Here is a 72,089-nt window from a genome sequence, read left to right as displayed (position 1 = left end):
TCCGTTCACTGATGAAGTGTTGGACAATGTAGGTGGCTAGGAATCATATTCCTTCACTGATGGGTTCTCGGGGTACAACCAAATCAAAATCGCGCCAGAAGATAGGAGAAAGACAACCTTCGCGACTGAGTGTGGTTGTTTCCAGTACACTGTAATGTCGTTTGGGTTGAAGAATGCGCCTGTGATTTTCTCGCATGTAGTCATTGCTATGTTCAAAGAGTTTATTCATAAGTTCTTGGAAGTATACTTTGACGATTGGACTGTGTTTGGGTTGGTGAAACGCCATGTAGAAAGCTTTCGCTTGATGCTGGATACCTGTCAAAGATACCAGATCGCGCTCAATTTGAGGAAGTGCTTGTTTTGTGTTCCCTTTGGGACCCTGCTGGGTCATGTGGTTTGCAGGCAGGGATTGATAGTAGACCCTGCGAAGATCGTGGTGATACTGAACTTGGAGCCACCAAGAAGTGTGAAACAGCTGCGCACTACGTTAGAACATATGAGATATTACATAAAGTTTATCAAAGGCTATGCTTAGATCACTGCGCCTATGGAAAAGTTATTGAAGAAGGATGTCACATTCTACTGGAATGAGGACTATAAGAAGAGCGTGGATGTATTGAAATAAACAATGGTCATCGCACTGATCCTAGTCTTCTCGAATTGAAAGAAGGAGTTTCATGTCCATGTCGATGCGTCATGTATAACATTGGGAGTAGTAATGACACAGGCTAGTGGAGAGGACTTGGACCATCCTATAGCATTTGCAAGTATAAGGTTGTCCAAGGAGGAAAAGAACTATTCCACCATCGAGCGTGAAGGGTTAGCTATGGAATACACGCTCTAGAAGTTTAGACACTACTTGCTAGGAGGCCACTTTAAGATCTATACAGATCACTCCACGTTGAATTTCCTAGTCAATAAGCCTGTGTTGGGGGGATAATCTGCAGATGGTTGGTATTGTTTTAGGAATATGATTTTGAAGTTGTTGTGAAGCCTGGACGACTGAACACACGACCAGACCACCTGTCACACATCGAACAGGGGAAGAGCCCACTAATTTATAGGGATTTCCTGACAAGTAGCTATTTGCAGTGTGTAGATGGTCATTTTGAAGATATAATACACTTCTTAACGATAGGAACTGCCTTGGAAGGATACACTGTCCAGTAGAAGAAGGAATTAGTGGTGCGAGCGGTAGATTTTTTTGTCATTACTGGGCATCTGTACAAAATGGGGTCTGATGAGATATTGTGACAATATGCACCTGAGTTTTAAGGAAGTAGGATCCTCGTGGATACTCATGGGGGCTCCGCGGGAGCACATTATGCAGGAAGAGCAACTGCACAGAAGATTCTACGTGTAGGGTTGTGGTGGCTAACCCTCCATCAGGACTCAAAAGCATATTGTAAGGCGTGTGATGTGTTTCAAAGAACTGGTAGGCCATCACGAAGGGTTGAAATGCCTTTGAATCCACAGATGATGTTGCAACCCTTTGAGAAATGGGCAATAGATTTTGTGGGACCCATTCAGCCCCAAGGAAAGATGGGAGCGAGGTACATTATCACTACGATGAAGTATTTGACTCGTTGGGTGGAAGCACAACCTGTGAAGGATTGCACAGGCGTGATTGCTGCAAAGTTCGTCTTTGAGCATGTACTGACACAATTTCATTGTCCAAAGATCTTGATGAATGATTGCGATACACACTTTCTAAATGAGACGATCAGCACGCTAACAGAGGAATTTCAGGTATATCACCAGAAGAGCACGCCTTATCACCCGCAGGCTAACGGGACGGTGGAAGCATTCAATAAAGTGCTGGAGAATGCGCTGACCAAGGTTTTCAAAGCTCAGCAAAGTGATTGGGACCTACGCATACCTGTAGTACTATGGGCTTATCAGACGACATACAATAAGTTGATTGGAGAAACTCCCTTTGGGCTAGTCTATGGCGTTGAAGCGGTAATTCCTATGGAATATCTTATGCCTAGTATGCGCATAGCGACGCTCATAGGTATGACGGATCATGGAACCCTGGAGGAAAGGCTCGCACAGTTGGATGAGATTGAGGAAGAGTGATTTCTAGCGGGATTCACCAATAGGTCCAAAAGCAGCGCGAAAAAGCATACCATGATCGGCACATTAAGCTGCACACCTTTAAGGCAAATGACCTGGTTTTGTTATATAATAGTAAGTTTGATAAATTTCCAGGGAAGTTCATGATGCACTAGTTAAGGCCCTATGTCATTAAGGAAATTATTGACGGAGGAGCGGTATAGCTGGTCAAATTTAATGGAGATCCCTTCCTAGGAAAGGTGAATGGTAGTCGATTGAACATACACCGGCAGTCTGGCGATCTGACTAGATGAAGGTAGCACAGTCTTAGCGCTCCAGGCAGCTGAAAGGAGGTGTGGGACTATAAAATACATTGCCTGGGTTGGGGAGCTACGCGATTGGAGGATTGCAAGGAGGTGTCACAGGGTTAGCAGCAGTGTGAAGGGAGCTGTGCTACCCAGGGAGAAATCATGCAGGTCGGCCGGAAAGTGACTGTTAAAGTCATTGTTCATGATTTGATGATTGAAATGCAGCCAAATGGAGTGGGCAGCCAGCATTTAAGATGAAATTTATGGCTCAGGTCCTTGAAAATCTGCTGCCAACCTAGCATTAATGAACCGAATTTGGGGGGAACAGTCAGATTTTAATTCAAAATTCCCTATAAATTACAAGTGGTTGTCCAAATAAAAAACACTTCACATCTTGAGAATTGAGTTGTTGAGGTTTCAACCACATATGAAACGCGAGCACTACAAATTTCTGATAGCTAGTAAAGTATTTGAGACCTTTCCAAAGGAGACACAGGTGTTCTTACAAAAAATCATGTCGACGCCCACAGAAGCTATAGATACCGAAGGAGAGGATTCAGTACCAGAAGTTGAGATGGAGGTAGAAGTAGCTACTCCCAAGGTCGTTGAAGTTCTAGCTAAAGTCCCCAAATCACTGAGGACATCGCGACCAAAGTTGACCCCCAACAAGGAGACCACAAAGGATAAAAAGGGAAAGCAGCTTTCCATACCAGTGCGCACATAGCTAAGGAGAACCCGCCCAAACCCACTGCACAGGAGAAATGCAAGGCCATAAATTTGGAGCCGGAGGAGGAAGACATTGAAGACATCCGGATGGATGATGAGGATGTGGGATTCGAAGTAGAGGAGGTTGAAACCCAGGGTGCAGACCCTATTACTCGGTTGACGGAGTACGTTCCTCCGCACAAGCCCAAGACTAAGGTGCAAAAGGACATCAATGAGAGTAAGACTCCCCAGCAAACCCCTCTGTTGCTGGATGGAATTATTTTCAATGGACCGCGCTTGGCACAAGTGCCGCTACTAAAAATTGAAGACTGGGACTTGGCCAATCACGAGAAGTTCCCACACCTGGCAACTGAGCAGTTGATGCACCACGTCATTGATAACAATACTGGAATGACTATGTTGAAGCCACAGAGATGGCTCAAGGGAGTAGAAAAGGAAGGGTTGCTCAACCTGCTTTGGGTGCTACACTACAACCGCACCCCGGTGACAGTTTTGGTCATAAAGCAGTTGATGTGCTTGGTGCATGATGGGTGTCTGTGGCTAGAGGAGCCAATACCCATCACGAATAGATTGATTCACCGCATAACGCGATTTCCGTATACAGGCGAGAATCCTGCCATGATATTTGGCGGAAAAGGTGGCGAACAAGCTCTCGTGGAGTCTATGAAGGAAAATTTTAAGTTAGCGAAGAAGTTGCGTGGATACGCTATATCCAAAATCTGCGACCTTGTTGTGAAGGTATCCACACAGATCCTAGTAGGGAAAGTGATGAGGAAGTGTTGCGCCGATGAGGTTTCGGCACTTTTTGTTGCGCTAGTAGCACAGTGCGCTGAAGAAGTCCAGTTCAACTAGTCAGACTACCTTTGTGGAGATTTCCTAGCGAACTATCGTGAAGCACAAGAGCTTAGCAAGACGTTCCACTACGTGTGGCTCTTGCTGTCAATTGTGTTGGTAGCGTGCGAGCTACCATAGGACAACCAGTTCCCTTTGGTCGTGGCAGACCTCTCAGGAGTAGCGAAGTACACTTCATTGTGGGTGACCAAGGATGCGCAGCAAGTCAAGGACAGCAAGATCTTTTGGATCCTAATGGAGATGAACATCCATATGGCCATCAACTGCAAACCATGATTATCGCCTACTGTGTAGACCAACCTGCAGGGCTACGCCGAATTTAAACTATACTTCCGTCGAGTATCCATCAGGGCACGAAAGGACCCTGCACAGAAATGGTATGACTTGCCTGATCTAGAAATAGATAATGCCATTGATGCGGTGCTAGATTAATGGTCAGCAGAGTGGCGCAGTACCACAGACTTGGCAGTAGGCGAGAGCAAGTCCATCGCGCTGAAGAAAAAGGAGGAGGCCAAGATTAAGATGACACAGCTGGCCAAAAAGAGGAAAAAGGAGGCCGATGATAAGGCCCAGGTGAAGCATGAGGCCGTGCAACAGACAGGGAAGTAGATAGGTGGGATAGAGCGGGGCTCAAACAAAGGCGTGAGGTCGCCTTCACCTGAGATAAAGGAGGAAACAAAATAGCACGGTGTGTACCATCAGGAGATGTCTGCCTGCATCAAGTGTCCAAGACAGCTGGAGAAGGGAGGGCCTAGAAAGAAATCAAAAGTGACCAAGACATCACTAGACCCTATCACGTTAATAGAGGGTGACTTGCATGATATTGGTGGCATAGTGCGGGATGTCACCACGGAGGCACTGCAACAATTTGAGCAACAACAACAGATCATCCTGGGGGCTAGCCAGATAGGGTTGTAGGAGTTGCAAATTCATGTGTTGCAGGCTGGCACGATATTTACCAACCTGGCCATCGGCACTTCAGAGGTTGTCAATATGCTGCACACGAAGGCCTCTGGTGCAATAGTGTTGCCTGATGGAGCAGTGACCACAGAGAATGAGGCAGACAGGCCCACTGTCAGCACCCTAAAGGGAGCAGGGTTGAACCTGGCAGTTCTCCCATGTGAAGCACTCCACCTCTTGCAGGATGGAGTGATTGTAGAGCTGAGGGCCCATGAGCACCGCACCCTCCAGGTGATTAGTGAACAATGGATCAACAAACAGCAAATGGCCCTATATTTAAATGCTGCCATCACCATTGAGACAGAGGCGACCAAACAGAGCAAGCACATTATGTAGGTCATTAAGGAAGCATGTCGAATGGTCCTAGAGCTAGCCATTCTGAAGGAGGAGCCAGTCGAGGTACGCATCCATAAGTTGGCCACAGGGGTGCGCAACACTCATACTGAGATGGTGCAGGTTCAGTTGGAGTTGAATCTGCAAATCACAGATTTACAGTTGAAGACCCAACCTTCAACTCCACTAGAAGTGAAGGAGCGGTGGGCGACCGCTGTCACGGAAGTAGTAGCGGCGGTGGATAGTGCAGTAGCAGATTGCATGCAATTGTTTGAGCAGTCATTTGAGGTGCTGACCAGCTTGTAGGAGGACCCCAATGTACAGTGGCTAGAGATAGAAGCGTGCGAGCTACATTATCGTTATGATGAGGTTAAGGGCATAGTGCGAATCGTCGCGCTGAAACATAGACTAGACAAGCTGTAAGAGGCCAAGTAGCTGAAAGAACATGTGGATGCAGTGCTACACAAGGAAGTAGTCCTAAAGGCAAGGCTGAAGCCCTAGATGGATGAGGCTTACACAGTGACAAGATCTATCGAAGGCAAGTTGGATACTCTGCAAGCGATGCAGTAAAAGCTTCAGGTCGACAGTGCAGGAGCAGTGACAGAGAAGACAACAGAAGACACAAAGCAGGCGACAACTCAGTGCATGGCCAAGGTTGTAGTTGTTATCACTCATAAATTTCTCAAGGTTAAAGAAAGAAATCACTGAGGTAACTACAAACCTAATTTGGAAGCTGGGATCTAGCCCTGCTAGCTTCAGAGAGGGCTCTCTCTTTCAGACTTAACTTTGTTTGGAAACGTTTTAGGCTAACTATGTGGGACTAATTGGTTTTGATTGATTTTGGTTTGGGGGGGAGATTACTACTTCAGATGAACAGATGCAGATATGTTTACCATTGGGTTGTGGAGCCAAAAGTCAAGCAATAGAGCATAATCAAGTTTCTAAAGGAAATATTTATAGGGAAAATAACTAAGCCATTTCATAGCTTTAGGTTGAGTGATGAAAAATCAAAATCAAGGAGCAATTAAGAATTCCTCAATCCGGATCATGGAAGAAATGGAAGGAAGATCAATCGAGATCAGAGGGCAATTAAGAATCCTCTGAACCAGATTATGGATGAACCAATAAAAACTAAGGAGCAATTAAGAATTCCCTAATCCGGATATCAGAGGATTCTTAATTTCCCTCTGATCCCGATTGATCTTCCTTCCATTTCTTCCATGATCTGGATTGAGGAATTCTTAATTGCTCCTTGATTCTGATTTTTCATCATTCAACCTAAATATCTCAAATGGATCAGTTATTTTCCCTGTAAACATTTCCTTTAGAAACTTGATTATGCTCTGTTGCTCGACTTTTGACTCCACAACCCAATGGTAAACAGATCTCCATCTGTCAATATGAAGAAGTAATCTCCCCACCAAACCAAAATCAATCAAAAACAATCAGTCCCACATAGCTAGCCTAAAAATTTTCCAAACAAAGTTAAATATGAAAGAGAGAGCCCTCTCTAAAGCTGGCAGGGCTAGATCCCAGCTTCAAAAGTAGGTTTGTAGTTACCTCAGTGATTTCTTTCTTCAGTCTTGAGAAATTTCTAAGTGATAACATAACGGTGACCATACTGGGGATGTCATTTTATCTTCCTCAGAAAAGTGTTTCAAGTTCCAGATCGAATTGCTGATGGTGAAAAGTGATCAGACACAAGAAGTCTGAATTATTCACCTGGTGACTCCATGTTCAAAGTATCCAGAGCTTCAAAGTTTTCAGGGTGACTCCATTGTCAAAGAATCTAGATTTTAGAGCATTCATGATGACTCCACTACCCGTTGATAATATTTCTCTCTAAACAAGATGACAAGATTTGTGGCAAATCTTTTATATTGTGAAGTTTTAAAAGGAATCAGGAATGAGTTAGTAGAAATTCAAATTAATGAAGCTTTTTTAACGGTCATGTTTCATCGTTTGAAATCGAGCAAATATCATTTTGAAAGTAAAATTTGTTCTCTTTAGTTAGTTGCTGAACGAGTTGAGAAGGATATCGAACTTTTGGATCTTCAGATTTAGTCCTATAGTTTCCAAGATCCTCAAAAATTCTTGGAAAATCTTCCTTCTCCAAAGAAAGAGGAAATTGTACCACCTATTGATTTGCAGATTGAGGATGATTATGTTTTTTAGTACAAGACTGAAGATGTGGATGCAAGGTTTAATTTTGAAGATGCAACTGATCAATTAGGCATTGAAGTCCTAGAAGAATATATCATACATCATACTTTTATTGATACATCATACATGGAAATTTTTGTTCGTTCAAGAGCTCAACCATGTTTTTTTTATAAGGAACAAATATATCAGCAATTTCCATTACATATGATAGCTTTGATTGTGTGGACACATGATCAAATTATACTTTTGAGATTACTGACAACTAGTGAAGCAATCTATTTCTTTCTACAACTACTTGATTGGCTTTATTGGCACTATTGTATTACCTAATTCAGCAAGATTTTCAGTAGTATAGGGTAGGTAGCAGTTTGCAAATAAGTTCAACATTCTGAGCATATTTTCAGTTTCAGTTTGGTTAGCATTACAAGTATCAGTTTAGTGTGTTTTATATTTCAATTTGCAAAGTGGATCTGATTTCAGTTTGAGAGTTGGAAGAACAGGTTGCAGATTTGGGAACAGCCCAATGTAGAAGGCACTAATCTATAAACTCAAAGATCTGCAGTTCTTCGCACCTCCAAGGAGACTGCCATCCCCAAGCTAGAGCTGATGTTAGGGTCCTATAATTATAGGAAATCTGATGATTCAGATATTATTTGTTTCTCTCATGATGAAGCTCTTGGCTTGCTAACTCGCCCCGATTCCACTCCATTTTGCATCATCCTTTACTCAGCTTCCTACTTTATCACTCACTTTCCTTTTTAATTATCTGAATATTACCCGAGCATAAGCCGAATACCTACTTTCAAATCATTAAGAATAGGTTGTGTGACAAAAAAGGTTATATATTGTAGAGCTTCTAGTTTTAAAGCCTTGGATTTTATTGAAATTTGCATAAAAATGGAGCCCGAAAGCTTAGCTCCCGCCCGCTCCATCTCCATGCGACCTACATTCACAATACCTAAGCCTAGCACACCCAACACTAAGCACAAGTGACTATGGGCTTATATAAACCATCATGAAGAATGTTCCCTTGTGAATGTGGGATAAATCCCATAAAGTAATCTATACTACCTCTTACCCATGCAAAGTCAACCAATGGCCCACACGACACTAAGAATTAAACCCCCTTCATTTTTATTTGTCTCGAGATTCGTAAAAATAAATGAATGGTTAAAATTCCATATCGCCCCCTCAGCTCATCCAATACTTAACATTTCAAATTCACACAATATGGGTGGTTTTACCATGGGTCCATTTTTCTACGTGGCCGCCACAAGATGGTATGGCGTTCTTTCAAAATAATACCATTTACCACTTTCACGATGCCCGATAAACGACTTACCACTCGAGTTCACCCACCCTAAATTTCCTTGCGATTTTCACCTATCCTAAAGTTTCTCCATTATATATTTTATATCCTAAGGTATGGTGGATAGGAGAATTATCAAATGTATGTTAGGGGAATTAGGGTTAATTAAGTGAAGTATCAAAAATATGATAAAGACGTAAATTACATTGCTATAGGAAAATCCATACTTGAGAGAAAATAATACAGGGATATAAGGCTAAGTTTGTGAAATGGAATTCAAATGTAAAATGTTTTTACATTTAAAAGGGAAAAAGAAATTTACAGAGGAAGATAAAGAACAAACAAGACATTGTTTTGTAAAACCATCCAGGTATTTTAAATGGGAAAAAGGAATTTACAGGTGTAGGTAAAATGAATTTATTGAGGAAGGTAAAGAACAAACAAGCCATGGTTTTGTAAACAACATATGGTTTTTTGTTAATTAAATTATGGATTTCATTTTAACATATTTTGGAGATAGTATTCAAATATATATATATATATATATATATAGAGAGAGAGAGAGAGAGAGAGAGAGAGAGAGAGGGGGGGGGAGAGATATTTTGTGACACTAATGGACATAAAATAGAGGAAGCACAATCATAGGATCAACCAGCAGGGGAATCTTAGAGTTTTAGTCAGAGGATCAACAAACAATTTTGAGTCAGTTATTAGAAAAAGAGAGATACATCCGCACCTGTTAGTTTATTTGACAGCACAACCACAAATTTGGGTCCACATCCTAAATGTTCCCACTTCTACAGCAACAACATTTGCACAGCACTTCACCAAGTCTATAATTTTGCAGCAGTTAGAGTTTTTTAGTTTAGCTACAGTCTAGAAATGTCCTGTCTGTTAGATACAACATTTATGTAAACAATTTATAATTTTTTGTATAAATACTTCACATTTTGAAGTATCCAGGGGGATGATTTGACGGTTGAAATGCGGCCAAATGGAGTGGGCAGCCGGCATTTAAGATGAAATTTATGGCTCAGATCCTTGAAAATTTGCCGCCAATCTAGCATTAATGAATCGAATTTGGGGGGAACAGTCGGATTTGAATTCAAAAATTCCCTATAAATTACGAGTTGCTGTCCAACAAAAAAACACTTGACATTTTTAGAATTGAGTTTTTGACCTTTCAAGTGCATATGAAATGCGAGCACTAATAGCTAGTAAATTATTTGAGACTTTTCCAAAGGAGACACAGGAGTTCTTATAGAAAATCATGTCGGCACCCACAGAAGCTATAGATATAGAAGGAGAGGATTCAGTACCGGAAGTTGATATGGAGGTAGAAGTAGCTGCTCCCGAGGTCGCCGAAGTTCTAGCTGAAGTCCCCAAATCACTGAGGACACCGTGACCAAAGCTGACCCCTAACAAGGAGACCGCAAAGGATAAAAAGGGAAAGAAGCCTGCCATACTGGTGTGCGCATCGCCAAGGAGAAACCCGCCCAAACCCACTGCATAGGAAAAATGCAAGGCCATAAATTTGGATCTAGAGGAGGAAGACATTGAAGACATCCCGATGGATGATGAGGATTTGGGAGTCGAAGTAGAGGAGGTTGAAACCCAAGGTGCAAACCCTATTACTCGGTTGTTGGAGTACGTTCCTTCGCGTAAGCCCAAGACCAACGTGCCAAAGGAAATCGATGAGAGTAAGACTCCCCTGCAAACCCCTCTGTTGCCGAATGGAATTGTTTTCGACGGACCACGCTTGGCACAAGTGCTGCTACTGAAAATTGAAGACTGGGACTTGGCCAATCACGAGAAGTTCCTGCACCTGGCAAGCGAGTAGCTGAAGCACCACATCATTGATACGAATACCGGAATGACTGCTTTGAAGCCATGGAGGTGGCTCAAGGGAGTAGAAAAGGAAGGGTTGCTCAACCTGCTTTGGGGGCCACACTACAATCGCACCCATGTGACATTTTTGGTCATTAAGTAGTTGATGTGCTTGGTGCATGATGGGTTTTTGTGGCTAGAGGATCCAATACCCAACACGGATAGATTGATTCACTACATAATGTGATTACCATATACAGGTGAGAATTCGGCCATGATATTTGGCAGAAAAGGTGGCGAACAAGCTGTCGTGGAGTCTATGAAGGAAAAATTTAAGTTGGTGAATAAGATGCGTGGATACGCTATATCCAGCATCTGTGACCTTGCTGTGAAGGTAGCCACATAGATCCTAGTAGGGAAAGTGATGAGGAAGTGTCATGCCGATGAGGTGCCAGCGCTTGTCGTTGCGCTAGTAGCACAGTGCGCTGAAGGAGTCCAGTTCAACTAGTCAGACTACCTTCGTGGAGATTTCCTAGCAAACTGTCGTGAAGCACAAGAGCTCAGCAAGACGTTCCACTACGCGTGGCTCTTGCTATCCATTGTGCTAGCAGTGTGGGAGCTGACAGAGGACAACCAATTCCCTTCGGTCGCGCCGGACCTCTCAGGAGTAGCGAAGTACGCTTCACTGTGGACGCCCAAGGATGCGTAGCAAGTCAAGGACAACAAGATCTTCTAGATCCTGATGGAGATGAACATCTAGATGGCCATCAACCGCAAACCGCGATTGTCGCCTATGGTGTACACCAACCTGCAGGACTACACCGAATTTAAGGTAGACTTCCATTGAGTATCCATCAGGGCACGGAACGACCCTACATAGAAATGGTACGACTTGCCTTATCTGTAAATAGATGATGCCATTGATGCGGTGCTTGATTAATGGTCGACAGAGTGGTGCACTACCACAGACTTGGTGGTAAGCGGGAGCAAGTCTGTCACGTAGAAGAAAAAGGAGGAGTCCAAGATTAAGATGACACAACTGGTCGAAAAGAGGAAAAAGGAGGTCGATGATAAGGCCTAGGTGGAGCATGAGGTCGCACAATAGACAGGGAACCAGACAGGTGGGATAGAGCAGGGCTCTGAGAAAGGCATGAGGTCACCTTCACCTAAGACAGAGAAGGAAACAGAACAGTACAGTGTGGACCCTCAGGAGATGTTCACCCAGATCAAGTGCCCAAGACAGCTCGAGAAAGGAGGGCCCAGAATGAAATCAAAAATGACCAAGACATCACTGGACACTATCACATTAACAGAGGGCGACTTTCATGGTATCAGTGGCATAGTGCGGGATGTCACCACGAAGGCCCAACAACAACTTGAACAGCAGTAACAGATCATCCTGGGGCCTAGGCAGATAGGACTGCAGGAGTTGCAAACTCACGCATCGTAGGCTGGCCCGGTATCTACCAGCCTAGCCATCGGCACTTTAGAGGTTGTCGATATGCTGCGTGCGAAGGCCTCTAGTGCGATAGTGTTGCCTGATGGAGCACTGACCATAGAGAATGAGGCTGATAGGCCCATTGTCAACACCCTAAAGGGAGTAGGGTTGAACCTGGCAGTGCTCCCGTGTGAAGCGCTCCACCTCTTGCAGGATGGAGTGATTGTAGAGCTGAGGCCCCGTGAGCATCGTGCCCTTTAGGTGACCAGTGAACAACGGATCAACAGCAAGCAGATGGCACTATAGATAAATGCTGCCATCACCGTTGAGATCGATGCGACCAATCAGAACAAGCACATTATGCAGTTCGTTGAGGAAGCATGTTGAATGGTCCTACAGCTGGCCATTCTAGAGGAGGAGCCATTCGAGGTATGCATCCGTAAGTTGGCCACAGGGGTGCGCAACACTCATACTGAGATGGTGCGGGTTCAGTTGGAGTTGAATCTGCAAATCACGGAGTTACAGTTGAAGACCCAGCCTTCAGCTCTGCTAGAAGTGAAGGAGCGATGGGCGACCACTGTCATAGAAGTAGTAGCGGCGGTGAATAGTGCAGTGGCAGACTACATGCAATTGTTTGAGCAGTCATTTGAGGTGCTGACCAGCTTGCAGGAGGACCCCAATGTACAACGGCTAGATATAGAAGCGTGTGAGCTACAATAGTGTTATGATGAGGATAAGGGCACAGTGCTAACCGCCACGCTGACATAGAGACTAGCCAAGCTGTAAGAGGCCAAGTAGCTGAAGGAACATGTGGATGCAGCACTGCACAAGGAAGCAATCCTAAAGGCAAGACTGAAGCCCAAGATGGATGAGGCTTACATAATGACAAGATCTATCGAAGGCAAGCTTGAGACTTGCAAGCGACACAGCAAAAGCTTCAGGCTGACAGTGTAGGAGCAGTGACCGAGAAGACAGTGGAAGACGCAAACCAGGCAGCAACGCAGTGCACAGCTGAGGTTGCAGTTGTTATCACTCATAAATTTCTCGAGGTTGAAGAAATAAATCATCAAGGTAACTACAAACCTAATTTGGAAGCTGGGATCTAGCCCTGCTAGCTTCAGAGAGGGCTCTCTCTTTCAGATTTAACTTTGTTTGGAAACGTTTTAGGCTAACTATGTGGGACTAATTGGTTTTTATTGATTTTGGTATGGTGGGGAGATTACTACTTCAGATGAACATATGCATATATGTTTACCATTGGGTTGTGGAGCCAAAAGTCAAGCAACATAGCAGAATCAAGTCTCTAAAGGAAATTTTTACAGGGAAAATAACTAAGCCATTTCAGAGTTTTAAGTTGAATGATGAAAAATCAGAATCAAGGAGAAATTACAAAATTCCTCAATATTGATCATGCAAGAAATGGAAGGAATATCAATCGGGATCAAAGGGAAATTAAGAATCCTCTGAACTGGATTATGGATGAATCAATCGAAACTAAGGAGCAATTAAGAATTCCTAATCTGGATTTCAGAGGATTCTTAATTTTCATCTGATCCCGATTGATTTTCCTTCCATTTCTTCCATGATCTAAATTGAGGAATTCTTAATTGCTCCTTGATTCCGATTTTTCATCATTCAACCTAAAGATTTGAAATGGATCATTTATTTTCCCTGTAAACATTTCCTTTAGAAACTTGATTCTGCTTTGTTGCTTGAATTTTGACTCCAAAACCCAATGGTAAACAAATCTGCATCTGTCCATCTAAAGCAGTAATCTCCTGACCAAACCAAAATCAAGCAAAACCAATCAATCCCACATTGCTAGCCTAAAACTTTTCCAAACAAAGTTAAATCTGAAAGCGAGAGCCCTCTCTGAAGCTGGCAGGGCTAGATCCCAGCTTCCAAAGTAGGTTTGTAGTTACCTCGGTGATTTCTTTCTTCAGTCTTTAGAAATTTCAAAGTGATAACATAATGGTGACCATACTGCGGAAAACATTTTATCTTCCTCAGAAAAGTGTATCAAGTTCCAGATCTAATTGCTGATGGTGAAAAGTGATCAGACACAAGAAGGTTGAATTATTCACCTCACAATTCCATGTTCGAAGTATCTAGAGCTTCAAAGTTTTCAGGGTGACTCCATTGTCAAAGAATCCAGATTTTAGAGAATTCATGGACTACACGTTGATAAGATTTCTCTCTAAACAAGATGATAGGGTATGTGGCAAATCTTTTATCTTGTGAAGTTTTAAAAGGAATCATGAATGAGTTAGCAGAATTTCAAATTAATGAAGCTTTTTTAACGATCGTGTTTCATCGTTTGAAATCGAGCAAATATCATTCTGAAAGTAAAATTTGTTTTCTTGAGTTAGTTGCTGAAATATTTGAGAAGGATATTGAACTTTTGGATCTTCAAATTCAATCCTATAGTTTCCAACATCCTCAAAAATTCTTGGAAAATCTTCCTTCTCCAAAGAAAGAGGAAATTGTACCACCTGTTGATTTGCAGATTGAGGATGATTATGTTTTTGAGTACAAGACTGAAGATGTGGATGCAAGGTTTAATTTTGAAGATGCAACTGATCAATTAGGCATTGAAGGCCTAGAAGAATATATCGTACATCATACTTTTATTGATCCTATAGTTGATTACATGGAAATTTTTGTTAGTTCAATAGCTCAGCCATGTATTTTTTATAAGGACCAAATATATTAGCAATTTCCATTACATATGATAGCTTTGATTGTGTGGACACATGATCAAATTATACTTTTGAGTTTATTGACAAGTAGTCAAGTAGTCTATTTCTTTCTACAACTACTTGATTTGCTTTATTGGCACTATTGTATTACCTGATTCAACAAGATTTTCAGTAGTATAAGGTAGGTAGCAGTGTGCAAACAAGTTCAGGATTCTGAGCATATTTTTAGTTTCGGTTCAGTTAGCATTACAAGTATCAGTTTAGTGTGTTTTATATTTCAGTTTGCAAAGTGGATTTGATTTCAGTTTGAGAGTTGGAAGAACAGGTTGCAGATTTGGGAACAGCCCAATGGAGAAGGCACTAATCTATAAACTCAGAGATCTGCGATTCTTGGCACCTCCAAGGAGACTGCCATCCCCAAGCTGGAGTTGATATTAGGGTCCTATAATTATAGGAAATCTGATGATTCAAGTATTATTTGTTGCTCTCATGATGAAGCTCTTGGCTTGCTAACTCGCCCCGCTTCCTCTCCATTTTGCATCATCCTTTACTCAGTGTCCTGCTTTATCACCCACTTTCCTTGTTAATTCATCTGAATATTACCCTAGCATAAGCCGAATACCTGCTTTCAAATCATTAAGAATAGGTTGTGTGACAAAAAAGGTTATATATTGCAAAGCTTCTGGTTTTAAAGCCTTGGATTTTATTGAAATTTGCATAAAAAGTAAGCCCGAAAGCTTAGCTCCCGCTCCATCTCCACGCAACCTGCATTCACAATACCTAAGCCTAGCACACCCAACACCAAGCACAAATAACTATGGACTTATATAAACCATCATGAAGAATGTTCCCTTGTGAATGTGGGATAAATCCCATAAAATAATATATATATATATATATATATATATATATAGATAGATAGATATATATAGATATATAGATATATAATCTCCATTTTTACTCCTTACTTTACAAAACCTTATTAATATAAAGTTTTGCCCCTACAAAGTCAACCAATGGCTCCTCGCCACTAAGAATTAAACCCCCTTCATTTTTTTTGTATAGAGATTTGTAAAAATAAATGAACAGTTAAAATTCCATATGACGCCCTCAGCTCATCCAACACTTAACATTTCAAATTCACACAATATGGGTGGTTTTACCATGGGCCCATTTTGCTACGTGGCGGCCATGAGATGGTATGGCATTCTTTCAAAATTACCACTTTCACAATGCACTATAAACCACTTACCACTCGAGTTCACCCACCCCAAATTTCCTTGCGATTTTCACCTATCCTAAAGTTTCTCCATTATATATTTTATATCCTAAGGTATGGTGGATAGGAAAATTATCAAATATATGGTACGGGAATTAGGGTTAATTAAGTGAAATATCAGAGATATGAGAAAGAAGTAAATTACATTGCTACAGGAAAAACCATACTTGAGAGAAAATAATACAGGGATATAAGGCTAAGTTTGTGAAATGGAATTCAAATGTAAAATGTTTTTACATTTACCGACAGGTGTAAAATCATGTTGCAAGTAAAAGGGAAAAAGGAATTTACATGTGTGGGTAAAATGAATTTACAGAGGAAGGTAAAGAACAAAGAAGGCATGGTTTTGTAAAACCATCCAGGTATTTTAAAAGGGAAAAAGGAATTTATGGGTGTAGGTAAAATAAATTTACAGAGGAGGGTAAAGAACAAACAAGACACAAGGGAAAAAAAAGAATTTACAGAGGAAGGTAAAGAACAAACAAGACATGGTTTTGTAAAACCATCCAAGTATTTTAAAAGGGAAAAAGGAATTTACAGGTGCAGGTAAAATGAATTTACAGAGGAGGGTAAAGAACAAACAAGACACAAGGGAAAAACGAATTTATAGTTGCAGGTGAAATGAATTTACTGAGGAAGGTAAAGAACAAACAAGCCATGGTTTTGTAAACAACACATCCTTTTTTGTTAATTAAATTATGGATTTCATTTTAAAATATTTTGGAGATAGTATATATATATATATATATATATATATATATATATATATATATATATATATGATATTATATTTTGCAAAATATTTTGTGATACTAATGGACATAAAACAGAGGAAGCACAGTCATAGGATCAACCAGTAGTGAGGGAAATCTCAGAGTTTTAGTTAGAGGATCAGCAAACAATTTTGAGTTAGTTATTAGAAAAAGAGTGATACATCTGCATCTGTTAGTTTATTTGACAGCACAATCACAAATTTGGGTCCACATCCTAAATGTTCCCACTTCTACAACAACAACATTTGCACATAACTTCACCAAGTCTATAATTTTGCAGCAGTTAGAGTTTTTTAGTTTAGCTATAGTCTAAAAATGTCCTGTCTGTTAGGGGGATGATTTTCTAAACAGTTTGATATTTGTAATTTTCTAGAGCCTAAGGGTGATTGTACTATTTTCATGCTAGCAGATTTTATTGAACAATAAAGCATCATATTATAGGATTCTTGTGTTGAGCTACTCCATAAAGTATTTTCCAATGTCCGGTTATTTTATGAATTTTTCACTATCACATGTTTTCTAAATCTTAATGGTATAATAAGAATCATATTTCAGGACATGTCTAAAATCACTCTGTCTTAAACTATTTTCCATTTTTATGTTTTCCTCTGATATCCAAATTAGGGAATTCTTAATTGCTCCGTAGTTTCGATTGATTCATCCATAATCTGGTTTAGAGGATTCTTAATTGCCCTCTAATCCTGATTGATCTTCCTTCCATTTCTTCCATGATCTAGATTGAGGAATTCTTAATTGCTCATTGATTCTGATTTTTCATCATTCAACCTAAAGATCTGAAATGGATCAGTTATTTTCCCTGTAAACATTTCCTTTAGAAACCTGATTCTGCTCTGTTGCTTAACTTTTGACTCCACAGCCCAATGGTAAACAGATCTATATCTATCCATCTAAAGCAGTAATCTCCCCACCAAATCAAAATCAATCAAAACCAATCAGTCCCACATAGCTAGCCTAAAACTTTTCCAAACAAAGTTAAATCTGACAGAGAGAGCCCTCTCTGAAGCTGGTAGGGCTAGATCCCAGCTTCCAAAGTAGGTTTGTAGTTACCTCGGTGATTTCTTTCTTCATCCTTGAGAAATTTCTAAATGATAACAGCGGTCATACAAGTCGAGTTGGATGGGATTCACACAAGGATCTTCGCGCCTATCAAGTGACTCGAGGGCGAGCCACGATGTTTGTGTTGGGGGCCTATTGGGAACAGGATCCCCCAAAGGATAGTTTTGGGGCTAAAAGCCCATGTTTTGTTCAAATTTTGTAATAAACTTGTAAAGACTCTGCATTTTGTGGTCGCAGAGCGTGAAGGTGTCATAATTCATGAAGGGTTGTTCACCCTTAGTTTTGTAAAGTAAAGTTGGTTGTAAGAGATCTACCCATGGTCTGTGGACCATGAGACTGTATAAAAAGAGCTAAGCTCTAAGTAGTTTTAGAGACATCAATATGACATCATGTAAAAGAGTGATAGCTCTGGAGTAAGAAGTCTAAGTTTCAGGTCGTAGCGTAAGTAGAGGCTCTGCAGCTGAGTGCACAGAGACCTAGGGTAGAAGTCTGCATCTAAGTGCACAGACCCTTGTAGCTGTATGCGCATGGTGGATAGAGTCTGTAATCACTTGGAAGATATCAATAATGAGAAGTATTCTGCAAATTTTGTCTCTTTGTTCCTGTTAATGCATCTTGACATGTTATGTATGAATTTCCTTTATAATGCTTATGTGATATGTGAATGTGTGTGGTTATGTTGGTTAATTGAATGCAAATAAGGATATCTGTTTACGTGGTGCTAACTGTGAATGTCTAATAAGATAAGTAATATTCTTATGATAACTTGACGATCTAAGCAACACACTACCTTAGCATCACGAAAGTATCTGAATTGAGGGTTAGGATTGCGCAAAGGTCAACCATACCCTTTCGCCACAGAATCGAAGGGAGGAATAAGGGGTTAGGTAGACAGAGCCCTAGAACTGAGTGACCTGAGCGAAGTTAGGAATAGAGGGAATAAAACGACATCACGACCATCTCAGGGTGCGGAAACTTGGTTCCAACATCCCTCCATACTTCTTTGGGTGAGACTTCAGTCTGCGCTCTGCGGGATGATGCCAAAAAGGCCAGTAGTGTAGGGATTTTCTTGGCTAATTAACGTTGAATCTAGGTCAGGCCCCATCAAGCCAATAGAGCTTGAAAGGACAAGTGCTCGATGATATTTTAATTTTAAAGAGTCAAAAAGCCCAAAATGACTACCCAAGATACTCTAGGCACAAACGATTACTAGGTAACCGTGAACTACAGTATACCTCCCAGTGAACCAAGAAGTATGGGTAGGTAATATCACCGAATGTTTTGTTCAGTGTATCAAGTTTACAAGACGGCAGGCTCGGCTTACTATGGATAAAGGATTGCAAAACTAGTGGGGTATCCCTTTATATAAGCGATGGTACGGTTAATTCAGGTTTCAATTCCAAGGCCCTACCACTGTCATTTGAAAACTCCTAGATGCAACTGTATGAGAAAAGAAATCTTTCTTAGATGAAAGTTAACACTAATTGAGGGATAGAGAGCACACAATCAATGCAACAATCAAAGAATGAAATATTTCACTAATATATGTCCTGAATGCACTTAATCTTCCCTTAACAAAAAAATAAGTTTCATTTCACTTCCAATGCGTATGATGATGCAATTATAGCTTCTCAGTGACTCTACTAATGCAATATTTTCGCTTAAGTAAACTAGAATGATGTTCTTCTTTTCATAAAATGAAAAATGAATCTTTCACATAAAGCACTTTCAATGAAAATTTTAACAATTCTGAACAAACAAGCATCCATCAAACCCAAAGCATGATAAATGAAACTAAAAACACACTTCTTCCCTGAATCGAACAAACAAAACACATAAATTCTTCAATTGATAAACCAACCAATGTAATCTATGCTCGGAACGAGAAAAGAGACACTTGAAATAAGAGAACAAATGAGACTCGTTCACTCATTCAATTGAAAATGAAGCAATGAATATGTTGTGACTGAAAGATGGATTAAATGAAGTAGCGAATCAGAAACTTGACACAATGAGTAAACAAAAAAATGAACGGTAATTTACCTAGATGCCCTAGGGTCATATAAACCATCCAAAAAACTCAAAAAATCAAGCAATGAAACTTCAAAATAATCAATCAATCAAAACTAGAAAACAAAGCATCCTAGTCAGTTCAGGGTGGAAGAAGAGAGTCTGGGGGTCAAGACACACTGGAACTAGAATGGGAGAAATTCTGATTTTTTCTTAACTTGAAGACCGGCACTACTGGCTAGACTACAACTAGCGTTGATCGCCACGACTAGCTAGACTACAACTAGTGCTGATAGCCCTGATCGGCACGACTGTTTGGCCAAAAAGAGCGTTGATTGAGGGATTCACATAGGGCCAAACTTAACGCATCAGAAGGTGGGCTAGTGTCTGTATGCCTTCAAACAAGCTAAGAGGCATAAATTACGAGGGCAAGACACACTGATTATGATTTAGGAGAAACCCTTATCTTCACCTATAGGAATTGGCGTGATTTCCTAATTGACAAAAAGTGCCACAAAGGGGTACAACGCAATTGTTTTAAAACAAATCATGCTGGTTGATGTGACTGTCAGAAAATTAAACGCGTTGATCGAGGATTTCAAGAAAAATAAATAAAAATGTTAAAAAGCAAAAACTAGACCTTCCACTGTAAATTTCATACTCAGAGCAGTAAACTAGGCAAAGCAGAGAAAACGAAAGGGGAAAGGTGATACTACAAAAGTTCACACAAACCATGAAATGAAAATCAATCAAACGAGAGCATTGGCTCCCCAGTATGGTCACCAATTTGTGGTGTAGGTAAATTCTCGATGCAGACAAAGACAATTCCTCTAGCTCGAGAGAGTGGGTCTAGCCATAAACAAACAATCTATGGAAAACTTCCTTAATCTATAATCAAATAAGAGGGCCCACCTCTTAGAACGTTATTCCTCTTGGTAATGATCTTGCTTCCTTACTCCACTTACGTTTTTTTCCTTCCTTCGAATACCTTAAACAAGCAAATATACAACAACAACAAACATGATAGCATACAAATTGCATTCATCCTACTTAAAATTTCAAGGAATCTTAAGCCATCAAATGTAAGATAACACTTAATGTACGAAATCAATCAATAGTTGTATTCATATAAGTTCAGAAAGAGATTACAACCAAATCCTTAACGTTGTTGGTCTCCTCCGATGTATCCACGTTCCCACACCTCTACTACCATCTCATGGATATCCCCAACAATGGAATTTTTAAGGCTTCTTCCCTTTAGTTCCAAACCAAACCAAACACATTATTCTCCCGCAAACATAAACTAGAAAGCTACAAGCTATAGATATCTTGTTGGTTATTAGCTTGGAAAAGGAGGAGTTTATATAGCTTTGATGGAGGGTAGATGGTTCCTCTTATGATGTGAGAGGGCTTATCTCTTTGGTTTGTTCCGTCTTAATAGGGGAAAGAAGCCCAAACTAACCTCCTCGGCTCCATCCAGCCCAACCATTTACAAGACTTCTGTTACAAAGGTTCTAGACTTGGAAGCTTCGACTTCATATTTAAAAAACTTGCCAAAAGAGGATCAGTGTGACTAAGAAAAGGCTCATTTGTGTCGTATGGCACTAGGCTAAGTTTTAAACTCTGCAAATTGGCATGAGGAGGAAATGTGTCATTAGCATCGGTCTTGTAAACTGGGGTAAAAGGAAGATTCTTGGGAAATGATGCAAAAGGGAAATGTTCTGCTCATGAAGAGGGACATAATGGGAGTCTCTTCATTATGGTAAGGCATGTAGGGTTCACTGTAGAGATCCTCCGGGATTGAGGAACGGGGAGTACAGGGACAATGACAAAATGTTGTGTAACAAAGTGATAAGACTTTTGACACCTTTAGAACCCTATTCTTCTTTATTTTAAGCCATGAGCTAGACGTTCCTTTAGATGAAGAATGATATTTTTCCTCCTCACCTTCTTCCTTAGATCAATCACAATAAACTTCAAGCTCAACTAATTTTTCACCTTCATCCCCTTCCGACACAAATGTCTTCAAGAAGTTTCTTGAGGTTGGTTTAAAGGCTTCAACCACCTATTTTGTTGCCGAGACCTATCCTGAGATCAATAAGTGAAAAATCCTTCCAATGACGAGAATTGTAAGCCCCCCTCTCCCATAGAAAATTCCAAAGGTGTTTCAAATATAGATTCCTAAATCCTATCCAAAATCACCCCTAATCATAATAACTAAACCCTATAGGAAAAGGAGGTTCCAATAAGTTAAAAAACCACGACTGCATAGATGTCAACACAACGTTGTTCACCTAGGGAGGGGTAAAATGTTGATCAACCTATGGTAAAAAACCCATGAACATAGAGCCATGATTTCGATCACTTGGAAAGAAGACTAGATTTTATATGATGTAACCCCTCATGATGAGACCAAATCCCATTCCAAGGGTCCATCTAATTAATTCATAACTTCCCTAGACTATCTAAAATCTGCATTAGAGACAAAATTTTCCATGTGACTGGGGATATATAAAATATTTGATTGTGGTAGAAGTTGTAGACAAACAAGACGTTGAGGGTGAGTCTTCCACCTCCCTACCTCAAACAACATTTAATAAGGGGGTTATGTGGCTTGTCCCTGACATGCAAAATCATGTGATTCATTTACCTTAGACACAATGGGGTATGTTCACACACCTTATGTTCACACACTAGGGTATGTACTCCATAGGGGAATGTGAACTATTCACCCTGTGTTCACATGTTGGGTCCCCAAGGGAAGGTGAACTACTCACCCTATGCTCATATAACTCCAAGAAGTACCCTAGGCCCCAGGAGATCTCAGAGCTCAATGTTTAACCCAATCAAGATCCCTCCATATGGGTAATGTTTCTCTCTAAAGGCTAAGAATTTTCCCTTCTCAAAGGCTTTATTGAGGATATCAACAACCTAACCATCCATTCGTGGGGCCCTCATTGCTCCTCGCAAAAACATATAGATGATGGAAAACAACTCACTAAAGAGCTTCTTCAAAACACACCGTCTTACAACTATTCATTCTAAAAGAAGTGATTTTAGTGCTTCTTTGTTTCCTATACATTCAGGATACCAAATAAAAAATCATGTTAAATAAAATATTTAACTAACCTTACTTCCTCTCACTTACACAGACCACAAGCCTAAGCTTGTCTAATTCATGAAGGTGTCCCAATGCCCGTTCTGCACAAATTTGTTTAATATGACCAAACTCTCTCTAGTTTAGGGTGCATGTTGTAATACAAATGATCCTTCTAGAAGCCTGTTGATCATGGGATCCAATAACCTGAAGAATTACCAATCATCATGCCATGCTTCTGACAGTTCACTTCCATAGGGAAGTCCTTTTCTATAATTACCAGGAGGGTTCAATAAACGAATCACTCTAAGACTTATGTAATAAACCATTATTCAATTTTTAACCATGAGTCCTACTCATCTTCTTCAAGACTCGAAGGTAGCTTCACATCATGTGATTCTTAAATATAAACATCAACAATTCTTGCAAGGATCTTATCTTCCCTCTATAGCCTCTTCATCAATTAGGGAGACTTCAAATACATCGTTCTTAATGAAAATTTGAACCAATTTGTCACTTTGTTGTACTTGATGTTCCAGTCAATGCAGGATCACACTGTATATATTATCTCAGTTCATCCGCTAATGGTAACATAGTGATTCAGTAAACTATACAAACCATACTATAACTTCTAAGAACATTAATGACTATAATATTTTAGTGTAATTAGGTATACAAATTCTATGTACTGCATTAATCCAAACATCCTCCGTCCTAGAAACACTCACATTCTTCTTTTCCATATTCGACAATCTAGTCATACAAAGGTTCGAATAACAATACCAATTACATAATACACTTATACTTCTTATATTTCAATAGAGAGGATCACAAGAACTAGTCCTCAAACTATTTAGAGACAGTGACATATTATAACCATAGTAGTATAACATAACAATATTCCAAGTTGTGTTAATATCGTACCATGATAGTGATCTGAACCATACTCCTAACTGAGATTAATAAGGTTATGTTATGTGACATTATTAGATTCCAAACTGTACTTTTATAATGTTCCAAACTACCTTCAACTAACCACATAAATCACCAAAAGGGTATCATAGGGATGATCGAGCTTGAGTGTCATGATATTCCTCTAAGAGATTCGAACTTATCTTGTCAGTGCAAGACATATCACTGTTGTATATGGAATTACAAACTTTGCATCTTCTAATCATTTATTATTACACTCACACATGTTGACCATACCATATACCATGATGATTAATATTCTACACATCAAAAACTATCCTTGAAGGGTTCTTAAAGGATTTATTTATAAATTCATATAAGTTATAGATCATTTACACAATATTCTAATATATTTTCATTTTTCAAGTATTTGACACAAACCCTTGGTATATCAGAATATTATGATGCAATTCTTTAGACTTCTAACAAATATTCTCTTATGATGATAAGAGATTATCTAGGAATAATTCAAAGAAGACTATAGTGATGATGCAGAGATGTCATTCCAATGATTCAAGAGGTCATCGATCTTTAAACTTAGCTCTCACATTATAATATGTTACGCATGGAAACCTTTATCAATCTAGGAACCAAGCAATATGTCAAGTTGAAATTTCTTCAATATTTTCACAATTTTATTGCAAATGTTGTTGGAAATATGTTGTCATCAATGTCAATGGGTGGCAATAGGTGGTAGAAGGAGGCATAGGTGTCAAAGAAATACCTCAAAGAAGTGGGTTCCACACACATAAGAAGGGAAAAGATAAAAATCATTGTAGTGGATTTGGAGTAGGTTTTGGAGCACTATATCATCTCAGATGTAGGTCTAAGTCACCGAGATAGATAGAGATCTGAAAAAGCTTTCCAATAATATATGGAAGTCCTGAAAAGGCCTCCTAGATCAAAAGGTAAATCCAGTCAAAGTTTGGCTACTCGAAGGCCTTCATAGCAGAGTTAAAGGTGGCTGGAGTCTTTGACGCACAACTAAATTTGGCACAAGTGCCAAAACTAGTAGAGCCTCTAAGAAAGAGCTCTGGGTAGATGTGGTAGACACTGCAGTAGTGGAAATCATTCTCATTGTCTAGAGGATGAGCGGGATAACACCATCCTAGTGATGGTACCCCGACAAAATTATTTTGTTTCCTAAGTGTAAGTGGCCAAGTGATAGCCATTGGGACATGAAATTGTAAGTGTTGTCCAATGGAGAATAAGCAAAGGATCCCACATTACAGCCTGGCCTAGCAAGAGTATCCCGGCAGGTGTACCCCGTAAAATTTGATATGGCATAAAAAGTTGAATGTTGTGATGCATTGAGCGGGTGGAACCCACTTGACAATGATAGTCTTGAAAGGAATTCTTGGAGGTTTTTTTGGAAAAGCACATAGCTAATTACTGGAAGGTAAGTGTCAGGACACAACATCCAAGGTAGTGGAGTAATATAAAACGATCATAAGGAGGCCACTCCGCCAAATCAGTCCGTGGAGGGCAAGCCCGGAGGTTTATCCTGGCAGGATAGTAGAGAAGGTAGAGTAGAGGAGCACCAACCCGATGAAAAACAAAGAAAAATAAATAAGATGGCCGATAATTTGAAAATGAAATAACAAAGAAAATGGTCACAAAGAAAAGGTCTAGAGGATCTTTTATCTCTCCTTAGGTGTGTTGAAAATGTGAGAAAAAAATTCTGATTTAATTTTCCCTTGAATTAAATTAGGAGAAAAATTGTAATTCCACATCACATGACAACTTGTACGAGTTAACTAAGTTAATTTGACTTAGATGGTTCAATTAATTTGAGTCATGTAGAGTGGATCCTACTTTATAGGAGCCTTGGTTGATTTTATTTTGAGTTGTAATTAATTAATTCAGTCTAACTGAGTTAAAGTCAGTTAAACTAGTTCCAACTGTTGGAGGAACTAGTAGGAGGTCTTTCATTGTTCAACCAATTAATTGATAATTCATCCATAAATAACTCATGCATGTGTGATATACAAGTTACCTAGTTGATATTGGAGTTCAAGGGCAGTGTACTATCAGTTGTATAATCATTCAAATTGTACAGGTGATGCATGTAGTCAAAGGAAAGCCTATGATGGATTGCACAATTCCAATTGAGGAATTTCCCTAATTAATAGCGATTAATTCCCAAGGAAGCAATGCAAGAAAATAGGGACTTGGGCAAGCAGAAAATTGATTAAGTATTGGCCAAGGCTTATCTAGGAAGTAGTGAGACAGATAGAGATAGTGCAGAGGTTGCTAGGGCTTGAGAAAAGCATTGTAATCATCCCATATTTTATGACTAATGCAATATACATATAACAAAGGTTTTTAGTTGTGGCTTTCCCCAGGAAATCATTGTGTAATGTGTTGATTGAATTATTTCTCTTCTATGCTTTGTGATTACGTGATCATTAATTGTATCCACAGTTGGTAGAGTAGATGCAAGTCTATTCTTTTAGTTAATTACAATTAGTAGTTTGAATCTACAAGGAATTTCTACAAGGAGGACACGTGGCAGCACATGAATGACCTGGATGAAGTCAGAGGATGATGTCATCATGGAAACCTGGCAGGTGGTTTCAACATTTTTTGGTATGCGAATTTCCCTTTTCTGGGTGACACGTGTCACCAATCACAGGTCGACACATAGTACTAGTGATGTTAGCATGATGTTGTCCTGCCAGATGGAGCTCGATGGGTTGTTAACAGGGCACAGAAGGGATGCGTTGGGCCAGAGGCATTGGGATGACATGGTGGCTGACTTAGCCCAGAGAGTTTTTCTATTGGTTCTTGCTGTAGTGAGAGGACCCCACGGTGCAACTCAGCCTGCACAACAGATCCTGAATGTTTGTTAAGAGAGCATGAAGAAATGCGTCAAGAAACAGGTGTTGGGACATGGAGGATAGACAACCAGTAGACAATCAAAGTACGATCGGGCGGTCCCCATAGGACAAGTTGACACAGCTACATGAACCCAATGGGTTATTATGGTGCACATAAGTGAATGTGCTGGGACGAAGGGAGCTACGGGCTAAGTGCCCAGACATGGCCCTATGACCACAGGAAGAAATCAAGGGCACAAATATATAAATTGTTGTAAAGGCTCTGGGAGCAGCTAAGTGGCAACTCCTTTGGATTATTTTACATAGAAACATAACCAAGGGCATGAAAAAAGAATGTGGGGCCATCCTAGAATCCCAAAATCCCATAACCTTTTTAGAATTACAACTAATAAAAAGTTGGGATCTTGAGCTTCAGCCTTTGGGATGATGGGTGGTCACTTTGTGTAGAAGCGTGACTAATGACGCAAAGTCGTTAATAAAGGAAATGGGCTCCTGACAAGACTTGAAAAGGATTAGCACCAAGGGATGATGAGCCCCAATTTTTGGTACAATTTGGGCTCATTTGGCCTACTTGCTCTGCTCAAACCATTCATTTTTTATTGCTTATGCATTCATTTCTTGGTTTATTCGTGTTGTTTGTAGGAAGAAGGGTAGGCATTCTATCTACGTGACTAATACATGATGATTTCAGGTTTTGGCATTAAAAGGGAGCAAAGACCACGAGAAAGGAGACAAGGAGACAGTGAGGTGGCACTGCTGGTTTTTAGGAGAGGATGTCCACGGTCTTGGGGACCTTCCTCGTAATTCCCACCATAGCTCCGAGCTCCAATCCATCTCCCCACCGAGCTTAGAGGCAGCCAACTGTTCTACAGGAACAGCAGTTATAACTGTTCTACAGGATCAGCAGTTTAACCTTCAGTTGGACAGCCGAGCTCCACAAATCAAGGACACCTGTTGGATGATCATTTTGCATAAATACTGAGGCCGTAGCCTTGGATAGAAGCTTTTTGAACTTTTGTATTGCTCTTGTAATTTGGAAGTACGAGCTACAGCTCGGTGTTTGTTCCTTTTGTAAGCCAGTTTTGGCATGACATCAGATTTTCGTTTATGAATAAAGGCAGGCAGATTTTGATCTCATTCTGAGTTTCTAAGGGAGCTATAGCTCTCAGGTTAGGGCCCAACCTGAGAGCAATAGATCTCCTCGGTGTTGTAATGTTGTTTGCATTTCGTTCCAGCACTTTGAGTTTTTACTTTAACATGCAATTCGAATTTACAGTCTGTTAATTTAGTCTTTTTCATGAGATTGAATAGGATTAGTTTATGGTGAATTTGTTTCCAGTTGCTTAGGTTAGAAGAGGATAGATATAATTCATTGGAGCTCCAGAAAAAGGTTGTTAAATCTCACTGCCATCTCTGTTAGGGATTGGGGTGCAGTCCATAACCAACCACCAAAAAGAAACACAGTTCTTCTCACTTCCATGCAAGCTGCAACATAGACATTTTCGTTGAAGATCCATCCATGCACTTTTGATATTGAACCATACTTCTACATTTCACTTCCATGCACGAGTTTCATTTCTTGGTTTTCCATTGCTGTTCATAGGTTTCATGGCACAGTTATCATAGGTTAATGAATTCTCGTTTTTGGTGCATAAGTCATTTGTTTCATTTACGCTGCTCCATATCATTCCATTTCCTTCTTCATCTTCTTGATATCTCCTCAATCCACATACTCAGCCTCTGTCCAGCTCATTTACCCTCCAACTCATCCATTAATCACTTAGCTCCATCTACTTAAACTTTCGTTGATCCCATCCTTCCAACCATCAACCCACTGTATGCACTCTTCCTCCATTTGACTCCTCTGCTCCTGAGCCATCACCAGCTCCATCTCCATCTCACCTATCCTCCCACACCACTCCAACACTTCACCATCTCCCAAAACTTCCACGGCCAAACATCCTGTAGAATTGCACAGACTTCCTGTAGAAATCCCTGAGTTTCCTGTAGGATCCCCTGCAGACTTCCTGTAGAAGCCTGCAAACTCGGTTGCTGAGCATCCGAACGTGGTAGACTTCCATGGACTGATGCTGGAGACCCTCTGGGACCTCCCCTAGCCATCTTGACCTTGCCCATGCTTTCCTTCCATTCCAACCGCTCCTGCACAACCAAACCCTAATCAAAAGCATCATCACAATAAATCCAACCACTTAATGAAAAAATACAAAAACAGGTCTTTTCAGATGCAAGTAGCTTAGATGCATGTATTTCAGCTCACTACAAGTAATGGCATTAGTGGTAGTAGTTTCATTCACAGTTTTGCATTGTAAGGGTCTAGCTAGTCAAATTAGGGTTTACTAGGGTTTTCATTCTTTATTGGCTTTCAGTTTCTTTCTGTAGTTAGACTAGTCTCCTTTGAGTTAGCTTTCGTCCATCATTCATAAAGCTTCTTCTGTGAGCATATAGAAGTTGGCTTGAGCCCTAGCGGACTTGTGCCAGCTGACCAAGTGACAGCTGCGACAAGAGCTAGTACTTGTGCATACAGCACCGTCGCTTCCAAGTTTGTATGAACTACCGGGTTGATAAAATTAGAGATAGGAAGCTCCAGGAGTTGTAGCATTATTGCTATAATACTGGAGCCCACCAAGGGCCTAAACCGGTGGTCATGAAGACCCAGTATTATGGTGGAAGGATAGGTAAACGACCAAGAGAAAAGGGCCTAAAAGGCAAAACACCAAAATCACTAGTTTATCTGCAGATTTCGGCAGCTAAGACACCAATGAATAGTGGATAAAGATAGTATTGCTAAAACTTGTAAAAATTCCACATTAGCTAAAATATGCAAATAAAATTATTTTTTCCAGCATAAAAGGTTGGTTAAGGTCTGAGAAATTAGTGAGAAAGTGTAGAGGACTGAAATAAACATGTCAAAGAAAAATTTAAGAAAGCATGCAACAATCAAAGAAAATGAAAAGAAGGCAAAAATATCAAGCACATATTCCTTGTAAGTAGGCCAAATCAAGCATAATGCATACACAATTTTTGAGACCGAGCTTCTAGAGCGGCAAGGTGTTGGTATGATGTTCATAGTAATAAGATATTATTGTCGGTTTTTTTTTTTTTTTTTTTTTGAAGTGGTGGCAGAGATTTAATTGTTTTTTAAGGCAAAGAAGGTAGTCATTGGTCCTAGTGTGAAAATGGATGAAAGATGGAATAGTGAGTGTCAAAGCAAGTTATAGCTTGCTGATCAAGGGTTAGTGCTCCTTCCAGTGGGTGCTAGAGAGTAGTTGGGGTTATAGCTCCATTCAGTTGCATCTGATAAGTTAGGAAGTTGTAGATTCCTATTGGTTGTATCCAAAACATTGTATTTGCAAGTTGTAGCTTGCCCTGTGAATAAAATGGAGGAGGATTTTCTGAAGTTATTTGTTCCTTGAATGTTCCATTGATTGTTGAAGTATTTGTTTATCATATTTATTGTTGAAAGTGATATTTATTGTCATATTTTTCTCACACAAAGTAAAAATAATTTTGAATTAGTAAAATTTTTACAATAATGATTCAAACCCCCTCTTAGTATTGTCCTGGTTTCCAACAATTGGTATCAGAGTAGGTTACTTCTTATCAATCTAACAATTGGAAGAAATATCAAGGATCATGGAAAACTAGGAAGGAGGTTTTATCAATAAGGCACCTATGTTCAATGGAACAAACTACTTATTTTAGAAAGTGAGTATGAAGACCTAAATTTAATCACTTGAAGCTAATGTGTGGGATGTTGTGGAAAAATAATATCAAAGACCTCCAACATTAGCTACCAAATATCAGAAGTTGGAGTTCACATGTAATGCTAAAGAAATGCATTCCCTACTTGCTAGCCTACCTAATCCGAACTTGTCAAGGCGATGGATTGCAAATATGCCAAAGCAATCTGGGACAAGATGAGCAGCTGATATGAAGGAGACAACAAGGTAAATAAAGCTAAACTCCAAGGTTTTCGGATCCCTTTTGAATCATTAAGCATGCATGATGCTGAAAATATTGCAAAGTATTTTCAAAGAGTTGATGAAGTGGTGAAGACCATAATATGGCTTGAAGAGAAGCTAGATGAAGATGTGGTAGTTCAAAAAGTATTGAGATATCTTATTGAGAGGTTTAATCCCAAGGTGTCATCCATTGAAGAAATGGAAAACCTTAGCACTCTCACTTTAGATCAACTTCTTGGAATACTCACTGCCTATGAGATGACTAGTTCTAAAGGAAAGTCTGCATCCAAATAATTAGCCTTCAAACCAGTGAAGAAGTGCAAGGATGAGCATAATGACTCATGCTGTGAAACAAATGAAGAAGAAGCCAACTTTGTGAGGAAGCTCAAGCGAGGATCAGGAAAATATAAAGGTAAGATTCCCTTTAAATGTTTTAACTATGGTCAACTTGGTCATTATGAATAAAAGTGTCCTAAAAAGAAGAAAAAGGACTATGATCCTAAAGAAAAATTTAAGAAGGTTCAAAAGGATAGAAAGAAGGCCAAGAAGAGAGGTTTATATGCTCAAGATGAGAGCTCCTCTAAAAGTGAGCCCAACCAATCCTCAGATGAGGACAAATATGATGAGATCCCTAAGGAATTCATGTTGATGGCCATTGAAAATCTACAACTCGAGGCTATTAACTCTGATAATGAAGAGGGAGAAGTCAACCTTAAGTGATCTGGAGATAAAAAAAAAAAAAGATAAAAAATGTAAGTACCCAGAATATCCTAAAACCAACATCAACTTGTAGTGTTCATTGTCCTGATTGCAATGACGCTTGAATTTCCTCAATCCGACTTTGTATGAAGAAATTATGATGCTCTGAAGCTTTTGATAAATAACTAAAAAGTTAATAGTAGGGTTGACTGGGTTGCTGACTAGGCAGTTTGTACTTGATGTCAACAAATGAATGTGCAGGGTATGGTTGGCAGTAGACCAATACGGTATTGGCATGTGGCATTTCCATACAGGGTGAATTTGGTATGTTTTGATTGGTTCGTGAAGTTTTAAGGTGGCCCAATTAGAGGTTGTTGTGTGGCCCTATCATAGGGTGCCACATGGCCCTCTATGATTGGTCAAAAAATTAATTATGGGCCTCAAGGCCTTGGTGGGGTTCAAACCCTCCACCTCCCATGACACAACACAACACTCTACCAACAGGCCATCGCAATGAATCTTAACCTATATATCCATTGAGTTATATTTAAATTCATATTCTTTGGCATTTGGGAGGAGGGGTCGAGCGGTGAGCCTCAACCCCTGGTCATGTTATCACCTATGTGCCCATGGAACAAGCAGAGTCGGGGAAGGGACTAGGGCACAGACCTAGATCATGTGCGATAAGCTTGACCACTAGTGAGAGGTAAAGCAATTGGCAGAGAGGACAAGACTGTAAGTCCTAGCCCATGGTCCCATCGACCACCATATTCCCATGAGGAGGAGGTCTAGGTGGAGGGCATGGGTGGATAAGCCCTGGCCCCTAGTATCATCAATTCCATGCGACCATAGGAAGAGGCTTAGCCAATGGGGGTCGGTAGTTGGCCCTAACTCCCAGCCACATCTCTGACCACTTGATCCTATCCTGATAGAGTGGAGGTCTTAGCTGGTAGGGGCGAGTAGTTGGCCCCAACCCCCGGGCTTATGCGCTTCATGTGACCCAGTTTTTGCGCATAGGGGTTATTGGAAAAATTAAAGAGGAAAAAAATTTCACTTTTTGTGGCGAGAATCTCATAAGTCCCGGGCAAAATTGTCACTCGACAGACTAAGAAAAGGCTGAAAATGTTGCGCAATTAGCAAGTTTTGCCAATTTGTAGGACAAATAGCATAACTTGGCTTAGGGAAGAATATCCTACTCAATTTTAACCATTTTGAGCTCAATAAGAGCTCAGATGAAGGTTTTTTAGTGTCCTAGACTCAATGGCAGCCTCAGTTTTATGATTTGAGCACTTTATGATGAATTTTTTGCATAATCAATTCTTTTACTGCTAGAGGTCGAGTCAGTTTTGAAGCAATTTGGAGTCATTTTTTAGCATGGAGGGAACCTATTTATAGGTTTTCCATCCTTCCAGTTCTATCTACAACAACTGTTACTTCTGTAGAGTAGCTTTTTTAAGTCTTTTATCAATGTATTATGGAGGGAATCCCTTTTAAACTCTTCATTGTGGAGTTTCATGTTTATGATTTTGATTTCTGATGAAGTACAAGGAAATATTGAGTGAGAGTCCTTTTTTATGTTGACATTTTCATGGCTTGTTATAGGGAATCATTTTTCTAAGTGAGAATTCTTTGTAAGATTATGTTTGTTTGTAGGAGAAACAAGCCACTCTACTGTCAACAAGTTGTATGTACTCATTTACTGTTAAAATAATTATATCATTCTAACTGTTGGAGTAGGCCCAGAGATGTAGCCAAGGAAGGTTGAACTCCATCATCAAGTGATGGTTTCTTCTCTTCATGTTTATCATCTTGAGACACATATGAATTTGTTTCTCTTTTAAATTCATGTGAAAACTTAACTCACAGTCTTGAAGAGGTTGTGAAACTTGTTTATCTTTAAAGACACATTTTGTTAACTTGCAAAATGTCAGAGGACAATCAATTTTTGATATGAGTGTTTCCTCCATTTCCATGTCAGGTGGTATTAGAGCAGGTTCTGGCCAAGTTTCAAGTATGGGCAAGAAATTGAACCATGAAATACTCCGAGAGTTGGAGGATATTAATCTATATCTTCGAATGGAGAATGTTGAGATGAGGAGATTGCTTGAAATTGCAAAGGAAGAGAAAGGGAAAATGCACCTACAGTTGCAGCATGTAGTGGAGGAATAAACTGGTGAGATTTCCATCCCAAAAGCATCAAATAGCCCCTCTAAAATGAAGTTGATTTGTGGTCATGGTCCATACATAGGATATGGACCCTATGTTGAGAATGATGCTTATGGGTTTTGTTAGCATATGAAATATTATCCTGATGTGCTAGTTGGTAAAATTGGTTGGATTGAGTCATCATCCACTTCTTCATTAGCATCTGAAATAGAAAAGATGGGTGACATGTCAAAGGAGGTAATTAGAATTTCTAGTTCTACTCCTTTAGCTAATGTTGATAACACATCTTTTGCAGCCTTTGAAAAGCATATCAAAGGTATTCGTAAAAGTGTTTAACTTGGATGTTTATGATGGAAGAGGCCTCAGAGCCAATGGCTAAGTTCTTACTAATCCTATCGAGTTGAAAGAATGACCACGATATGAAGGATTGGGTAATGGTCATGGATAAATTGGAGAATGCTCTAAAAATATTGAGGCAAAGAAATCTTCAAGTGATGATATGTCACACCATGATGGTAGTGATGATGGAAAATTGTCTCCAAAGAGAGATGAATCTTTGAAGGGACATGCAAATTCCAGTCCTCATTGTCAAATTCATAGCCCAAAGGACATGTATAAGTGTCATCTAGATTTTAGAAATCTTGGTATTTTGATCATTTATGGGAAAAGTTTACTTGCACATTTTGTGATGTAGCTGACCATTATGTGGTTGATTGTGAGAAACGTAAGGCGATGGTCAAAAGAATGGATCAAATCCTTGGGAAAAAGCATGGGGAACCTCTCCTTATTATGAAGACTTCCCTTTCAATGGGAAATCGAAAGAATTTTTGTACCTATTTGTTATAGACATTTTTGGGTACTGCAACCCCAAGCATAAATGTCCATAAACCAAGGGCTCCTAAGTCCCTAAAGGTGTTGTTCCAACCCCTAAAAGAACAAGGTCAACTGATTACAGCATCTCCCAGAAGTTCTCCATGAAAAACCACTCAGAACTGGTCAAAACTGGACCATTTCACCTGCTCCATAGGCAAAGTGTGTTGCATCCAACCTAAATACACACAGTAGGTGCGTTGCATGTCAAAAAGACCTTCTATGGGGTGCGATGGGCGAGAAGGGACAAATGGAAGGGTCAATCCACAAGGTGGAAAAGCATGGAATCTTCCAGAAACTTCTCCTGTGACACTTGCCTCTCTCAATTCGACCAGGGATGAGTAAGAGATCATCAATCTCCAAGTGGAATCAAGAACTATCAGAGGGAAGACACTAATCAAATCTCAAGCTGACTCACCTCCCTTGCAGACATCTATATATGGATCCCTCATCCCAAAGATCCAGAGGCTGGAATTTTGTATCTTGTAAGGAAGTGTTGTTGGTTTCTTGGTGCAATATCATAGTGTTGGGTGATCTAAGCTTTTCATGAGGTGAAGAAGGGCTTCTTGCTGAGAGGATGATGCTGGGTCAAAACAACTGGTTGTAATTCTCTTGGCTCTTTCTTGATTATCAATAAAGCTATTCAAGTTTTCCTCCATACACTTGTGTGATTGATGTTTTATGCAGTTGTATAGTTAATATACATCTGACCCTATATTGGTTATGATAATAGATCTATGTTCTCGTATAGTGTTATGCTGCTTTGATTCTACAGGTACTCTGTGAAGCTGGGTACACAAGAAAGCAAGTAGCAAAGGACTATCAGAAGAGAGAGGAATCAAGCAAGGAACTAAGCGCAAGACAGAGGTTGGTCTCCTTTATTCTTCTCTAATCTATCTCTCATAAAGGAAAACGAAAGTAGTTTTAATTTTGTTTGTTTCTAAGGTAGCTACCAGCCTTAGTGGGATTAGCAGCTCTGCATAGACACTATTCCCGGTAACAAAATGGTGACTCCGGTGGGGATCGAGTAGATTGTTTGTTCATCTACATTTGTTTACTTTATAAACTTACAGACGGAGCCTGAAGTCAAGCCATCTAGCCTTCGAACTGCATTTTCTATGCAAGTGCAAAGTAGATCAACGCTACTTCAGTCAATCTCCGGGTTTTGTTTATGAATTAAACAATTGATTTACAAGCTCTCTAATTGCCCTTGTGGTGGCTCTAGTAACCTCCTTAGATCTACTCCTGTGATTGATTTACTGATTACCACTTGCTTGGCCAAAATCCCTGAACTGAACTGCAAACTGTGACCCGGAACCGAATCAAAGTCTCGTCCCTAGTCTAGCGCACTGTCTGTTCTGTGAACTTCAAATGCAGCGCACTTCCCAAGTGTAGTAGGTGTGTTGCACTTCAGTTTCACTGTGTTACAGGTGCGCTGATCAGACAAGGCCTTGTTCCTAAATTTTGGTTTCTGTGTTCGCTCTTTTCAGCTCTATTCAGGAGTTTTGCTACCTATAGTCAGTACACCTCTGTTTGAAACCCCTTTCCTTACTGTTATTTTGCCTCCACTGTGCAAATAACTATAAATGTTTTTATGTATTTTTTGAGTCATTTTCAGTTCTCCTTTACAAAGAAGTAGCGTAATTGTACTGTCGTTTCTTGATTTGAAAGTGTCGCAAGTGTCATTTTCAGTCATAGAAGAGAATCTGATTGTTCTTGATAGTCGATTACCCTGTTACTATTGTATTCGATCTGAATTAGTAGTTTTTCTAGTGTCGAAAGCAAGTTTTCAATTCCAAATCACAAAGTGTTGTCATTGTCCTCATTTTGTCTTGAAAAGAAACTTGTTAGTGATTGTCGCTTTGAAGAATAATTCAGATTTGTGCATTAGCTTTCTTTTTATCATTTACACATTAAGAAGGCTGAAAAAGAATACATGCATATGCATTTGCATTTAGACTGATTGTAGGTTTGATTTAGGACAGTGCATATAGTGTGTGCTCTTTCCTCTTTGTTGAAAGAACACCATCTCTCTTTCCTTAGTAGCTAGGATTTTCATTTGAAAAAAGAAGACTAAACGACTGTTTATCATCTTAGGTTGCATTATAGGAATTGTACATTTACATCATGCGGTGAACCTGAAAGGCAAATTTCTTAAGCAAGATCAACTATAAAATAAATTTAATGAATCTAAAAACTTTGGAACCTAACGCACAACATCTAGAAGTCTAGGCTAAAGACGTATTCTGGCGTCATAAAGCCTGGTAACTGTTGTTTTCACTGTTGGTTGGGTGATTCCTCCAGTTTGAGACGATAAGTGCCAGTACGGACTTGTGCTCCCACGTACCGTCGAGTATATTTTGGGAGACCACAATAGGCTTAATCCTTTATCCATAGGAAGCCGTGTCTGCCGCCCTATCGATCGCAATGCACTGAACACAGCATTCGGGAAGATTGACTGTCGTACCGTAAAAAGTATTCTACAGTTTTGTGATTGGTTTGGTAATCCCTCTGTCTAGATTTCTAGAGCAGTCCCTTTCGTTCCTTTTCAGACTCCTTAACGGAAAAGGTCCATCTGAGCACTTGTCACTTCAGGCTCATTAAAAATCGAAGGCGACTAGAGTCATCTTTTGTTTTTTCTTGACTCTTAAAAATTGAAAAAACAAGTTGTGTCAAAGCGTCTAAAATTCATCTAATTCGGAAATATACTTCCCCTTGATTTTTAGTTGATCGAGTAATCCGCAATCATGGAAGAAAGTCAATTGAAACCCCGTCATTCGCGGAGGCTTACGAGTCAACCGTCTTTGTCTCCGGAATCGAAACTGTTACGGACAAAGCGAACTCGTTTAACCGGTTCCAAATCCCCTGGTAAAGTTAGAACAAGTGTTCCAACACCATCAGAGACTCCGGTTACTCCAATCATTTCGGGTATCCCTGCCTTTACAGAGGAAGTTCAGCAACCACTGAAGGACAGTAACACTAATCCTAGTGTGAGGGTAAACACTTGTGTTATTGAACCAATTCCATCTACAACTGATTCGGAGGGTGTTATTCCCCGAGCATCTGTCGTTGTAGATTCCATACCTTCTTCGGCACCAGAAATATTTTACGGACCAGACGGTCTACCTCTTCCACCTGGTCTGAATGCTATAAAAGAGATTGTGGAGGATCCTCCATCTAGTACTCCATCCCAATTTGGAGTCGGGATCACTCTATATCCTTCTTCATCAGAAATTAGTCTACCGCCATCAGAAGCTCCTGTAGAATCGCTAGGCAATCTTTTGGATAGAATAGAAATGTCTGAACAAACTTCGACATCTACGACTGTGTCGTCTGACACAGCGACGGCAGAACTTCCTGCTGTCACTCCAACAATGTTCGGTGGTATACCATCTATCCCAACTAGCTCTCAATCGCTAGAAGGGGCCCACTCAGGGGCTACTTCGACAGTATGGTCCGTTCCTGTTTGTTCATCTGGAATAGTATCCGGAAACTCTTATGTTGAGTCTCGGAAAATTGATCCTTCAGGGTGTCAATTTGGGCAGTCCGGTCCTCAAAGGAAAACAATTCCTTTAAGTACCGGATTACCACCATATGGGGGGCAATATACCCTTTCATTGTCTCCTCCGGGAGGACAACCATATGGGAGTTTGCAACAAGATTCAGGTTATGCTGGAATTACATCTAGCGGTTGGCTTCCGATACTACCTCAACAACCAAGAGTTGTGTATTCGATGCAACAATGTTTACCTATGTCAAATATACCAACTACGCTAGCTATTGTGACAGTGTCGTAAGTACAAGTGCTGCCTGTTGTATGCCAACCTCAGGTTTCTTAGGTTGTAATGCAACAGCCTCTTGACCCTGCGACTCAACCACAATCGCCAACTAGTGGAATGACACAGGCCCAAATGGGTACAATTACCCCTCATCTTGGTCAAACAGTTAGTATCGGACAACAGCACATGGCCTCGCAACCATGGCTGGTGCAATACCAACAACCACAATTCCAACAGGTATACCAAGGTTCTGAGCAACAAATCTTTGCAAATAGTGGGCAACCGTATATTCAAAACGGTCAAAATCAACCATTCTACAATGGTTATGTCCATCAACCTTACCAAAGTTACCAGCATCAAATGCATTATGCTGGTATGCAGAGACCAACTGCTCAGGCGATTCCATCTTATCCTGGATATGCTTCGCCTAACCTGAATCAACAGTTACCCTTCGTGGCGACTTTAGAGTTACCAGATCTGAATCGGTTAACAAACGATCCAATCGCCTACGCCCCTTGGTGGCCAGCGATTCCGCATAAACTTCCATCAGATATTCCTAAATTTAATGGAAATCCGGGTGAAGATCCGTCGAATCATGTGATGACCATTCATCTATGGTGTTCATCAAACACACTAAACGATGATTCGATTAGCCTTCGCCTTTTTCAGAGGAAGTTAACTAGTCCGGCAGCAAAATGGTATATTGAATTACCCAGAGCTTCGTTTGACAACTTCAGTACCCTAGCCACAACCTTTTTAACCTATTTTCAGTTACCAATAAGGTATGAAACGGGAACGGAACTTCTTACCAATTTCAAGCAAACAACGGCCACTCACATATCCGATCATATTCATGAGTGGCGACGTCGTTGTAGAATGGTAAAAACGTATGTTCCTGGTCAGCTTTTAGCTAAATGGTTTATTAAGTCATTATTTCCTTCCATCACAAAAGATGTGGCAAAAGGAGGAGTCGTCACCGAAGAGCAAGTTATCGCTCGTGCGCAATATTTAGACTTGATTTACACTCAGTCTGGCACGCTCTAAAATAAATTACCTGACGCTCCTAGACCGGAATTTTCTGTCCCCCCTCCTCCTAAATCAAACAATGACTCTCATGTTGGCGATGGCGTGATTGGTACAACCGACACGAAATTGAGAAAGGCTACATCTAAAAAGGCCCGTAAGATTTCCAGTCAAAATGCAAAAGAAGAACTTCTTGCCTCGGAAGTGAATGCCGTCTCGACAGATAAAGGCAAAGAAACCAAGCAATCGGGAGGCAAGAAGAAAAACAAAGGGAAGAAGAAGAAACAGGAGGAATCATCCACTGAAAAATATTCTGCAAACCCTCCTAGAGATAGGAAACCAAAAAATCCATGCGTAATATGTGATGAGGATCATTGGACAAGAGATTGTCCACATAAAGCTGAGCTTAAAAGATTCATCAAGAATTCAAAAACCTCGGCAGTATTGACTCATCCATTTCCAAATCCAGGGACAAATCTGGTTGACAGTGGAAATGCTTCCATGTCCCAAGTGCTAATGTTGTCGGTTTCCAAACAACAAAATGATGCTTTAATATCGACAAGGAACAAAGATGACAGGAATCCACAGCTGTCAAATAACAAGGATAAAGATCAACCTAGTAGTTCGACAACAACTTCGATAGAACTTGCGCCACCCATCATTCTAGAACTGACAATAAAACCGCCAAAGGGAGTAGTACACAATTCAACATTTAATCCCCGTGCTAGAGCAGCACAACATTATAATATAGTGGAAGATCTGGCCCACTCGCCATCCGCTATGTCAACACTTGAGGTATTGCAAAATTGCCCATCCCAAAAGCAGGCTTTATTATCAGCTATTGGTGGGATAGACCGAAAGGATTCTAATCTTGTGTCCTTTAATCATAAAGGATACGATCCTCAGTTACCAGCTCAACTAGCTTTCCTCATTCAAGTGAAAGCCCTCAACAAAACTGTTCATCGAACAATTATTGATGAGGGAGCATCTACATGTATTATGTCGATGAGTTGCTGGAAAACTTTAGGATCTCCAACCTTGTCACGATCTTCGACAACATTAAAAGCATTCGACGAACGAACATATACCCCGTATGGTATTCTAAGTAACTTGCAAGTTGAACTAGGGGGGGAAATAGTAGAAATAGATGTTGAAGTAATCGATGGAAACCTCGATTACAACATCCTACTGGGAAGACCATGGATATATGCTATGGTTGTTGTTGTGTCGACCTATTTTAGGAAGATTGCATTTCCCTTTCAAGGAGGGATTACAATCGTCGATCAACAAACTTTCCTCCCCAATGGTTCCCAAGTTACGGGAAGCATTCCGATGATCCATGGAAGCCCCCATTCGCTTCAAAATATCAGAGTAGGCCTACTAAAAGACCCTATATTAATGGGTACTTTTCCCTCCCACCTCCAATCAACCTGGCGGAAGTGGCAGTGATAGAAACCTACAATATGATATCTTCTATTAACAAGATCTCAGAAAATGATATTAACATGGATCATCTATTGGTGTTGCCTCCAAGCCAAATGGAAATATTGTAGCAATCAATGATTCTAGCATGGGAGGCAAACCCAAATCAACGCTCATCAAGTGTTTGGATAGATAGGTCTAAGGAATATGGCACCCCTTCAGATCCTTGGTCGCAAGTGCATTACACCGACAAAGGAATTGTTCAATCAATGGTAATTGAAGGGACGCCATGGAAGATTACCACCATCGTTCCCATCTTCCGACTTGTAAAGAAGATATTCCCAATGACCTTTATCATCCGTCAGTTTTTGATTTCCTATCAAATACAATAATCACGGTGGATTCCGAGCGAAACTTGTCCAACATTAAAGAGACTATCGCCATAAATATCTCGACCAAAACAAATTTTGTAGAGAATATTTATGTTGGCAAATGTTTTTCTCCTTCAGAACTGGAAATATATAACACTCTTTTTTGTGAATTCAGAGATGTCTTTGCTTGGTCATATGATGAAATGCCAGGCATTGACTCGAGTATAGTTGAACACGAAATTAAGATGTATCCAGATGTCAAACCAGTACGACAACGGCTACGGCAGGTGCACCCCAAGAAAGCCGTTGCCATTAAGGCAGAAGTTGAAAAGCTTCTCCATGCTGGTTTCATTTACTCGGTTCCTCTAAACGATTGGGTATCGAACATTGTTCCTGTTATGAAAAAACAAGGAACGATTAGAGTGTGCGTCGATTATAGGAATGTAAATCAAGCTTGTCCAAAAGATAACTACCCTACACCCTTTATTGACCAGATAATTGATGAATGCATCGGATGCGAAATCTTTTCATTCATGGATGGATTCTCCGGGTATAATCAAATAAATATCCGCCCACAGGACCAGTCAAAGACTACATTTATTTGTCCATGGGGCACATTTGCATAGCGAAAATTACCCTTTGGTTTAAAGAATGCAGGGGCAACCTTTCAGAGGGCAATGAATTATGCCTTCCATGACATCAAAAACATCGTTCAACCATATCTCGACGACCTTCCGCGTCATTCGCGAAAGCGGACCGATCATCCGCAACATTTGGGAGTGATATTTCTACGTTGCCGACACTACAAGATACGACTCAATCAACACAAATGTGTGTTCTGTGTCAGTTCTGGTCATTTACTTGGTTTTGTATTCTCAAAGGACGGGATTCGTCTCAACCCATGTAAGGTTCAGGCAATCATAAATTTGCCTCCACCTTCAAATTTGCTTCAAATTCAGAAACTCCAAGGGAAAGCAAACTTTCTGAGGAGGTTCATTCCAAATTACGCCGAACTTGCTAAAGGGTATACACGTCTATTGAAAAAGGGAGTGCCCTTCGTCTGGGATCAGGTCGCGCAAGATTCCTTTGATGCTTTAAAAGAATCCCTAATGAAAGCATCATTAATGTATGCTCTTGATTATCAAAAAGACTTTAACCTGTATCTCGCTGCAGCGGATACAACCATCACAATGGTTTTAGTTCAAGAAGACAACGGAATTGAACATCCTATATATTATTTAAGTAGGAACTTAAATGATACAGAAAGCAAATATTCTTATGTTGAAAAGCTAGCGCTCACAACTGTTCAAGCAATACAGAGATTTCGACACTATGTCCTCTTTCGAAAAAATACCATTCCGTCAGATTGCAACCCCATGACTTATATATTGTCGCGACAGCTGCTGGGGGGCAAATATTCAAAATGGATAGCAATTCTACAAGAGTTTGATCTGGAATTTGTAAAATCCAAGTCAAAGAAAGCCCTAGTTTTCGCAAAATTATTATGCGATCTCCCATCGTCGTCCAAGGATGAAACATCCGGAGAAACAATCGTGGATGAACCTTTGTTTCTATAATCTTCAAGCAATCTATGGTATGGAGATATAATCATCTATCTCCAAACCCAAAAATATAGGCCTAACACCTCCTGCTCCGAAAAAAAACGTATTCGATACCAATCAAAAGACTACATGATCGTCGGTGACACGCTTTACCATCGTGGTGTCGATATGGTTCTGAAGACCACCCGCACCTCTACAGCCAATAGTTGCTGTTGGGCCATTCGCCAAATGGGGCATTGATTTCATGACATGTAACCCCACCTCGACCGGGGGGCATGGGTACATCATAGTCGCAGTGGACTATTTTACCAAATGGGCCGAGGCGATGCCTACATTAGATAACACTGGTGAAACAGCTACCCTTTTCTTTTTCAATCATGTAGTCACCAGATTCGGCATTCCACAGGCTATAGTCACAGATCATGGATCGCATTTTCGCAATCACATGATGGCCGAATTAGCTGCCAAATTAGGGTTGTCTCACGACAACTCTACTCCATATTAACCGCAGGCCAACGGACAAGTTGAAGCAATCAACAAGGTCGTGAAGCGCATGCTGCAAAGGATGATTGGAGTCCACAAAAGGAGTTGGCACCTGATCCTGTACTCGGCCTTGCGGGCATACCGAACATGGGTAAGGAATGCAACTGGGTTTACACCTTTCCAACTGGTGTATGGCCTAGAAGCAATCTTACCAGTTCAATGTGAAATCTCATCCCTCAAACTCGCAATCGACCTTCTCCCCGGAACTTCAGAAGAGGAGGCTCGTTTCTTGGAACTAATCCAATTGGATGAAACCCGTCGTGATGCCGCTTTGGCTAACGAAGCCCATAAGAAACGAGTCAAGGCGCAGTTCAACAAGAATGTCAAACCCCGTGTCTTCTCAGAAGGTGACTTGGTCTTACTTTATGACCAGGAATCCAATAAATTGGGAGCAGGTAAATTCAAGTCTTTATGGATGGGCCCCTATATTATTAAGCGAGTGTTAGCAAAAGGAGCCTACGAGTTAATGGACCACGACGGAATTCCAATGGCGCAACCCCGTAACGGGTTGTACCTTAAGCGTTACTATGCATGATTCAGTGTGGTAACCTATATGCTTTTGTTACATTTTTGTTTTCACTAACGGTAATCGTTTTTGTCAAGTAAATCCACTTTTTACATTTGTCATAGATGTCGAAACTGTTGGAATATTTTGTTGGATATGCCGACGGAGAAAGTCGTAGTTCGTGGAACCTATCTTCTACGACCTGGGCCATTTTTAATCCAAGCGGCGAGTTAGTAAGTTTCAGAGGGGTATGTATTGGTCGATCAACGAATAACATCGCTGAATATAGCGCGTTGTTAGAACTTCTCTCTAATGCCATCACACATGGCATACGCCGACTGGTCATCAGGCTAGACTCATAACTCGTCATACTACAGCTCACTGGTATCTACTCCGTCCGAAAGCCAGCTATCTATCGCATGTTCCTAAGGGTCAAGATTTTGGAAAGGCAATTTGATTTTATTCAATATCAACATATTTCTAGAAACTTAAACACATTAACTGACTCATTAGCAAATTATGTGTTAGATAGACATTTGCAACATTTATAAAAAGAAGCATCTCATCAATATTTGGATTCGGATCATGTAACTTAACCAAAATAAAACTCCGAAAATCAAAAATATATATAACTATTTATGGTTCACACATAATGTTCTGTAACCAAGAAAAAATTGGTTAAATGACCCAAAAATCAAAACGCTAGGGGGCACCCTAGTCTAATGATGCTGGTGATAGCAAGTCACCACCTGTGCAATCATGCGTAAAATTCTAGTCCATCGACTTGGCACGCCAATAGTATGTCACTGCAACCTCAAAGGCAGCTCGCCAGTCCTCACATCTAGAATACCGAGAGTGAGGCCCTCGACCTGATCCTGTAATGCTGAAAGAGTCTCGGCCACATCAACGTCGTGAAGGATAGCCCTTCCCATAGCCTCTCCTGCTGGAACAGCAGCTGGCACTCTCAGGGATACTATTGGTCGAACGGGACCAACATCTGCATGAGCACATGAGTTCTGATTAGTCTTGACAGAATAAAGCACAAGGACATTATAAAAGAGAAACGATAAATAGAAATATGGTCAAGAATTTACCAATGGCACCCCACTGCTTGCCAGTCGGCAGTACCAAATCCGGGTCACCCCGGAAGTCCATACCAGCATATGGATACTCGAAAAAACCATCTCCTGACGATCGAACCACTTGAAGAAGGTATAAGAAAAGGAAATCTGAGACTGACCAGCATGTCTGGACATATGGTCGACCCATCTCTACATCCGTGATTCACTCGGTGGAGGAAAAACAAGTGAAATATACTGCGGCTGCATCAGCGAGATCTTTCCCAAGGCGAAGGTAGTCAAAATAGAACCATATCCAAAGTTCTTCAATCTTTTATTTTTCACCTTGGTCAACTGTTCTTTCATCACAAGGAGTACTGCATCACACGAGTTGAACACCTTCGGTTCGAGACATTCTAAGGCATACTGCATATAAGACCGGTTGGCCACATGAAGAGCCGCACCACCAGCCATCCTACCAAAGGTGAACAAAATGGTCCTCAAAGACCTGTCAGTGACATCTCGGATGATGATCTTGCCGTCTTTACTCAGCTGAGATCCCTCTCTGCAATACCTACGAACGTAATCTCTCACAGATTCGCCTCCACGGGCCGAACCTGATAAAGAGATAGGGGCACCCCGCCTCGATAAGCCGGTCAAAAAATAGATGTCCACGACAGTCAAGGGGATGGATTTTCCCCTAATCTGGAACACCTAGCTGGTAGGATCCCAAGCATCGAGCAAATACTGCAGCAAGTTGATTTGTTGCCTCATGCTAGAGATGCGGAAAAACTTCAGCAGGCCACAGTTCCGTAGTGCATTTACTGTAACCGGATCATGTAAAGCAAGAATGTCCTCTTCTTCATGCTCACATTCTCTCCATGTAATAGTCATTTTGCTCCAATAAATCTCTGAAAACAAATAAGAGAAGAGTTAGATCCTAATTTGGTGAGAAACAGGCAAAAATTACCATTGAAAACTATGCACAAATTTACCTCCTTGCGCCCATCACACCTCCAGTAGTGTTCTGAGTGCATTGCATGCCAACTGTCCAGTGAATAGGCCAACATGCAATGCACCTTTCGATATAGAAAGGGTGCGATGGAGCCAGAGCGAGTTTTTCAAACCCCAGCGGCATAGAAAAACCAGAAATCAGGCTCAGAATGCAAAAATGAAAGGATGAAATGAAAGAGCTCAGGTTTAGCTCCTACCTGGTCCAAACGGCACCAAAAATCGTCCACAGAATCTCCCAGAATCAGCTGGTGAAAATCAAGGGGCAAAGCACCTCCAAAGCTCCAACAAACCAAAGTTCAAATGAAATGGTAAAATGAGGGGTAAAAGCACTTTTAAATTACTTTTTACGTAATTCAAGTAAAATATTAGTGTCTTAACTCATTTTCCAAACATGTATTGTTCATTTCTAACTAGTTTGATGAATCAATTGAGCATGTAGCGCAATCTTTGAAGGAACAAAGTCATTAATGCTAAAGTCGAGAAATGACCATTGGATCGAGCAGTTTTAACGCGGACTTCAAGCTCGTTAAAAAATAAACATAAGCAATGAGCAAGTGTTTCCCCCAGCATTTAAGCTCATTTTAAAATAAAAAATGAACCAATTTCCAGTAAATAATCGTAGTGAATGTAGTACTTCAGCCTTTAAAGCCTTGGTCGTGTTCTCATCGCCACCTCCACTTTGTATTGGCCGATCATTCACCTCCACTTGATTTTTTACCCCTTTTCAAGAACAGTTGCGAAGAGTGATCCTGTTAGCCATCCTTGTAACACTGCCGTGATTGAAAAATTCCAAACCTTACCTGGAATCAGCTGCTACCCGAATTTATCACTCGTTCCTCAAAGACGAGTCTCCTTTAAGCTCTTTTCAACTGACTCGTAAAATATGAAAATATTGCAGAGCCATTGGCCTCTCCAGCTCATTAAAGTGACCGGAAGTGCTATCCCTCCTTTAGATTTTAATCTTTTTGGACCTGAGGGATTGTTACACAAAAAGATCGAGCGCTTGTTTTGTTCGGCTCGTTAAAAGTACCGAAAATTCATCCCTTCTGTATTATTTTATACTTTTTCGGACTTAAGGGATTAGATGACGAAAAAGGATTTTTTTGGAGTTTCCTTTACGTCCCTTTTCAGACTCTCTAAAATTGAAAAGGACCGAGCTATATTTGTCGTTAAACTCGTTAAAACCTAATAGCGACAAACTTGTCCATAACAGACAAGAACAAGTTTCACTATCGCTAGGCTCGTTAAAACATAGCAATGCGCTTGCCCGCAGGGAAAATTATAGAACAAGCATATGTTATCCTCCTCAAGCTTGACAAAAATAAAGAGGTACTGGTAAGCAATGACTGGGGAAAAATTGGGAAGAAAACCTGAAGAAACTTTGTTGGTAGCAAGTCGCTCTTGAACATGACACTTTCACTCCGCATCCAAGTCAGGTTGGGTTGTTCCATTCACTGGTCACATCACCGCGGTTCCATCACACCATCCACATTTGGGGTTAATGCTACCGATCCATCATGTCAGTGTCGCCAATATGTTCAAGAGAATTCGCTCAGAGAATTCACCTATGTCTCACCCACTGCAATACATTTACGCTCCATTCTTTCATGACCACCACCCTGAACCTTATATCACCAGATCGTTTTCACCTCCATTAAAATCATTTGCTCCGTTCCATGTCATTGATGTGGGATTCATTAAGGCCCTCCTATGACGGATCGCTTCTTGTCGACATCAACTCATTATCCAAGAAGTCGATCTAGGAACAACCCTTTCAGTACTTTGAAGCTTGCATGCCTCAATGGCAAGTTTCTCACTTCCGGCGACAGGTTTACATCAATGGCCTTCGACCGAAAGATTTTGCGTGGTGTTCGACGTTAAGTCCTTTATTCACACCACGTAAATTGTACTGTAGTACCTTGAGGGTCATCATCATTATCGGTGATTCCTCTCGCGCCTATTAACGACTTACATCATTGGTTGGTAATCAGGCGATGTCTTTCCATGTTCGACTCCAGAACATCTCTCACATGGATCGACTTGTACTTTGAGTGAAGATCAAATGAGATTGAAGACCCCGGATCTAGTTTCATCCATACGGGCTGCAATATATATTCAGGAAAATAAAGACATCAAATGTACATCATTGCTTCACAGATAATCATCCAATCTAAGGGATGATGGCTCTACCAGAATCATCAGTCTACACTCAGACGATTGTCTGTCTCATGTACATGAAAAATGAATTTATAAAGCTAAGCATGGGAATGCCTGCCTCAGCTAGATCATGAAAATATTATGAAGATAATGTATTGTATTGTATCTTATTACAGGTCTCCTTCCAGCTTGAAAAAACTTCGGATCCTCATGATAAAGCATTTCACCCGACATCAAAAAGATTAACGACCTCATGCTTTAGGGGGAAACTGTTATAGACATTTTTGGGCACTGCAACCCCAAGCATAAATGTCCATAAACCAAGGGCTCCTAAGTCCCTAAAGGTGTTGTTCCAACCCCTAAAATAACAAGGTCAACTGATTACAGCTTCTCCCATAAGTTCTCCATGAAAAACCACTCAGAACTGGTCAAAACTGGACCATTTCACCTGCTCCATAGGCAAAGTGCATTGCATCCCACCTAAATACACACAATAGGTGCATTGCATGTCAAAAAGCCCTTCTATGGGGTGCGATGGGCGAGAAGGGACAAATGGCAGGGTCAATCCGCAAGGTGGAAAAGCATGGAATATTCCAAAAACTTCTCCTGTGACACTTGCCTCTCTGAATTTGACCAGGGATGAGTAAGAGATCATCAATCTCCAAGTGGAATCAATAACTATCAGAGGGAAGACACTAATCAAATCTCAAGCTGACTCACCTCCCTTGCAGACATCTATATATGGATCCCTCATCCCAGAGATCCAGAGGCTGGAATTTTGTATCTTGTAAGGAAATGCTGCTGGTTTCTTGGTGCAATATCATAGTGTTGGGTGATCTAAGCTTTTCATGAGGTGAAGAAGGGCTTCTTGCTTAGAGGATGATGTTGGGTCAGAACAATTGGTTGTAATTCTCTTGTCTCTTTCTTCATTATCAATAAAGCTATTCAAGTTTTCATCCATACACTTGTGTGATTGATGTTTTATGCATTTGTATGGTTAATATACATCTGATCCTATATTGCTTATGATAATAGATCTATTTTCTCGTATAGTGTTATGCTGCTTTGATTCTACGAGGTACTCTGTGAAGCTGGGTACACAAGAAAGAAAGTAGCAAAGGACTATCAGAAGAGAGAGGAATCGAGCAAGGAACCAAGCGCAAGACAGAGGTTGGTCTCCTTTATTCTTCTCTCATCTATCTCTCATAAAGGAAAACGAAAGTAGTTTTAAGTTTGTTTGTTTCTAAGGTAGCTACCAGCCTTAGTGGTATTAGCAGCTCTGCATAGACACTATTCCGGGTAACACTATTGTAGCATGAATGGGTACTGGATTGAAAAGTGTTGGAAACTTCATCCATAACTTTGTCCCAAGAAGATCAAAGAAGTCATGCGATCCTTTGTAAGGAAATAAATAGGTGGAAACATGTAAACTGATGTAGTTCCTAAAGAATCCCTCAAAGTAGAGAGTGTACAGAAGAACCCATAAGCCTGGGATAGGAAAAGGATGGGTAGACCATTTTTTACAGTTTGATTTTTTGTAAAATTGTAATTACTTGTTGTAAATTCTTGTTTGGGTACTTTTCAAAGTGAAGTCATGTACAATCACTTATCTGCAATAAGTGTGTTTTATTTGACATGTTATGTTATTTTGGCTTGATGATAAGTCCATTTGCTTGGGGAGTTTTGCTATGAGAATTTGTATTTAATCCAGTATGTCTACAGTTGTGTCAAGCACTCACTTATACTAGTGTTTCAATATGAAACCTGTCTGTGAATTTAATCTTTCGTAAAGATTGTGCAGAATATGACCATAATTATGTGGACAAAGCTAAGAATGTCAATGAATAAATGCAACCAGTGCATCTAATCATACAAGTGCAGTTTGAGGACAACAAAGCAAAGTACAAATCAGTGCATGGAAAGCATTAAGTTGCTTATGATTTCCAAATGGAAAATCAAGTTTGGGTTCAACAAAGAGGAACTTCAAGGTGAAGTTTGTTTGAGCCAAATAAAGATGGTTTTGGAGAGAATGTTTAGATTCCATCCATCAAAGTTTTTGTTCTTGCATGTTTAGAAGAATTGTGGCTTAATTCTTGACAAGAAGATAAGGACTTCATGTAGAGGCTAGATGGAGTACCTTGATTAGAGCTCTAAGGAACCAAGTAAAATAAAATAGAAAGGATTGAGATCAGGAACATTAATGAGATTTTTCCTCACTTATTTACTAATACAGGATAAAATTTTGGAGGCACAAAAGTTCCTAGTGGGGAGGTATGATCTGAAGAGAAAAAATAGGCTCAAAAATGAAAGTGCTTGGAATCTCCAGAAATTGGTGTCAAGTCGTAGTGTTCATCGTCCTAATTCCAACAACGCTTTAATCGCCTCAACCGAATGTTGTATGAAGAAATTATGACATTCTAAAGTTTTTGACCAACAACTAAAAAGTTAACAATAGCGTTGATTGAGCAGTCCGTACAACTGATGTCATCTACTGACTATGTAAGGTATGGTTGGAAGCAAACCAGTGGCATCATCATACAGTGTGCATTTAGCATGTTTTGATTGGTTCATGTAGTTGTGAGGAAGCCAATTAGAGGATTCCATGTGGCCTTATCGGCAGGCGCCACATAACCCTCTATGATTGGTCAATTTTTTCTGTATGGGCATGAAGGCCTCAGTGGGGCTCGACCCCTCAACCACCCCCGACACAACAAAAAAATCTACTAATAGACCAACACAATGAATATTAACCTATATAGACACTAGTTTATATTTAAATTCATATTATTCAGCATTTGGGAGGAGGGCTCAGGCGGTGAGCCCCAACCCCTAGTCATGTTATCACCCATATGCCCACAATAGAAGTAGAGTCAAGGTGAGGACTGGGCCCCATCCCCATATCATGTGCAATGGGCATGACCACCAGTGAGAGGTAAATCTCTTGGTAGAGAGTGTGGGATTGTAAGTCCTAGCCCATGGTCCCATCAGTCATCATATTTACATGCGGAGGAGGTCTAGGTAGATAGCGAGAGCAGATAAGCCCCGAAAGTCGGTCTCTTCAATGCCATGCAACCATAGGCAGAGGCCTAGCTGGCGGGGGCAGGAAATTGGCCTTGGCCCCTGGCCACATCACTAACTACGTGACCCTATCCTGACGGAGTAGAGGGCTTAGCCGACGGGGGCAGGAAATTGGCCCCAACCCTTGGCCTTGTGTGCTCCACACGACCCAATTTTTGTGCATAAGGGTTATTGGAAAAATTAAAGAGGCAATAGATTACACTTTTTGTGGCAGGAATCTCGTTAGTCCCAGGCAAAATTGTCACTTGACAGACTGAGAAAAGGGCACTAATGTCATGCAGTTAGTAGGTTTTCCCAATTTTCAGGACAAATAATAGAGCTTGGTTTGTGGAAGCATATCTTGCTTAGTGTTTAACCTTTTTGAGCTCAAGAAGAGCCTACATGGGGTTTTTGAGTGTCCTAGACTCAATGTCAGCCTTAGTTTTCTGATTTGATCACTTTATGATGGAATTTTTTCAAAATGAAATCTTTTAGTGCTAGAGGCAAAGTCAGTTTAGAAGCAGTTTGGAGGAATTTTTGAGCATGGATATAGCCTAGTTAGATTTTTTCTAGCCTTCTAGTTTCCTCTCCAGCAACTATTAATTTTGTAAAGCAGAAAGAGACACTTACTTAGAAAAAGAGAAATCAACAACAATAAAGGGAGTATGTTTTTCATGAAAATCAAATTGCCCAAAATTTTGGTCAACGTAGAACACAGCCATCTAGGTACAATGATACCTTCCCGGGTATTGTTTCACATGCTCCAATTATGGCCATAGAGTAGCAAACTACATGGTTAACCTCTCTCACTTAAATCTTAGATCCAAGAGAAGAATTCATTGGAGAAGAAGCAGACCCAGGTATAATAATTCCTTTTCTCCATTGAATTATCAAATGCAGTGTTTTAACTGCAAAAATTTGTGCATATAGCATTTAATTATAGGCTTAAAGAAAATAAGACAGAGCTAGTTATTGAGAAAATTGAACATAAGCTCAATGTCTGGAAAGAGAAAGAGAAATCAGAGCAACGTGGTGTTGCCTTGTATGCTTACAATGGTGGGAGCCATTGGTGTGTGGAAGCCTATTGAAAAAGGTAATGTGACCTTTGGTAACAATGCTCCAAGAAAATAATTGTAAAAGAAGTGACCAGTCTCTTAAATGGAAAAGGTAAAGCTAAGAACGTTTTGTATGTTGATGGGCTAAAATGCACTCTGTTGAGTGTGTCTCAGATGTGTGATCAAGGATATGATGTGGTTTTCAAAGCTAAAAATTGTCAAATCAAGTCCACAGGCATAGGTGAAATAGTTGTTGACGCTGTAAGAATAGAAAATAATATCTAGGCGCTCAAAGAAAAGACAAAAAAGTGTTGATTCTCAAAGAAAGATGAGAGTTGGCTATGGCACAAAAGGCCCGGACATCTAAACTTTGACCATATTGTCAAGCTTAGAAATAAAAATGCAATCATGGACCTCCCCGGGATTTAAAAAACAGAGAACATTATTTGCAAATATTGTCAATTAGGAAAACAAGCTCAAGTTCCTTTCAAAGAAAATGAAAATTCTTTAGCAAAGCCATTGCAAATGATGCGCATGGATTTGTGTGGACCATCCAGAATGCAGTAAACCATAGGTAAGCTCTATTTATGCTAATAATTGATTACTTCAATAGGTTTTCCTTTCTAAGAGAAAAATAAAAAGCTTTCGAGAAGTTTAAAGAATTCAAAGCTATGGATGAGAATGAAACCAATTGCAAAATCAAAAGAAATAGGTCAGATAATGGCAGTGAGTTCACTTCAAAGGAGTTTGATAAATTCTGTAAGACAAATGGCATCAATAGATATTTTACCATAGCAGAGACTACCCAGGTTAGTGTAGTAGTTAGCCAAAGCAATGATGACCGAGAGGAATGTTCAGCAGAGATTTTGGGTAGAGGATATTCACACAGTAGTTTTCATTCTCAACAAAGCTCATTTTTTACCCAATAGTGAAAAAACGCCATATGAGCTATGGATTGGCAGACCTCCAATAGTTAAACACTTCAGAATTTTTGGCAGTATATGTTACACTAAGAAAAATGATGAAAAACTTGGCAAATTCAATGCCCGAGCAAATGAAGGAATTTTTTTGGGTTATAAAGTTTACAAGTGCTACAACAAAGTCACAAAAGGATCATCGATTGCATAGATTTACAAGTGGATGAGCACGTTGTTCAAGATTAAAATAAATCAACAAAATCTAGTGTCGATGAACCAACGATCTTTAGTGGTGAAAATGATGAGTCAGATGTAGAAGAAAGCAAGGAATATCCCTCTAGTCCTCAAGCTAGAGATCCCCCAAGATATGTACAAAAACATCACCCAACTAATCAGATAGTTGGTGAATTAAATTTAGAAGTGCGGACAAGAAGGAAGTTGCTCAAGTAGGTGCATGTTGCACTATTTTCCATGGAGGAACCCAAATATGTTGCTCAAGCCAACCAAAATCAACATTGGTTGAAGGAAATGAATGAAGAGTTAAGCCAAGTAGAGAAAAAACAGACCTGATAAATTGTTCCAAGACCTGCAAACAAGAATGTCATTAACACAAAGTGGATATTTAGGAATAAGTTGAATGATCATGGAGAAATGGTAAGAAAGAAGGCTAGGTTGGTGTGCAAAGGCTATGTTCAAATAGAAAGATTAGACTATGATGAAACATTTGCTCACGTTTCCTGATTAGAAGAAACCAAAATGTTTTTGGCATTTTCTTGTTTTAAAAAATTCAAAATTTATCAAATGGATGTCAAATCTACTTTTCTCAATGGCCAATGGAGAGATATAAGAGGAAATTTATATAGAGAATCCATAAGGTTTTCAGTTGATAGAGAAACTAGACTGTGTTTGCATACTTAAGAAGGCATTATATGGCCTCAAGCAAGATCCTAGGGCTTGGTATTCAAATCTAGACAACTACCTTCTCAAGTGTGGATTTAAAATAGGAGAAACTGACAGTAATCTCTATGTCAAAACAAAGTACAAAAAACTCTTTATGGTAGTTGTATATGGTGATGATATCATCTTTGATAGTGATTCAAATTTTCTAACCAGTGAATTTGCAGTAAATATGAAGGTAAAATTTGAGATGTCCATGCTTGTAGAGCTATCATATTTCCTTGGATTGTAGATAATACAGACCCCTAAAGGAATTTTTATTTCTCAAGGCAAGTATCTCAAGGAAGTGATAAAGAAATTTGGCATGGAAGAATGCTCATTGGTCAGCACTCCAATGGTGACAGGTTGTAAGCTTAGCAAGATGGATGAGACACTAGTAGTGGTCCAGACCTTATATAGATCCATCATTGCAAGCCTTTTATATCTCAGAGCTTCAAGGCTAGATATCATGCAAGCTATTGTAATAGTTGGAATATTTCAAGAAGCTCCTAGGAAAATCCATCTATTAGTAGCCAAAAGAATTCTTAGATATCTCAGAGAAACAATGGACTATGGAATGTGATACCCAAAAGGTAAATATTTCTCATTTACTATTTATACTAATGTTGATTGGGCAGGTGATGTGGATGATAGAAAAAGAACAAGTGGTGGTGCTTTATTTCTTGGAGAAAGTCTAGTCTCATGGTTGAGCAAGAAGCAAGCATCCATTTCCTTACCTACAATTGAAGAAAAATATATTGTAGAAAAAAAATTTCAACTCAAATTTTGTGGATGAAGCAAACTTTATAAGATGTACAAGTGTTTTATGATCAACTGATCCCCATTATTTGTGACAACACAAGTGAAATTAGCATGTCAAATAATTAGTATTTCACTCTAAGACCAAGTATATCCCCATCAACTATCATTTCTTGAGGGAGTAGGTTGCAACTCAGATTTTGAATCTCGAGAATATTCCCACAAAACAGTAAGTTACTGACATATTTACAAAGCCACTTCCTAGAGAACAATTCGAGTACTTAAGGCAAATATTGGGAGTCATTCCTTTTTCCCTATATTAGCTCTTCCTCCAAGAGGAAGCTAGGAAGCTAGTATATTTTTTAGCATATATTGGTAAAGCTTCCAGGTCCACAAGGATCAACATGACCAGAGAAGCATGGTGACAAGGGAAGCATGTTGATGTCTTTTCCATTAATGCCAAATGGGGAGAGATCTAGTGGAATCAAACAGAATTAAAATTGAGGAAGAGATCTATGGAAGGAGAAATATAAAGGGGAGTAAATATATAAGATCAAAATAGGAATAGCGGTGTACACAACAACATAAGTTTATCTTAGGGGGAGAAACACCTCAAAGAAGTAGGTTCTAGGCACACAAGAAGGGAAAAAGATCAAAATTAGTGCAATGGCATTGGAGCCAGTTTTGGAGCACTAGATCATCTCAAATGCATAGGTAAGCCACCTAGATGGATAGATATATGAAAGACATTTCCAATGATTTATGGAAGTCCTAAAAAGTCCTTATGTTTGAAAAGATAAATTCAGTCAAAGTTTGGTTACCCCAAGGCCTTCATAGAAGAGTTAAAGGTAGCTAGAGTGTTTGGCGCACAACTAAAGTTGTAACAAGTTCCAAAATTGGTGCCAATATTGACGGTGCCTCTAAGAAAGAGCTCCAGTAGATGTGGAAGATGGTCCAACATCATAATCATTCTCATTGGATAGAGGAGGAGTAGGATGATGTCATCCCAGTGGTGGTACTATGAAATAATTATTTCGTTGCCCAAGTCTAAGTGATCAGGTGGTAGTTGGGACACGAAAGTTAAGCGTTGTACAATGGAAAACAAGTGAAGGAGACCACATTAAAACCTGGCCCAACAAGAGTATCTTGGTGGGTGTACATTGAGAGATTTGATATGGCACACAAAGTTAAGCACCGAGATGCATTAAGTGGGTGGAGCCCACCCGACAATGATAGCATGGAAAAGAATTCCCAGAGGTTTGTTTGGAGAAGCACATGGCTAAGCGTTAGGAGGTAAGTGCCAAGACACAACAGCTAAGGTAATGGACCAATGTAAAAGGAGTAGGAGGAGGCCCACTCCGCTAGCTCAGCTCATTGAGGGTGAGCCCGAAGGTTTATCTTGGCAGGATAACAAAGAAGGAAGAGAAAGGAGCGTCCACCCGGAAAACAACAAATAAAAACAAAGAAAATGGTCGGTAAGTCAAAAAATGAAATAACAAAGAAAACGGTAGCAAAACAAACTTCTAAAGGAACGTTTCTCTCTCCTTAGGAGGATAGGTGGTAGCATTGATTGGCCTGGATGAGGTCAGCATGGACATGCTATTATCTGAGATTTATAATTGCGAAAAAAAAAGTTATCTCCCCTAGGTTAGTGGATAACCTACAATAATAGAAAGACAAGGAACACAATGATTTTCCTTAAAGTAAATATATGATAGAGTGAGGCCTACCAAGAATTCTTCACACACTTTTCTCCTTCTTTATCTTGCAAGCTCCAATTCCATCTCTGAATGCCAAATTAGAACCTGCACAGTCAAATAACACAAGCCAAGAAACTAAGATATCTATGCAGTATCGTCTAAGTTCTTCATTCAATCAATCAACATGGTATTGAAATATATGAAATAGCAACATCACATATAGGAAAACAATGAATTCTTTGCATTAATATATATGGAAGGAGATTACAACCATAAGTAGCAGTTGATCGTATAGAAGAGATCCTCTAAGTTGTTAACTTGTCCTTTTCTTGTCACAATATGCACCTCCAATCACCTTAAATGCATGAGATGATGACCACTCACTACAACAACATAAGGGAATAATCACTCTCCAAAAGCCAACCCCCTACCACATAGAAGGTTGGGAATATATAGAGAAGTAGGGTAAGTTGGGAGTTCTTATCAAATTACCAATCTAGGTTTTGAGATCCACCTTTGATGGATGGATAGGATCAAAGGATAAGTGGTGAAAACTCCAAAGTATGGTAGGATAGGATCCGAAATTTTTATCAAAGGTAAGTAGTTAAAACAACTTCTGGAAACTCCTAGAAGGGGAAGCTTCTACAATCGTAATCATTCTCATGGATTTCAAGAACCAATGCAAGTGCAAATGGGAGAAACTTACTGGTGACCAACGCAGGCCATAGTGTAGAAACCTGTAGGTGATCGCACCCTAATAGGCATACAAGGATCATTGGTCCTAAAACTGGCTCAGGTGATGTAGTTTAGGGCTGAAATTTTGGGGGATGAAAGGAATGCGCCTAGGGATTTGTGCAAGATGGTGACAAGGGGGAATAGGATCTTGATTGATCCCATTATGAGGCACATTGATCAGATGTGAAAAAATGTCCTATAATAGAATCCCCCCTGATGAGCACCAGTGTTGTAGCAAGAATGCTGCAACTCCTGGGGCTACCAACTTTACCTTATCAACCCGGGGTTCGTACAAACTTGCAGGTGACAGTGTTGTATACACAAGTGAATGTGATGGGTCTTCTCTTTGTCACTACTAAGCTGGCGATAGACTACTAAGGTTTTTTAAACCATACTTCTATGGATTTAGAAGAAGCTTGATTACTAATGAGGAAAATAGAAATCTACACTAAGGGAAAGCTTGTCTACTACAATAACGAAAAAGACTTAAATCAAATGCTAAAACACACCATTTTTCTAACTAAGTTCTAAGAGGCTTTGCTTCAAAAGAATTCTATGTTAACATGTATGCAATCCTACTATCCTAGGTATGAAAAATGAAACATCAAACATTCTACTAATGTGCAAGTAAATGAACAAAATAACTATGTTTTTCTTCTTGTCTTTTTTCATGAGAAAGTGTGAAAGCTAACTTCTTTTGGTGATGTGGCAGGTGGTTTAGGGATGATGGTGAATGGTTATAAGGCTTGGGAGACAAGTAGGGGTCCTTTTCTAGCTTCCTAGGGGATTTTTCCACAATTCGGCCTCAAAATTGCCCACTATAGGTCAACCTACATGATGTCCTAATGTGTTCTATGGGATGTCCTGAATTCCTACAGGATCCCCTGTATTCCTACAGGATACAGTCGAGAGAAAAAGGAGGGATGTTGAATGTGATCGAAGGATTAGTGAAGGTGGTTGGGGATGGAATGAGGCCACGGAGTGTCTAGAACCACTTCAGAACTCAAAACTAGAGTTGGGAGATGGTTGGATTTTCTCAACAAGCTTGGAAAAGTATTCTTGTGAAATGATGAAATTGGTGAGGGTTTTAGTGAAAGAAAGGGATGATCATGGATGGATGAAGTTGGGATGAGGTTGATGATCATGAAATCTCTATGTACTGCTGAAACTCTTTCATTGCATCAACCATTTACATTTATCCATAAATCATGTAAACAAGAAGGATTTCAATTAACTATGGAAAACAGAATTTCATGAGCTAGTTGCCTATTTCATGCATGAGGAAAACTTGAAAAATAAGATGAAACCTTAATGGGATCTAATGTAAGACCGAATATAGAAGAAATGATAACTAAATCCTACTCTTGCAAACTGATCAAATGTTGGCCTAAGTATAGAAATCCCTAAATTCCATGAGAAACTAGAATTTTGTCTTTTTGGGGTTGCATAGGGGTTCTTTCCTCAAACCATGATCCCTGAAGGAAGGAGTGAGGCCAAATCCACCTACTGATATCTTTGTGATGTTCCTTTATCTCTTCTAAGATACTACTGAAGTAAAGCATAAATGAAAGCGAACTAATCAAATCTACAACTACTTGCAATGAAATAATTCTAAAGACAATTCAACCATTAATCTATGAAATTGACTAAGCATAAAAATACAAGAAGAGGTGCCTTTGTTGATAGGGTTGGGCCCTAACCCAAGAGATTTATCCCTCTAATTCAACTCAGTGATGGATCGAGGAAACACTCATTCTAATTATCAAAATAGAAAATTACATAACAATGTCTTCCACAAGTCTTGAACTTGAAAATGACTAGTGTTTTTACAGAAAAAATTCAAATCCTAATGAGGCTTTATGCCTTCTTATTTACACAATTGAAGTTTCCAACGAATTCCTTAAATCTAGGGAGGCTCATATCCCAAACTCAAGATAAACTAGCTCTTTGATTGTCACTTGCTCGGCTACCTTTTGATCTCCATTACTTGGTTGCTTGTACTCCGAGCTAGTGTGATTGATGGAGGAATATTCGAATGAGTGAGGAGTAAATGAGGAGGATCTACCTCCTACAATCTCTCCTCCTTTTTTCATTTGATTTTTAGCCCTTAATTAGCAAAAATTTCCATGATTGTCTCTCAAAAACCTGCAATCAATGCATATTAGTCCATTAGGCATAATATCTCACTTTGACTCATCTCATTAAGAAAAGCACAATCAAAATATGTAATCAATTATGAGAAGAGTTGATTTGAATAAGCTAGGAGATGGATTAAGGTCCATATAGTTACTCAATTATGAGGCTCATCGTCACCCCCTACTAAAAGTGTTTCTCATCCTCTGAGCAACTCAATCAATATCCATGTCCTTTATTGCTCTAGTGGCCTCCTTGACATCCCATGCTTCTACTATAGTTTCCTCTTCCAGTGCATAGATTCTTGCCTTCCTTTCTATCTCCTCCCACTACTTTCTTTCTTCCTCTTCCTTCCTTCCTTCCAACATTCCTAAGAGAAGTGGTGGAGTGAGTTTCAAGCTAATCCAATTGACTTTGAGTCTTTGGAGAGCTTGCTTGTACATGGGTGTCTTGTTCAGTGCTTCTCTCATTCTCTGAGGAGAATGGTGCTCTCTGATTTTCAAGTTATAGGGAAGAGTGTTCCATATCCTTTGGAAAGCTTACATGCTGTCATCCCCTAACAGCCTAAACATGTCCTCAAAGTGTGTGATTGCTTTCTCTTGGGTAGCAAGGTACCTAGGTGCAAGTTGAGGGTCATTTGCAATCAAGTTATGGATGTTGATGACAACCATTGGATTTGAGTGCTCATCTCTTATCATGAGAGGTTCAGTTTTTTTCCTTGCCATTATTTTCTTCATTTCTATAGCCCTTGCCTCCTCATGGTTCATCCATGATACCAAATCCATCAAATATAAGTCCCCTAGTTTTGAATTAGTGTCCCATAGATTCAGATCTGTCAAGGCTAAGTTATGTAGGTAGAAATCAAACATCTTAGCCCTATCCTCCAATGTGCTTCGATCACAAAGATCAATGAATTATCTATAATCCTAGAAGGGCATAGTGCCTCTCTGTGCTAAATTCTTGATTTGGAACTGCAACCACTATTCCTTAAGATATAATACATAGGACTTAGATGGAATCCTGCACTGGATTTCCTCTAAGGATAGATTGGCCATGGATGCCAATTGATTCTCTCTCTCTTGTAGTTGTCCTCTTAGCCATGCATTTTCTACCTCCAATTGAGCTTTCATCATTGCAACTTTGTCCCTTAGGCTGCTCAGTTCTCTGCCCATCTCCTTTAATTTCTCCTCCATATGACTTATGTCCTCCACTCCTTTGGATTTGGCAATTTGCATCCATCTATGTGTTTTTGCCCTTTCTTTCTGAAGCTCAAAAAATAATGGGATGGAAAATTTATGTGGAATGACCCTAAACCCTTCAATGAACCTATAGTAGGAGTCAAGGTTAGGTTGAGGACTAAATTCCCTCAGCTTTGGATCTTCCTTTTTGTTTCTTTCTGCATACTCCCTTCTTTGTCCAATTTTTGAGTTCCCTGTAGGTTTAGCAGAGTTTCCTGTAGGATTTACTCTGCTTCCTATAGGTCCTTATGTGTATCCTGTAGGAGGCCTTTTCCTTTGGATGAGGTAGATCTAGTGACAAGCCTCCTAACATAAGTGATAGGAGACTTGGGATAGTCTTGTCCTGATGATCATTCTCCTTGATTTTTCATAAGAGGAGCTATATTTTCCTATTGTTTGGGTGATTCTTCAATGAAAATAGGAACCTTGGTGGGAGTTTGAGGTTTTCCTTGACTCATTCTTGTACTTTTTCTTGTCCTAAAGTACAATGGAGTTTGGCCCTGTCTCTTCCCTTATTTTTTATAGGGGTACTAAGGGCAGTGAGGGCAGTTGATGCCTCTTTCTCAGTGGGTTCTGGAGATACCCTGGGTGATTCTTCCTTGTCTTTTTTCTCCCCTTTTCCATTCCCCTTCTCATATTTTTCTTTCTCCTCTCCTTATCCCTCTAGTTCCTCACTCTGTTCATCAGTTTCATCCTTTGCATCTTCTTCTGTCTCTTCACCACTTTCCTTCTCCTTTTCTTCTTCTTCTTCCTCATCTATTTCCTCCTCATTCCTCTCTATTTCTTCTTCCTCCTTTTCAGTTTCTTCCTCATCCTTCTCTATTTCTTCTTCATCCCTTTCACTGGCAATGGGACTCTTGTCATACTCAATGGATTTTATGCCTTCCTTTGTCTGCATGTCTCTGAAAGTTTCCCATGTGATAGGGAGTCTAAGGTTTTGGAGGGCATCTTCTATGATAAGTCTAATTAAACCATGATGGGATAGCTATTGATGGTTTCCTTCCTGCACCTTAATCCTCATATCTATCACTGGTTGAAGAATGAAGTAGGGTGTGTTGAGTCTATTTCGAGGTGGTGTGTTTGCTCCAAACCTCAACTCTTGGGGAATCCTAAAATGGTATCCATATACCACACTGTACCTATCTTCACATAAGATATACTTAATAAGGTGGTAGCTAATTTCATTCCAAGGATATGGCACACCTACTCTTCTGACTCCATTTTTGTCTTTCATGGCCTCCTCTCCTTCTAAAAATAATTTCTTCTTTGCAATTTGGCTATTTCCCTTATCCTCCTTTCTCCAAGGCATCCCTAAAGGAAGGGTGGTGATTATGCCTATGATTTTATGGGTGAGTTCTACAGAGAGGCATTTCACCACAAACGTGGCATGGGTCCTAATTAGTGGAATGAGGGAGAGAGAAAAATATATGGCTACTTCATCATCATATCCCATCAATTTCTCAAAGAAACCCATCCAATTGTGCCTTGTGAATATCTCTAGTACAGGAGGGTGTTGATGAATCCTCACTGTGTTGACGGGTTCCCTCTTATTAAATCCCCCTGTAATTTTCTCTGATGGATGGAGGGTTTTATATGTCTGATACCAAATTTAATGAATGAGGAATTTTAAATGAAAATTATGTGTATACAATTCCCCTAGACTGCAATCTTTTTCAACACAATAGAAGGCTTTTCTATATTCTTTTCACTTGGAAATTGTGGGAAAGTATAGAGCCTACCTCCTTATCACTGCTTGATGAAGCCAACCTCTGTTTTTCCCTTGTAGAACTGCTCACTACCAATCTTGTAGGTGTTGTTCTGTATCCTATAGGATCTCCTGTAGCATCCTGTAGGATTTCTTGTAGGACCCTGTAGCTACTCCCGCACAAGGAAAAAATGAATGTTGCCTTTCATGTAGACTACTTGAGGGATGAGAGCGAGTTTTCTAGTGTGTAGCCTCTAGAATGCGAATGTGCATGGGGATCAATGTTCATTTCCTCATATGGGTGATTTGAGTGGGATGGTGTGTTGTAATCCGAGGTACAAATATCTATTTTTGGATCGTTGGTCCCACTACCACACTATCATTCTCCTCACTTTGTAATGAACTCCCACTTCGGGCATCCATAGCTTAACCACTTTTGACTTCATCTCTCATTTTCCTTGACTTGACTACTACCATGTGTGTAAGGACTAATTGTCTCTTCCTCGTTGACTGAGCGAAGGTGGCCAAGTTAACTGGCCACCTTTCGCTTGTAAACCAACTCTTTCACAACTGTTACATGTTTGATCACATTATGCTAAAGAGAGAGTATAAGCGAGATACTTACCTATGGTAATGATGCCTTGATGTTGTTTGTTGAAGAATGAAGTCCTTGTGTACTAGCTGCATGTGTTTTTCTCCTCTCTTTTTTTTTATTATTATTTTTATTTGATGTTTTTCTTTGATGTGCAAGTATTAGGTGTTGATGTTGATGATCTTGATGTTGCTTCTAGGCTCTGGAGGAGCTTCTTTGACCTCTGTATCTCCATGCTTGAATCTGACAGCAACTTGTGATTTTTGTTTTGTGGGATCAACTGCTACAGGATGTCTTGTAGTTGCTTCTCCCTATAAAAATTAATCATTTTCCACTTCTGGAGCATGAGGATGGTTGGCATGGGCAGAGAATGGGTCTAGGGATTTGTGAATGAGGAAAATAGCCTTCAGGTGTTGTACCCTTGTTCTCTTTATTCATCTTCCTTTCTCTATTTTTTTCTTTTCTTTGAAAACTGTAATCTTTGAAACTGAGTTTTTTGGATGAATGTAGGGGTGATCATGGTGGAGAGAGGTATGGTGATGAGATGGTGAAGTAGAAATTTATTTTTTTTACATGGGTAGGTCATCCCCTTGCTCTAGGGTTACTTCCTTTAGGATTCCCAAGCCATTGTAATTCCTATAGGACCATCTTGTAGGTTTTTAGGGAATCCTGTAAGTTTACAAGGAATCCTATAGAGAACACAGAACCCTTGCAAACTGAGCTAAATGAGTAGAAAAATGGATGGAATGATGGAATGATGAAGGATAATGAATGGAGAAATAAAAACATGAAATGGATATGTCCCTTTTGATCCTCTTGTGTTGCTCTAATCGTCCTCATGCTAACCTGCAAACAATATTTTCACAGTTTTTCTTTTCTCTTCTTCTTTTTTCTTTGACACCATTGGGCCACCTCAACAGGTTTTCAACCCAACAGAGGGACTCAGGCACCTCATGGAGGTTTTCACCTGAGTCTCCTTATTTTTTTTTCTTTTTTTTTTCTTTTTCAATGACTTGATGAGGTAGAAGCTAAGACTTGATCCACCACCATCACTGTCTTACTGATGCCATCAATGAATTCTTTCTTTGAAAATGGCTTCTTTTAAACCTTCAATTTGTGCCCATTAACAAGTAAAGGAATGGCCTATGCATCAATGGTTCTAATTTGCACTAAATCATTATCATGACATTTCTCTATGACATATGGCCCTAACCATCTAGTCCTTAACTTGCCCTTAAAATATTTGTATCTGGAATCATATAAAAAGGCCCAATCACCTTCTTGAAAATTATTTTCCTTGATGTTCTTTTCATGCGAGATATTCCTTTGAATTTGAGTCACCTCTGTGTGTAGGAGGGCCTGCATTATAAACTCATCTAACCCATTTAGTTGGAGCAATCTCTCTTTTTGTGCATTGCTGAGATCTAGATCTAATTGGGCTACCATTCTCAATGTATTGTACTCAAATTCAATGGGCATCAAGGAATATTTCCCATAGACCAACTCATAGGGTGTGAATCCAGTGGTGGTCTCCTAGGTGATATTGTAGCCCCAAGTGGCCTCAACTAATCTATCTGCCCAATATTTTTTGCCCCTGCTAACCACTTTGGTCAGAATCCCTTCCAGCACTCTGTTGGTCACCTCTACTTGCCCATTAGCTTGTGGGTGATAAGGAGTGGAGGTTCTATGCTTGTTCTTGTGATGGCTTAATAAGTCTTCGATCATGTGAGATGTAAATTGGTTGCCTTAATCAGTGAATAGTTCTCTACGGTACCCAAACTTGTAAAATACATTTTCCCTTAAGAACTCAGCCCCTTTCTCCTATGTTTCTACCTTGATTACCTTTGCTTCATCCCACTTGGTCAGGTAGTCAGTGCACATAATGATGTACTTATTTTTCTTGGATGGAGCGTCAACAGGTCCAATGAAATCCATGCCCCACTTGTCAAATGGCTTGAAAGTCACATGAGGTTGCAGAGGCATTTCATCCCTTGGAGTAGGTTCTCCTATCCTTTGGCACCGACCACACTGACTAGTATACCTTCTCACATCCTGATGAAGAGTGGGCCAATAATAACCAGTTTTTAACACCTTCAATGTTGTCCTCTTGGCTGTGAAGTGACCTCCACAAGGCTCATCATGGCAAGTCAGAAGGATGTCAAAGACTTCCTCCTCCCTGACACATCTTCTCAGAATTTTATCCAAGCCTAGTTTGAAGAGGTTGCCCCCAATCCAAGTGAATGGGGTGCTCTTCTTCACAATCTTGCTTTTCTCTTTGGAGGAAAAATTTGGTGGGAACTGTGCAAACACCAAATAGTTTTCTATGTCAGCAAACCATGGAGAGAGAAATGAAATGGCGAATAAGTGTCCATCCGGTAACTAATCATCAACCATTCCTTCCTCCCCCGCAGGCAAAGTTAACCTGGATAAAAGATTTGCAACAACATTTTCCTTGTGAGGCTTATCAACAATAGTTAGATAAAACTGTTGTAATAAAAGTAACCATCTAATAATACGGGCATTCACATCAGGTTTATTCACCAAGTATTTAATTACAGCATGGTTAGCATGTACAAATGTTTGGTAACATGTAATGTAATGCCTAAATTTTTTCAATGAATGCACAACAACTAGGATATCCTTTTCAGTCACTGTGTAGTTCAGTTCGGCCTTTGACAGATTCTTACTGATGAAGTAAATGGCATAAGGTAACTTGTCATCTATCTGGCCTAGAGCTTCTCCTATGGCTTTGTGTGAGGCATCAGCATGTATATGAAAAGGAAGGGCCCAATTTGGGCCTCAGAGAATAGGTGTAGCGGTCAACTTGTCCTTGAGGGTGTCCAATGCCTCTTGACAACTTTTTGACCATACAAATTCAGATTCTTTGGCCAAAAACCCAAATAAAGGAGAAGATAACTTGCTAAAGTCTTTTATAAACCTCCAATAGTATCAATCTAAACCTAGAAAACTTCTGACATCTCTCTGTTTTGTGGAGGTGGGACCCTTTAGATGATGGCTATTTTGTTTGGGTCCACCTGCAGTCCTTGCTAGGATATTGAATGACCTAGAACAGTCCCTGCAGTCATCTAGAACTCACATTTTTGGGGACTAAGGGACAGGTTCATTTCAATGCATTTGATCAGCACCTTACCTAAGTTTGATAGAGCCTGCTGGAAATCACACCCATTTGGTATAAAATCACCCATATAAATATTTGTTGCATCATGGACTAGCTCAGCTAAGATACTCAGGATTGCTCTCTAGAAAGTGATAGGGGCATTGCACAAGCTAAAAGGAAGGACCCTATAGGCGAAAGTACCCCAACGATAAGTGAAGGTGGTTTTATCCTGGTCTTCCAGGCTAATCTGGATGTGATTGTACCTATTGAACCCATCTAGGAAATGTAGGTTTTAACCCCGTACAAAAATTACCTGCATACAAATTCTAAACCACAGAAAATAAACAATGCGAGAGCATAACACATAAAACACATATACATATAGATTTTCCCCTGGATCCCAACCGGGACTACAAACTTGACTTTTCATTATATTCCTTTCAATGTTACAATACGTATTTATACATGCTGAAGCATCCAATACCATGGACCAAAAACCATCGCATCCAAAACCATGGAATGAAAACCATAGGTAGGTCCGCCCAACCTCATATAGAGTCCAAAAAAAAAATTCCCAGGGCGCTGCCCCGTACCCCATAGAGGGGGCCTACCCCCCCCCCTAAAACCCCCCGTGACCCCTCCACTGTGTAATTGGCGCAACGAAGGGCGACCTCCGCCCCCCCTCTAACCCCCCAGTTCACTACGTGGGCTAGCCGTGGAAAGAATATAACACAACCCAACATTGTCCCACTTGTTGTTTTCTTTCCATATGGGGGCAAAAGAGAGCTTAGTCATTTATCCAACCCTGCAACACCCATTGTTTCTCTACACCAAGAAAACTTCTCAGAGCTCACAAATTTTTTCAATGCATCTGCAATATTCTTCAAAGTGTCCAACTTTACTAGCAACACCTTTTTGTCTTCTATCATTTCCCTCACAAAGTGATACTAAACTTCAATGTGCTTTGTCTTTGAATGATAAGCAAGGTTCTTTGCCAAGAAAATTGCACTTTGGTTGTCATCGTCTATCCTTATAGCTCCCTGTACTAACACCATACTTGAACACAATCTCTGCAACCAAACTACTTCCTTTCTTGCATGAGTGGCTAACATGTATTCTGCCTTTGTAGTTGATAGTGCCACTACATATTGTTTCTTACTCATCCAACTGACTACACCTCCAAATAGGTTAAACACATACCCACTTGTAGATCTTCTATGATCCAAATCTCCAGCCCATTTGTTATAGACATTTTTGTGCCTTGCAGCTCCAAGCATGAAATGTCCAGAAACCAAGGGCTCCTAAGTCCCTAAAAGTGTTGTTCCAACCCGTAAAGGAACAAGGTCAACAAATTACAGCTTCTCCCAGAAGTTCTCCACCAGAAACTGCTCAGAATCAGTCAAATTAGGATCATTTCAGCTGCTCCACTGGCTAGCTGCATTGCATAGCACCTAAATACACTAGCTGGGTGCGTTGCAACGCACCTAAATGCACTATCAGGGTGTGTTGAGCGGGAAATGACAAATGAAAGTGCCATTCCGCGAGGTGGAAAGACAATGGAAGCTTCCATAATCTTCTCCTATGACACTTGCCTCACTGAGTTCGACCAAGGATGAGTAAGAGGCTTTCAGTCTCCAAGTCGAAGCAAGAATTGACATAGAGAAGACCCTAATCAAATCACAGACTGACTCATCCTCCTTGCATACATCTATATATGGATCCCTCATTCCAGAGATCCAGAGGCTGGAATTTTGTACATTGCAAGGAATTGATGTTGGTTTTGAGATAGATATCAGAGTATTGGGTGATTTATGCTTTGTTGGAGGTGAAGAAGGGGCTTCTTTGCTGGGAGGTTGATGTTGGGTCAGGAATCATCGGTTGTAACTCCTCCTGGATCTTCTTGTATATCAATAAAAACTATTTGAGTTTCTCCTACATGCTTGTGTATCAGTGATGCTTGTTACATTTGTATGTTTAGCTTAAATCTGATCCTAAGCTGTTTATGAATATAGATCCATGTCTTTGTATAGTTTTCTTCTTCTATGATCTTACAGGAACTTGTTGAAGCTGGGCAAGCAAGGGAGCAGGTAGCTGGAAGCTGTCAAAGAAGAGAGGGATTGGATCAAAGGATTAGCGCAAGACACAGGTCGGTTCTTTCTATCCCCCTCTATCTTTAATTCATAAAGGAAATACAAAAGTAGTTTTCTCTGTTTGTTTCTAAGGCAGCTGTCACACCTTAGTGGGATAGAGCAGTTCTAAATAGACACTTTTCCCGGTAACAAAATGGCGACTCCGCTGGGGAGGATTGTCTAATTAGTTTGTTTGTGTATCTTTTTGTTGTTTGTTTCATAAACTTATAAGTAGCATTCGAACTGCATTTGCCATAACAAATGCAAAGTAGACATTTGCTACTTCAATCCATTCACTGGATCTGTTTATGATTTGAATAGCTGATTCACAAATGATCTGATTGCCCTTTGTGATAGCTCTTAGACCCTCCTTAGATCTACCCCTGATTGTGCATTACTGATTGCTTTTACTCGGCCAAAAACCAAAGACTAAACTGCAAACCGTGACCCAGAACCCGGACAGATTCTCGTTTCTGGCCCAGCGCAGGTACTGTTAAGAGTTCCTGCATTTCAACGCACTTCCCGAAAGGGCAACCTACGCTGCAATCCAGTTTCTCTGTGTTACAGGTGCGCTGATCAGACTAGCCCTGTGCAGCTGAGGTTCTTGTGCTTCATTCTTTCCAGTTTTGTCTCTGATTTTTGCAGCCTGTGATCAGTATATGTGTCTGTTTGAAAACCCCTTTTCCTTGCTGTTATTCCGCCTCCTTTGTACAAAAGAACTGTAGATGTTTTTGTGTGTTTGTTGAGTCGTTTACATTTTTCCATTGCAAAAGTAGAATAGTCGTACTGTCGTCCTTTGATTTAGATCTGTCGCAAGTGTCGATTTCGATCATAGGAGAAAGTTTGATTGCTGTTGATGGTTGATTATACTTGTACTATTGCCTTTGGTCTGAATTTGTGACTTTCTAGTGTCAAAAACGAGTATTTATTTCAAAATCATAAAGTGTCGTAATCATCTCTACCTTTTGATTTCGAAAAGAAGCTTGTTTTTGTTTGTCGCTTGAAAGCAAATTCAGATTTGTACATCAACTTTATTTTTAGCATCAATACTAAGAAAGTTGAAAACAAATACATGCACATGTGCATTTGCATATTGACAGTCTGTTTGGCTTGATTTAGGAAAGTGCATTTACAGTGTGCTCTTTGCTCTTTGTGAAAAGATTGTGTCTTTCTTTTCCCTTAGTAGCTAGGATTTTCATTGCAGAAAAGAGATAAAAGTTTGTTCATCATCTTTAGATTGCATTTTAGGAATTACATCTACATCTCGTGGTGAACCCAAAAGGCAAACTTCATAAGAAAGATCAGCTTAAAATAAATTCAATGAATCTAACAACGCTTTGGAACTTAACGCACAACATTTAGAGGTCTAGGCTAGAGACGTATTCCGACGTTGTAAAGCCTGGTAACTGTTGTCCTCACTGATGGTTGGGTGATTCCTCCACTTTGAGACGATAAGTGCCAGTACGGACTTGTGCTCCCATGTACCGTCAAGTATATTTTGGGAGACCCCTATAGGCTTAAATCCTTTATTTATAGGAAGCCGTGTCTGCCGCCCTATCGATCGCAATGCACTGAACACAGCATTCGAGAAGATTGACTGCCATACCGTAAAAAGTATTCTGCAGTTTTTCGATTGGTTTGGTACTCCCTCTGCCTAGATCTCCAGAGCAGTCCCTTTCGTTCCTTTTCAGACTCCTTAACGGAAAAGGTCCATCTGAGCACTTATCACTTCAGGCTCATTAAAAATCGAAGGCGACTAGAGTCATCTTTTGTTTTTTCTCGACTCTTAAAAATTGAAAAAACAAGTTGTGTCGAAGCGTCTAAAATTTATTTTAATTGGAATAACGTCACTCTTCCCTCGTTGGTCTTAGAAGTTAGTCTCCCTTCATCGCAAAGTTCTTGTAGAATCGCTAGAAAATCTTTTGGATAGACTAGATATGTCTGAACAACCGTCGACATCTAGGACTGTGTCATCCAACACAGCAGCAGCAGAACCTCCTGCTGCTACTCCAACAATGTTCGCCGGTATACCATCTGTCCCGGCAAGTTATCAACAACAAGCCGGAGTCCAATCAGGGACTGTTTCGACGACATGGTTAGTTCCTATTTCTTCATCTGGATTATCATCTGGTATTTCTTATGTTGAAACTCAACAAATTGATCCAATGTGTCTTCAAAGGCCAATTTACCCTTTAAGTACTGGATTGCCACCATATGGAGGGCAGTATGCCTTTTCATTGTTCCCTCCCGGAGAACAACCATATGGGAGTTTACAACAAAGTTCAGGTCAAACTGGAATTACATCCAGCGGTTGGGTACCAATACTGCCTCAGCAACCAAGGGTTGTATATTCAATGCAACCAGTCCACCCTGTGTCGAATATTCCCACTTTACCTGCTATGGTGACTGCATCGCAAGTACAAGCGCTACCTGTTGTATGTCAACCCCATGTTTCTCAGGTTGAAATACAACAGCCACTTGTCTCAACGACTCAATCACAACCTCAGGTTAGTGACTCCTTATCTGGAGTGACTCAGGCTCAAACAAGTACTATCACTCCTCATCTTGGTCAATCATCCAGTATTGGACGACAGCAAATGGTCCAACAACCAGGGCTGGTTCAATCTCAACAACCGCAATTCCAGCAATCATATCAAGGGCCTGAGCAACAAGTCTTTGTAAGTAATGGGCAACCTCATTTCCAAAGCGGTTATCAACAACCATATTATAATGGTTATGCCCATCAACCTTGTCAAAGTTTCTAGCATCAAATACATTATGCTGGTATGCAAAGCCCCACTGCTCAGGCGATTCCATCTTATCCTGGGTATGCTTCGCCTAACCCGAATCAACAGTTTCCCTTTGTAGCAACTCTAGAATTACCAGATCTAAACCGGCTGACGAATGATCCAATTGCTTATGCCCCTTGGTGGCCAGCGATTCCGCGTAAACTTCCGTCAGATATTCCTAAATTTAATGGAAATCCGGGTGAAGACCCATCGAATCATGTGATGACATTTCATCTGTGGTGTTCATCAAACACCCTAAACGATGATTCGATTAGGCTTCACCTTTTCCAGAGGACGTTAATTGGTCCGGCAGCAAAATGGTATATCGAATTGCCTAGAGCTTCATTCGACAACTTCAGTACCCTAACCACAACCTTTTTAACCTATTTTCAATTACTGATAAGGTACGAAATGGAACGGAACTCCTTACCAACTTCAAACAAACGATGGCCACTCACATATCTGATCATATACATGAGTGGCGACGTCGTCGTAGAATGGTAAAAACATATGTTCCCGATCAGCTCTTAGCTGAATGGTTTATCAAGTCATTACTACCTTCCATCACGGAAGATGTGGCAAAAGGGGGAGTTGTCACAGAAGAGCGGGTTATCGCTCGTGCGCAATATTTGGACTTGATTTACACTCAGTCTGGCACACTCTATGATAAAATACCTGATGCCCCTAGAACGGAATTCTCAGTTCCTCCTCCTCCTAAATCAAACAATGACTCTCATGCCGGCGATGGCGTGATTGGCGCAACAGACACAAAATCGACAAAGGCTACATCTAAAAAGGCCCGTAAGATTTCTAGTCAAAATGCAAATGAGGAACTTCTTGCTGCGGAAGTAAATGTCGTGTCGACCGACAAGGGCAAACAACTAAAGCAACCAGGGGGCAAGAAGAGAAAGAAAGGGAGAAAAAAGAAGCAGGATGAGTCATCTCCTGAAAAACCTTCTACAAACCCTTCTGGGCAAAGGAAACCCCCTACAGGGTGTCATATATGCGATGAGGATCATTGGATGAGAGATTGTCCACATAAAGCTGAAGTTAAGAAACTCTTTAAGAGTTCAAAAACCTCAGCAGTATTGACTGATCCGTTTCCAAACCCGGGAACCAAACTGGTTGCTAATCAAAATGCTTCCCGATCCCAATTGCTTATGTTGTCTATATCAAAGCAGCAAGATGATGCTTTGACAAGGAATCAAGATTACGGGAATCCAAAGCTGTCAAATAACAAGGCTAATGAACAACCTAGTAGTTCGACAACAGCTTTGACCGAAGTTGTGCCACCCATCATTCCTGAACAAATGATAAAGTCGCCAAAGGGAGTAGTACACAAATCGACATTTAATC

The sequence above is a fragment of the Pinus tabuliformis genome, chromosome 9, assembly GCF_031772625.1.
Source record: "Pinus tabuliformis cultivar Carrire ecotype Pingquan chromosome 9, CPIR1, whole genome shotgun sequence".
In the NCBI taxonomy this organism is placed as follows: Eukaryota; Viridiplantae; Streptophyta; class Pinopsida; order Pinales; family Pinaceae; genus Pinus; species Pinus tabuliformis.
The sequence above is the reverse complement of the archived record's forward strand: the minus strand, read 5'-3'. Positions refer to the sequence as shown.